A 72,089-nucleotide genomic window follows, 5' to 3' on the forward strand; every position below is an offset into this window, starting at 1 on the left:
CCAACCACCCAGAAAGTCTGGCTGTTGTGTCCATTTTCTTACCCTCCAGACTATTCCGTCTGTTAGGCAAATATTGAAACCAACTTTCAACATCAGTTTCCTATAAAATTTCCCTCTCATTATTCTTCCTTTTGTATCTTGGCATTACTGTGAATTTGAGCTGTATCAATTTTCTTCCAAATTCCTGAGATCACCTGCCTACCTTCCTTCCCTTCTTCTCTCCTTTCCTTCCTTCTTCCCTACTTCATTTTTTTCTTATTCTTTCCTTCCTTCTTCCCTTCCTTTCTTATTTCTTTCCTTCTTCCCTAATTCTAAGGATATTTGTCATTTCTAAGAAAATCTTTTTCACACATCTAATTTTTAAAGTATGTCAGCATATATTTCTGATATTATTCATTTATTTATGTTAAATATTTATACTAACCTAACATTCCTCTAGTTTGGAGAGGGGTTCTAGCTTTTCTGTTAACTTTGGTGCTCTGTCTTGAGGTTGTTGAGTTGTACTTGGCTATTGGTTTTTGTTACAAGTGATGGTGTTGAATTGCTGAATAGAAGAATACATTTCCAAAACTTAAATGTTATTTACTACTGAAGTGCAGGTTAATGAACTTTATGATTCTGAGAAATTGTCTTAGCAGATGAGGGTGAATGTTGGTTGTGCTGCCAGGATAGGTGTGTGAGGTGCTGGCATTTTGAATCTAGGGGGTCCATGTTCTCATCTGAAACATTTTTGTTTCTTAGCTCCTAGTAACCACGTCAGTCACTTAAAAGTGTAGCTAGATTGCAAATATTAACTTGGAGAAAAATGAAAAAGGTAATTTCTCTCTTATTCTCTTCTTTTTTATTTTATTTTTTCCCTCTGCCACCTTTATGAAGGGGAGTTTGCTGCGGCTTGACATGGCTTTTCTCAGCTTCCAACATTTATACCAAAAGCTCTTAATTTGGCTCAGTTCCTTTTGATTCCTCCCTCTCCCACTCAGACTCTTATTTTTCTCTTGGTGCTAAATCAGAATGAGGCGCAAGATCATGTCAATGTTGTTACAAGACAGGATTAAGGGCCAAACCTATTTATTGGCCTTTGAATTGCAAGGTTTAGTTTTTATTGTACTCAGTTTTGGCTTCTATTTGTCAGACACCTGTGCTTACAAGTGATAGAAGTCCAACTGAAATGGCTTTGGAAGAGAAAGAAAGAGAAAAAGAAAAGATGGAGACTGAGGTAGGTCACAGAAGATAAGAATGAGCAGCTGGAACAAGCACAATTCCAGGGACCACTGCCCCAAAATAAATGAAGACCTTTCGAACTCTTATTTCAGTTGTTCTTTTGCACTTTCTCCCTTCTCTTAAATCTTCTCCAAGAGGCAACAGACAGGTCTGTTGGCAGTTTTGGAGTCTCATTCATCCCATCCATAAAAGAGAAGAGAAAGCAACTGTGTTCAAAACCTAGGAAAGGCTCTTACTGGCCTGGCCCAGAGTACTTTATTACCATTTTAACCAATTGCTGCAGCCTTGTGGGTGCAGTGCCAAGTTGTCTGATTGATCACTCCCATCATCCCAATGTTTTTCAGCCTACAGTCATTACTCTTATCAATTTAGCACCTCTTATCAATTTAGCCAGCATGGTTTTTTAAACAAAATGGATGAGGCTAAAATAGAATGGAACAGATCAGAGTGCATCCCACTTAGTAAGAGTCAGGATTTTTTGTGAAACTTTTGATTCTGCAACACATATGTTTACATATTAAGCCTATAAATTAGTATTGCAGCACATTTTAAAAATGTATATTTTTTACCATAGGTCTGTCATACTCCAAAAGGGTTAAAATTCTCTCTTTACTGCACGTTTTATGTATTTTATTTCTATTAATAACGCCTCTGCTTCTGAGACATAAATGCTTTTGCTTGGCCTTTCAAAAAGGACGGTCTAGAAAATAATTGTTCAACCACGTAATTGCTTTGCTTTTCATTACCCTGTGGGTTTATTGGGCAGATACATCTATTTCTCCTCTGGACTCCAAAGTCAAAGGTTGTGTTTTGTGTGCATGCTTCTTTCTTTACTCTAGGTCAAACTGTATTCCACAGTCCAGTCTGGGAACTGACGTAAGCTTCTAGTTGTTAGACGATGGTAGCCATCAAAGAAGCTTAAGGTGATCTATAGCTAGGTTTAATAAAAGTAAATTTTAGACTAAAATCTGCCATATGTACAGATATTTATGAAAACATCCAACCACCACATTGTGCCAAATGCTCATTCCTAGCGGATGCAACACCATTCCAGAGACAGGATTTTGTTACCCTTAGAGTTAGTATCAGGCAAAAGGAAATCAATCTAAACCAATGCTTTGGACACAGGCTTATCTAGAAATGAAGCCTAGGGTACCCTCCATAAAACTACAGGTTACAGACCTTACTGAACTCTCCAGATCTGGACTCTGCAGAGTCCAGCTTTGGCAAAAATGTGGCTGATAGAGGGCATTGCAGGAGCGTCCTTTGGCCTGTAACCCTCTTTTACATCAGCCTGGCTGACCTCCCTGGAATGAGACCTCTTGTGGAAGTTGACAGCCCACAGAGTGAAACCTTAAACCAACTGGCACATACATACCTCCCTATATTAAAATATCTAAAGGCCAAATACAATCTGAACATGCCAAATAAAAAGCACTAAAGCACGTCCCTTAGGCTTGAAGAAATTAATCATCAGTTGACAAATTCATTATAACTTGATGGCAAATAAAACAGCCCACATGAACAAAACTGCTTTATAAGTGCTTTTCTGGATATCACATAAAAATGTCTTTCACAAAATTATTAGGTTGGTGCAAAAGTAATCGCGGTTTGGAACACCCTGTTTGTGAGCACATAGTCCTCTACATATAAGACTATTGTTGTCTTAAAACCTATAATTTTGGGGGCGGAGCAAGATGGCCGAATAGGAACAGCTCCAGTCACCAACTCCCAGCGCCAGCGACACAGAAGACCGGTGATTTCTGCATTTTCAACTGAGACTCCACCTCTGGGGACACGGCACAGCTACACAACAACAACAACAACAACAACAACAACAACAAAGCAGCAGAAACCTCTGCAGACGCAAACGACTCTGTCTGACAGCTTTGAAGAGAGCAGTGGATCTCCCAACACGGAGGCTGAGATCTGAGAACGGACAGACTGCCTGCTCAAGTGGGTCCCTGACCCCTGAGTAGCCTAACTGGGAGACATCCCCCACTAGGGGCAGTCTGACACCCCACACCTCACAGGGTGGAGTACACCCCTGAGAGGAAGCTTCCAAAGCAAGAATCAGACAGGTACACTCGCTGTTCAGAAATATTCTATCTTCTGCAGCCTCTGCTGCTGATACCCAGGCAAACAGGGTCTGGAGTGGACCTCAAGCAATCTCCAACAGACCTACAGCTGAGGGTCCTGACTGTTAGAAGGAAAACTATCAAACAGGAAGGACACCTACACCAAAACCCCATCAGTACATCACCATCATCAAAGACCAGAGGCAGATCAAACCACAAAGACGGGGAAAAAGCAGGGCAGAAAAGCTGGAAATTCAAAAAATAAGAGCACATCTCCCCCGGCAAAGGAGCGCAGCTCATCGCCAGCAACGGATCAAAGCTGGACGGAGAATGACTTTGACGAGATGAGAGAAGAAGGCTTCAGTCCATCAAATTTCTCAGAGCTAAAGGAGGAATTACGTACCCAGCGCAAAGAAACTAAAAATCTTGAAAAAAAAGTGGAAGAATTGACGGCTAGAGTAATTAATGCAGAGAAGGTCATAAACGAAATGAAAGAGATGAAAACCATGACACGAGAAATACGTGACAAATGCACAAGCTTCAGTAACCGACTCGATCAACTGGAAGAAAGAGTATCAGCGATTGAGGATCAAATGAATGAAATGAAGCGAGAAGAGAAACCAAAAGAAAAAAGAAGAAAAAGAAATGAACAAAGCCTGCAAGAAGTATGGGATTATGTAAAAAGACCAAATCTACGTCTGATTGGGGTGCCTGAAAGTGAGGGGGAAAATGGAACCAAGTTGGAAAACACTCTTCAGGATATCATCCAGGAGAACTTCCCCAACCTAGTAGGGCAGGCCAACATTCAAATCCAGGAAATACAGAGAACGCCACAAAGATACTCCTCGAGAAGAGCAACTCCAAGACACATAATTGCCAGATTCACCAAAGTTGAAATGAAGGAAAAAATCTTAAGGGCAGCCAGAGAGAAAGGTCGGGTTACCCACAAAGGGAAGCCCATCAGACTCACAGCAGATCTCTCGGCAGAAACTCTCCAAGCCAGAAGAGAGTGGGGGCCAATATTCAACATTCTTAAAGAAAAGAATTTTAAACCCAGAATTTCATATCCAGCCAAACTAAGTTTCATAAGTGAAGGAGAAATAAAATCCTTTACAGATAAGCAAATGCTTAGAGATTTTGTCACCACTAGGCCTGCCTTACAAGAGACCCTGAAGGAAGCACTCAACATGGAAAGGAACAACCGGTACCAGCCATTGCAAAAACATGCCAAAATGTAAAGACCATCGAGGCTAGGAAGAAACTGCATCAACTAACGAGCAAAATAACCAGTTAATATCATAATGGCAGGATCAAGTTCACACATAACAATCTTAACCTTAAATGTAAATGGACTAAATGCTCCAATGAAAAGACACAGACTGGCAAACTGGATAAAGAGTCAAGACCCATCAGTCTGCTGTATTCAGGAGACCCATCTCACACGCAGAGACATACATAGGCTCAAAATAAAGGGATGGAGGAAGATTTACCAAGCAAATGGAGAACAAAAAAAAGCAGGGGTTGCAATCCTAGTCTCTGATAAAACAGACTTTAAACCATCAAAGATCAAAAGAGACAAAGAAGGCCATTACATAATGGTAAAGGGATCAATTCAACAGGAAGAGCTAACTATCCTAAATATATATGCACCCAATACAGGAGCACCCAGATTCATAAAGCAAGTCCTTAGAGACTTACAAAGAGACTTAGACTCCCATACAATAATAATGGGAGACTTCAACACTCCACTGCCAACATTAGACAGATCAACAAGACAGAAAGTTAACAAGGATATCCAGGAATTGAACTCATCTCTGCAGCAAGCAGACCTAATAGACATCTATAGAACTCTCCACCCCAAATCAACAGAATATACATTCTTCTCAGCACCACATCGTACTTACTCCAAAATTGACCATATAATTGGAAGTAAAGCACTCCTCAGCAAATGTACAAGAACAGAAATTATAACAAACTGTCTCTCAGACCACAGTGCAATCAAACTAGAACTCAGGACTAAGAAACTCAATCAAAACCGCTCAACTACATGGAAACTGAACAACCTGCTCCTGAATGACTACTGGGTACATAACGAAATGAAGGCAGAAATAAAGATGTTCTTTGAAACCAATGAGAACAAAGATACAACATACCAGAATCTCTGGGACACATTTAAAGCAGTGTGCAGAGGGAAATTTATAGCACTAAATGCCCACAAGAGAAAGCAGGAAAGATCAAAAATTGACACTCTAACATCACAATTAAAAGAACTAGAGAAGCAAGAGCAAACACATTCCAAAGCTAGCAGAAGGCAAGAAATAACTAAGATCAGAGCAGAACTGAAGGAGATAGAGACACAAAAAACCCTCCAAAAAATCAATGAATCCAGGAGTTGGTTTTTTGAAAAGATCAACAAAATTGACAGACCACTAGCAAGACTAATAAAGAAGAAAAGAGAGAAGAATCAAATCGACGCAATTAAAAATGATAAAGGGGATATCACCACCGACCCCACAGAAATACAAACTACCATCAGAGAATACTATAAACACCTCTACGCAAATAAACTGGAAAATCTAGAAGAAATGGATAATTTCCTGGACACTTACACTCTTCCAAGACTAAACCAGGAAGAAGTTGAATCCCTGAATAGACCAATAGTAGGCTCTGAAATTGAGGCAATAATTAATAGCCTACCAACCAAAAAAAGTTCAGGACCAGATGGATTCACAGCTGAATTCTACCAGAGGTATAAGGAGGAGTTGGTACCATTCCTTCTGAAACTATTCCAATCAATAGAAAAAGAGGGAATCCTCCCTAACTCATTTTATGAGGCCAACATCATCCTGATACCAAAGCCTGGCAGAGACACAACAAAAAAAGAGAATTTTAGACCAATATCCCTGATGAACATCGATGCAAAAATCCTCAATAAAATACTGGCAAACCGGATTCAACAACACATCAAAAAGCTTATCCACCATGATCAAATGGGCTTCATCCCTGGGATGCAAGGCTGGTTCAACATTTGCAAATCAATAAACATAATCCAGCATATAAACAGAACCAAAGACAAGAACCACATGATTATCTCAATAGATGCAGAAAAGGCTTTTGACAAAATTCAACAGCCCTTCATGCTAAAAACACTCAATAAATTCGGTATTGATGGAACGTACCTCAAAATAATAAGAGCTATTTATGACAAACCCACAGCCAATATCATACTGAATGGGCAAAAACTGGAAAAATTCCCTTTGAAAACTGGCACAAGACAGGGATGCCCTCTCTCACCACTCCTATTCAACATAGTGTTGGAAGTTCTGGCTAGGGCAATTAGGCAAGAGAAAGAAATCAGGGGTATTCAGTTAGGAAAAGAAGAAGTCAAATTGTCCCTGTTTGCAGATGACATGATTGTATATTTAGAAAACCCCATTGTCTCAGCCCAAAATCTCCTTAAGCTGATAAGCAACTTCAGCAAAGTCTCAGGATACAAAATTAATGTGCAAAAATCACAAGCATTCTTATACACCAATAACAGACAAACACAGAGCCAAATCATGAATGAACTTCCATTCACAATTGCTTCAAAGAGAATCAAATACCTAGGAATCCAACTTACAAGGGATGTAAAGGACCTCTTCAAGGAGAACTACAAACCACTGCTCAGTGAAATAAAAGAGGACACAAACAAATGGAAGAACATACCATGCTCATGGATAGGAAGAATCAATATCGTGAAAATGGCCATACTGCCCAAGGTAATTTATAGATTCAATGCCATCCCCATCAAGCTACCAATGAGTTTCTTCACAGAATTGGAAAAAACTGCTTTAAAGTTCATATGGAACCAAAAAAGAGCCCGCATTGCCAAGACAATCCTAAGTCAAAAGAACAAAGCTGGAGGCATCACGCTACCTGACTTCAAACTATAATACAAGGCTACAGTAACCAAAACAGCATGGTACTGGTACCAAAACAGAGATATAGACCAATGGAACAGAACAGAGTCCTCAGAAATAATACCACACATCTACAGCCATCTGATCTTTGACAAACCTGAGAGAAACAAGAAATGGGGAAAGGATTCCCTATTTAATAAATGGTGCTGGGAAAATTGGCTAGCCATAAGTAGAAAGCTGAAACTGGATCCTTTCCTTACTCCTTATACGAAAATTAATTCAAGATGGATTAGAGACTTAAATGTTAGACCTAATACCATAAAAATCCTAGAGGAAAACCTAGGTAGTACCATTCAGGACATAGGCATGGGCAAAGACTTCATGTCTAAAACACCAAAAGCAACGGCAGCAAAAGCCAAAATTGACAAATGGGATCTCATTAAACTAAAGAGCTTCTGCACAGCAAAAGAAACTACCATCAGAGTGAACAGGCAACCTACAGAATGGGAGAAAATTTTTGCAATCTACTCATCTGACAAAGGGCTAATATCCAGAACCTACAAAGAACTCAAACAAATTTACAAGAAAAAAACAAACAACCCCATCAAAAAGTGGGCAAAGGATATGAACAGACATTTCTCAAAAGAAGACATTCATACAGCCAACAGACACATGAAAAAATGCTCATCATCACTGGCCATCAGAGAAATGCAAATCAAAACCACAATGAGATACCATCTCACACCAGTTAGAATGGCGATCATTAAAAAGTCAGGAAACAACAGGTGCTGGAGAGGATGTGGAGAAATAGGAACACTTTTACACTGTTGGTGGGATTGTAAACTAGTTCAACCATTATGGAAAACAGTATGGCGATTCCTCAAGGATCTAGAACTAGATGTACCATATGACCCAGCCATCCCATTACTGGGGATATACCCAAAGGATTATAAATTATGCTGCTATAAAGACACATGCACACGTATGTTTATTGCAGCACTATTCACAATAGCAAAGACTTGGAATCAACCCAAATGTCCATCAGTGACAGATTGGATTAAGAAAATGTGGCACATATACACCATGGAATACTATGCAGCCATAAAAAAGGATGAGTTTGCGTCCTTTGTAGGGACATGGATGCAGCTGGAAACCATCATTCTTAGCAAACTACCACAAGAACAGAAAACCAAACACCGCATGTTCTCACTCATAGGTGGGAACTGAACAATGAGATCACCTGGACTCAGGAAGGGGAACATCACACACCGGGGCCTATCATGGGGAGGGAGGAGGGGGGAGGGATTGCATTGGGAGTTATACCTGATGTAAATGACGAGTTGATGGGTGCAGCAGACCAACATGGCACAAGTATACATATGTAACAAACCTGCATGTTATGCACATGTACCCTACAACTTAAAGTATAATAATAATAAATAAATTAAAAAAAAAAAAAAAGTAATCGCGGTTTTTGCCATTACTTTTAATGCGATTACTTTTGCACCAACCTAATACAGCTTGCATGGAAATCCAGTGCTAAACTCAGCTTTCAGGAAACCAGTGTGACATAATGTTGGTAAAGAAAACAAAGTGGAGAGTATCAAGAGTATGAAGGTAATGAATGAAAGAATGGAGAGACTTCATTGAAATACTCTTGGGCATTATCGGCCTATACTTTTACTTGAACCTCGTGCCTGCCTTTTGGTTTTACTTTTTCTTTCCCCTCGAAAAGTAGGTCATCTACTTTGCTGGGCTTTATTATCTGGAGACGTTACTTGCCCTTGGCCTTGTGGTGGCTCTTGGTCTTCTGGGGCAGCAGCACGCCCTGGATGTTGGGCAGGACACGTCCCTGTGAGATGGTGACTGCCCAGCAGCTTGTTAAGCTCCTCGTCATTGCGAATGGCCAGATGCAAGTGGCGCAGGATGATGCGGGTATTCTTGTTATCGCGGGCCGGGTTGCCAGCCAGCTCCAGGATCTTGGCGGTCAGCTACTCCAGCACGGCCGCCAGGTACACCGGCGCTCTGGCCTCGACCCGCTCGGCATAGTTTCCCTTCCGGAGCAGACGGCGCTGGAGCCTCGGCCAGGGAAGACCAAGTCTGGGACTTCAGCGCGAGCCTCGCCGCCCTGCTTCCCACAACCAAGTGTCCCCTGCGAAGTAGTGCCCTCTAATGCCAAACCAAAAGGACTATATCCCTTACACACACACACACACACACACACACACACCCCTTAATGGATAACTTCTCTGGAAGGTGCCTCATTTAAGCAAAGCAGAACTGCAGATACTTTTACATGCCTTTTTCCACTATTTTGTATGCAATCAGACTTTTTCCAGACTTTCTTTGAATGCAAGTATCTGCAGGATTTTCCTTATCACCTGTAGACACTTTTTCTCTTTTCGAGGAAGCTAGAAACAGATTTTGATATGCCTAAAGTTTTGAAGTGTTCTACAATCTCTAGAAAGGGCTCCAAGAAAGCCATGTATAATATGTATTTTTTTGTATAATTTGAGAATATTTATTTCTTCTATAGAGGGCAAGTAAATGAATTGGACGTGAATGTATGAAAGTCATTTATTATGTATTCATGGAAATTAATAAGTATGTCATACATAGGTTAAGAAATGGGAGGACAAAGAGATACCTATATTCATGAGGCCTAAAATAAACAAGACACCTGAGCACAAGATACTTACGCTATACTAAATATACAGCTAACAGCTAACACTAAATATCCAGGGTACACCGAAGGTTATACGAGCACCCAGTATTTTCAAGGCCTTGATTCAGCCACCTACTGAGGACACCCCTTCTGCCACCATGTGTTCTCTGTTCAAGAAACACACTACTATTCAGCCTTTAACAACAAGGAAGTCATGCTATTGGTGAAAACATGGGTGAACCTAAGGAACATTAGGGTAAGCAAAAAAAAGCAGGCACAACAATACAAACACTGCATAATCTCACTTGTATATGGAATTTAAGTGTATCAAACTTATAGAAGCAGAGAGGAGAACAGAGATTACCAAACGTTACGGGTTGGGGAAATGTTGGTCAAAGCATATAAAATTTTAGTTAGACAGGAGGAATAAGTTTGGTTCAGGAGATCTATTGTAAAACATGGTGACTGTAATTAATACAACGATTGTATACTTGAAAATTGCTATGAGAGTAGATTTTAAATGTTCTCACCACAAAAAGATACATATGTGAGGTAATGGATAATTATCTTGATTTAGCTCTTCTACAGTGTGTACATATATCAAAACATCATGTTGTACACTATAAATATATATAAGATTTATCTGTCAATTTAAAAAAAGAAATAAATAAAACTCATAGCTGTTTAGCATGTCTTTCTCACAGAGCAAGTATGTGTCATTATCCTCTCCTATGGTACTTTCTGTCTGTGGGCTCCCTTGTTGGAATCTCAGTGGTAGTCCTTGTAATCACACCATTAGCTGGGAAAGTTAATGTGGCAGAGAAAGACAGGATGTTTGCACATTCTGTACTCCCAGCGTCAGCACTATGGTCCTCCCATCTTGCTTGCTCCCTATTCTAAGTATGTAAAATTACACTATCTTTTTCCCTTGCTTCTTGCAGCAGATTTTAAATTTGTTTAACCAACCATGCATATCTATCATCTTTATTTGGCCTGTGAGATTTTCTGTTCCATAGATGACCTGCCTCCTTATAGCAAACATGGAAGCTCCATCGCATCAGAATATTTTCCAACAAGATACCAGGGTTAAGATCAAGAAAGACGAGAGAAATAGAAGTTCAGTTGCAGGGAGAATCCAAGTGAATAATCTAGTAATCTTGTAAGATGTTGAAACAGATACACTGACATCTGATCCAAGGCCATGTGAATCATAAATTCCTTTTGCAATGGCATCCTTGAGTGGATCACTGGTAAGACCTCCCACCTGACCCATTGTAACAGATGATTGACCATTACCTCCAGGCAGTTCAAAAGGCCAAATGCTTCTTGCTGCCTGGGGAGCTGGCCAAGCACACTTTTGGCTAACACCAAGTACACTAGCTGCCAGTGAGTTCCTTTTATCAGACTTCAACATCATATACCAAAGACAGTTTCTGAACTACCTTGGTTTTTAAAATTAGAGTTCTAGTTAATGTATTCTTGCTAATAATTTTTTGGTTGTGTTAATAATTCATGGATTGTGAATCACCCAATCCACTAGTACATTAACACAGCAGGGGGTGAGGGAGACATTTTAAATTTCTCTCAGCTTTAACATGTTTTCTTATGTGGTTTGTTTTCTTTAGCAGTTTGTTTTCAAGATTATAGAGTACTTTGTGCATATGCTCTAATGTACCACTTATGAAGTGACAGCCTCTGTTGCTTTGCTTTTTCATTGAAGTCTTTAAATATCATTTCGTGCTCTGAAGTTTAAGTATTATCTTCATAATGTTCTCAACCTTTTATGGTATCTTGGTTTAACCTGTTTCCTAATTTGCTAGTCCAACTCCTTCTCCATAATTTTTAAAATAATTTTTCCAATTTACTAAGATTTTGAATCAGTCCTGGAGACATTGGTCCCTCAATCTAAGTGCTATGTTTTCCAGGATCACTCTTCTTTTCCAGGTCAGAAAATTCCTGCTCAAGTGAGGGTTGACTCAAAAAGGCAGCTTCTGACAGCAGTTGATTGTAGGTGGCTGGATTTATGACCCAAACTTGACCAGTGTCATTTCTTATAGACTTAGGTTAAGGAGGTTAGTTTCTCTCAAGTAGTTGAAGCTGAAACCTACAAAATTTAGGTGCTGTAGGAAGAATCTTTTCAAAGTACTCTTGGTACAGGCCACACTTGGGGACTAGGCTGTCTGGTGTTGCTTTCTGAGTGGTTCATGCCAAATATGAACGCTATAAAATCAGAGTGGAATTTGATCAACTCATTTACATGCATTATTTATTTTTCGTCCAATCAGAGACTGGGTTGTCCCTACGCTTTCTTTGAATATGGCAACTATAAATAGTTCCTACTTGGTACCATCTGACAGTCTTTTTATCTCTAAGCAGTGGGAGGCTGAATCTACTATGCCTGGCTCTTCCTTTAAGTAGTTTGCTATCACCATAAATGACTTTAAGAACATTTGTTTGCTATCTCCAAAAGCAACTCTAAGAAACTTTTACCAAAACTCAGAAGATTAGCATGAGAGATGCCCTACAGAGAACTACTCCATCTACTTTAACAAGATCTTGAAACAAGTGTGCTCCAACATGGGCGTTTCGTCCAAAGCAACATGTATTGAGAACTATTTTATCAAGGATATCGTCAATCACACAGTAGGACAAGACTCCCTCTAGGCTCATTGTAACAGCTACAGCACTATCGCCTCCAGAGAGAGCTAATGATCTGTGCACCTGCTCCTACCCAGGGAATTGACTTGGCATGCTATATCTGAGGACATCAAGGCCATTACCAACTCTATCCAAATAAGCTGCTGTTGAGGATTCAAAGAGCATAAGACAAAGGCTCTGTTCACAGCCATCAACATTTTCTGTTAATAGCTACCTCTTAATGTATTCATATTTCTGATGGATATCTCTTTGTATTACCTCTTTGTGAATTGTTCAGGATCCTATATAATTGACTTAGTAAAACTTTTCTCCTTTCTACCTTAAATATTAAAAAGTAGGTCTATTTTGTTTCTGATTTTTCCTAATGAGGGATAGCACATGTTTGTATGTTTGTGTTTCAAAAAACCTACTATGTGGCCAAAAATGATCTCAGTTCACCACGTGATTTAGTGAAGGCCCCTGTATTAGTCTGTTCTCATGCTGCTAATAAACACATACTTGAGACTGGGTAATTTATAAAGGAAGGATGTTTAATGGACTAACAGTGTTTCACAAAGAGAGTTTCAGAACTACCTTGATTTTTAAAATTAGAGTTCTAGTTAGTTCTAGTTAATGTGTTAACTATTATTTTTTAATAATTTATTGGTTGTGTTAATAATTTATTATTAACAATTATTTATTATGTTCACATTTTATTGGCCAAAGTAAGTCATATAGATATGCCTGATGCCAGTTGCATAGGAAAGTATCACCATCCCAAAAGGAAGAGCAGAGATATTTGTAATTAAAAATACAATTCATCACAATCCAAACTTCTGATCACAAATATTCAGTTCATGCTCCTTTCCACACACAAAATATATTCAATGGGTGCCCCTCTCCCACTCCAAGAAAGAAAACCCAAAAGTCCTATCCAGTCACAGCATCAGCATTGAAGTGCAGGATCTCATGATAATCTCTGCATAAGTCTGGATTGGGGTCCTTTTGTTCTGAAACCAATACAATGACAAGTCTGCCCCACCTCTACTCTACCGCACAACCGCATGTACAACAGTGGAACAGGAATAGGATAGCTACAAAAGTAGGAAACAGACAATACTCACTTGTTGGAGGAAATTATGACATCATTCAGGGCAGATATTGCAAAGTTTTTCTACACTGGAGGTGTACTGATTAATTCCTTGCTTAGTCCGTAATTCTACACCCTCAGAACAGCTTGTTGTTTTCCATGGCCTTTGGCTCCACCTTCTGGGAAATATTTCTTTTCCATTATTCCTTTTGGCCACATTTGAAGCGGACATTGGATATGCCCCTCCTTAGGAACTGAGCATCTTTCACAGTCCATCTTCTGCCAAAAAAATGCAAAATAAATAAAATGTAAAAATTGGTATACCAGGGTATACCAATATATTTTTGAGTCCTGAAGTTACGGTCTCCTTTAGTCCAGGCTGATTTGTACAATTCTCAAGGCTCTTTTCATTGCCTTGCTTACAGCCAACTTTGCATGCTAACTTTACTTGCCACCCCTCCCCTCCCAATTAATTTGAAGATGTGCTCTACTCTCTTCAAATCTTTCTCTCAATTTAATTTTGGGCACTTCAAGCCTATCAGATTCCCATGAGAAATCCATGTTCTTTGTCTCATTTTTCTTAGCCATTTTGTTGAACCAAAAGTATTTACTAGACACTATCTTAATTCAGAGGTTTGAACAACAAACATGAACATGGTTGAACATGGTTCCCTCATTGTTTTGACTTTAGTTCTTCTTATGAGAATGACTTTTAACAAGGTTTTAGTTTCTTAAGTAATTTCTCAACTGAGATGAAGTTTTTTTCTTTCAAACCTAAAACTCTAGATATTCTGAAATGGGCCAATTATTTTGGGGCCTCATATATTTTTGGAGAACATTGTCAAATGCAACCAATAGTAACAAAGGCACACTACTAACATTCAATATCTCAACCACTTCACCTAAAGCGAAAAGCTCATTAGATATATTATCAGCTTGCCAAGTTGCTTTAGGCAAAAGTTTAGTTATTTCAAAGTTATGCTTCTAACCTCTAAAATGTGTTTTCCTTTGCCTCCTGGTAAGTCCTGAAGCCAACACTACACGCATTTGGACTTTTGTTTTTTCATTTGTTTGTTTCTCTTATGGTAGCATTTGACTTCTAGTACTATTTTTTTTTTTTAAATCAGTCAGAACAGGATAGGTTATGTTGCAGTAGCAAATAATCCCCCAAATCTCAATAGTTTAAAAGAACCTCCTTCATTCTACATATGCAATGGACAGCTGTTGCTCTGTTCCACATCATCTACACAATAGCACTGGGTTGATAGGACAGCTTCCATCTAGAACATAATAAGTCTCATGACAGAAAAGAGAGAGCATTGAAAAAGTTTTTGACTGGAAATGACACATCATGTTGGCTCAAATTACAGTAGTCAAGTTAAACCACGTGAACAATTTTGATATTAATGAAGAAGGGAAATATAATCCTCAAGAGAAGGGAAGAAAATATCTGTGTACGAATCATTGGTGGACTCAAAAAGTAGAGTGAGCTTCGATCCCTGATGTCATCATTTTATCACTGCCTTACTTTTGAGCTGTCTAAACCAGTGTTTCCAGTTCACGAATTCAGCTATTCTAATTTACTACTTAACTCACATGTTGTAAGGTTTTGCTTTTCTTCAATGACGGTAATATCTGATTTCTGTACATTTCTTATACATAACTGTTTGGTCAATTGTTATTCACTCTTTTTGCTATTATAGTCATCATTTCCATTATTTCTTCTTATGTTCATTTATCTGAAAATTTGAGGATGGCTATTTGAATTTCCTTAACTCATGGTAGATTGTTTCCACATATGCTTTATAATTTCTGATGGTGAGAACATAGTAAGTGGAAGTTTGTTTGAGGGAACTATAATGGCTAGGAATTTAGCGATTAACACCTTTGAGATGATTTCTGTTTGATTCTGCTGAGTATCACCAAACTAACTATTTTTATGTTCGTTTCATGGCTTTCCAGGTCCGGTACATATTGTACATTTGAATCCTAAAACAAAACAAGTACAAACTGGTATTTATGCACTCTCAACATGGGCTAACAGAGAAAACCCATCTTGTCTCCCAGTCCCAATAAACATGTGTTTTCTAGTTTACCTGCCACTGCAGCTATGGCCTTTTGTGCATCTTGGCTTTATGCAGAGTGACAAGGGGGAAAAGAAATTCATTGAGGAAATTTTAATTTTAATGTCAAATAAAGGACATTAGATGGGTACATGTAACTAGAAAAAAATATGTTTAATTCTCTTGAGTTGTTGGCATGACGTTTTTTAAAGTAGGCTGATACACGATGGATATTGTGTAATAAGAGTTGGTTTTGACTTGACAATGTAGCTGAATGTAATTCAGGATAGGAAATATAATAGTCAATTACTTCTATTTCTATTGTGTAGGATGACCTTGGAAGTAGCAGTCATGACCAATTCTGGAAAAATTATAAAATAATAATAAAAAAGACTTGAAGGGAAAGAATCCATCTTACTGCCCTCAAATAGATTCATAGCAGCCCTTGAAACAGAAAAAATTACCTAATATTATCATACTAACACACCAAAATTCTTCAATTATTTCCCATGTCAGTTTTTACCCCACTTGTTTTTTATTTGGTTTGAAATCATAGTAAAGATAAAATTTGAGGTAGGTATTTTAGACTTGCTTTTCTTTTGTAACATAACACTTTGAGAGCACCAGGGAATCTGGAAATATTCACTTAGTTATTCATCATTCAAAATATTGTTATATCCACTTTGTGTCTGACTATTTGTTAAGAACTAAACTAAAAGAAAAAGATGGGTCTGGGCATGGTGGCTCACGCCTATAATCCCAGCACTTTGGGTGGCTGAGGCGGGTGGATCACCTGAGTTTGGGAGTTTGAGGCCAGCCTGACCAACATGATGAAACTCTGTCTCTGCTAAAAATACAAAAATTAGCTGGGTGTGGTGACACACGTCTGTAATCCCAGCTACTCAGGAGACTGAGGCAGGAGAATCGCTTGAACCCAGGAGGCAGAGGTTGCTGTGAGCCGAGATCGTGCCGCGCACTCTAGACTGGGCAACAGAGCAAGACTCCATCTCAAAAAAAAAAAAAAAAAAAAAAGATGATTACACCCTCTGGGAGATTACATTCACGTAGAACAAATAAAGGTGTAGAACTTAAGATGTGACAAGGACACTATTGGGTGACTGATTCTTCCTGGGAACATTTATAAAGGCTTCCTAGGGGAGAGTGTGTTTGTATAAGAGTTTTCCAGGTCGGAGAGTATGTACAGTGGAAAATGTATATGAAAAGACTGCATTTGGAAATCAGGGATTACATATTGTGACTAGGGGAAAGAGTCCTAGGGTTTGATACCTACAAAGAATTAGAGTTTCTAGGTGCTTCTGGACATGTGGATTGATTACAGCAATACTAAAAATACAAAAATTAGCAGGGAATGGTGGTGAGCACCTGTAGTCCCAGCTACTTGGGAGGCTGAGGCAGGAGAATAGCTTGAACCTGGGAGGCAGGGGTTGCAGTGAGCTGAGATTGCACCACTGCACTCCAGCCTGGGTGACAGAGTGAGACTCCATCCAAAAAAAAGGAGGAGAAGGAGGAGTTAGTAGAAAACCAACAAGATATGGGAAGGAGAGAGAGAGCTGCAACACCCAAGAGGAAAAATAACAATGCTGAAATCAAAGTATAATGAAGGAGAGAGGATACCGGAAGCTATGAAATTCTTTCCGTGAGGCAATGGGGCAATGACCCTCGAACTGCTGAGTTAGCAGCAGTGACAGACTCAGTGCCAAATCATATAATAGGAAAAACAAAAAAAATCAGATAGAGGTAAAGTCCAGATCCAAAGAAGAGCGTTTTTAAGCAGTAAAGCAGACAGTAGAACCCACTCAGCTTTCTAGGGTACAGGGGGCCTCCCTTCCAGGCATCATGAACAGTGGGGGACCATAACTAGGCATGACGGCTTCAGATACAGAGCCTGTTCATCTCCTGGTGTGGTCAGGCACTGCCTGCTGAGAGCAACCCCTTCCAAATGCTACTGTTGTGTTTAACTAGGGCTCTTGATAATCTGACCAGCTTTTGTCTTATTGATTTTAGGAGAAAAATGGAGCAACCTGCAAGATGAGTGGGATTAGCCTCGTGCTGTCTCCCATGCACACCACGCATGCACACTTGGCGAGCATGGCAGTTCCATTTATTTTTTGCCCAGTTGTGATTTAAAAACTTTTAATTAATTAGTCTTACGAGCCTTCATTTGGGTTTAAATGCCAAATAATAACATTCTACCTTGTAAGAGGAGCCCTTTTAACCAAAGCAAGGCTTAAGTTTGGATAAATTTTCTCCTATTTATTATTCATCCACAAGTTATCTTAACATACTGAATACACACTAAGAAGACTCTCAGCAGTCTGAATAGTATGATAAATTAAAAGCAGTAACTTCTCAAAGTCATTGTGTATTAGTCAGGGCTCTCCAGAGAAATAAAACCAACAGAACATATATACATGAGCCTTTACCCAAATGTCATCTTTTCAATGAGCCCTCTTGCCTGCTTAATTTTTCCTTTTGGCATTCACCACCTCCATACAACATGCACTTTACTTATTTATTGTCTTATTCTCTTTCACATGGGCAGGGGTTGCATTTGTGTGTTTACTGCTGTATCCCTAGCACCTAGAGTGGTGCCTGGCATATGGCAGTTGTGTGATATATATATTTGGAGTGGAGGTAAAAGTCCCAACTTAGGCTATCCACTTTTGTGACAGGGACAACACAGGTATCACTTGTCATTGTACCTAGAGCATCTCACCCAGAGCCACAAAGAAGTGGCTCAAAGTATATATTAACAAACAACCAAACAGAATAATCCCATCTGAAGGCCAGGATATAATAAAAGCAACATATCTGTTTTTCGAAGGACATGGAGAGCATCAACCTTAAGACTAAAGACTAGGCCGGGCACGGTGGTTCAAGCCTGTAATCCCAACACTTTAGGAGGCCGAGATGGGCGGATCACGAGGTCAGAAGATTGAGACCATCCTGGCTAACACGTTGAAACCCCGTCTCTACTAAAAAAAACAAAAAACAAAAAACAAAAAACTAGCCAGGCGACATGGCGGGCGCCTGTAGTCCCAGCTACTCGGGAGGCTGAGGCAGGAGAATGGCGTAAGCCTGGGAGGCGGAGCTTGCAGTGAGCTGATATCCGGCCACTGCACTCCAGCATGGGCGACAGAGCCAGACTCCGTCTCAAAAAAAAAAAAAAAAAAAGACTAAATTTGAGAAGCAATTATAACATTTCTGTTAAAAATTACCCAATGCAAATAATTAACTTTGAAGAAATATGTGAATAATGATGGTATCTGCAAAAGAGGAAAAGACTTCCTCAATTTCATTGTACCTTAGTTGTAAATAGTATTCTAGGCCACCATTTGGAACCTATTTGACACAGTTTAGTTCCTTTCTATGTTCCTAAGAGAGGGCAAAGGCCCTTTTACATCCAACCTCTGTATGCCAGCAGCCACGTACGCCACACTCCAAAATGGCTAAACAGTCATCCCTCAGAGTCAGTTCCAAGAACTCCAACAAAAATTAGAGCTCATGGTGCCAGATTGGCTTCGATTTTCAAGCTCCTGGGTGATTACAAAGTTGTAAATAATGTTGCTGTCCACTGATTTTCATAATGCGGGCCTCTCTGCTTCACTATGCCTTCCTCTTATGTCCATGGTACCAATTTCTCTGATAGTTCCTCCAGGGGATAGGGTTAGATATGGGTTGGTAGTGGGGGATCACTGAGGGTAATTCACTCTTAAGACTAGTGAGCGCTTTCTGAATCTGAGGAGTCACATATTAAAAGAGGCAGGAACATCTTCTGATTTCCAAAAAGCAACTACATGACCACCCTGAAAGTGGTTTCAAAACATTTGAAAGCTAGCTGTTCAAGTTGACAAAAGCCATGGCAGTCCCCTGCAGGGAATGCTGATGGGCTCCGTTTCCTCTGCACATTAGAGCCATTTAAATGAAGTCATTGATCGTATTAAGTGAAATCACCCGGCTTATAGCTCAGGTCCTAAGAATTGTTAGTGGCACTTGGAGCTACAAAGAGGAGTCCCCAAAAGAAACGATTATCGCTTTATTTTGGCAAAGTCTGGCTTAAGTAGAACTGACTCTTTTCCATAATAATAAAAAAGGAAACAATAAATTTTTTATAAACCTATTTCCAAGATTTCTTGCCCCTTCTTGTCAGCATTTCAACTTTATTTGGTGGAACTATCTTTTCTCAATATATGTGATGTATTGTGGTTGTGAATCACGGTGTTCTGAACTCCCTTTGGAAGCTAAAAGGGTCTGTTGAGGCTCTGCCTACCAGCTCTCTAGGGTCTGTTAAAGCAAAAGAGTGAGCACTTTACTTAAATTTCACCAATTCTATTATCTTCTGAGACCTTAAATATTGAATAGAGGGAAAATACAAGTTCAATCCTATTTATTTAAACAATGGAGCAAGTTGCTACAGCTAAGACCTTTTGAGGCTGCCTGTTTCTTCAGATTTTCCTTTGATCCTCCGAGTAACCCCACCTCAATTTCTTTGAATAAATGTACTCATGGTTTAACCAACACACAGGTGGTTTCTTTAACTACAGTGCAAAAATCTTCACACATACAAACTTTTTAAAAAACAATTCTCAATATGAAAAAGAGAAATCAATATAATTGGCTATAAATTATTGGCATCTTTTCAAAGAGATTTTCTCAATAAAGTAACGGTGAATTCCCAAAATTCTTATGACTTTGTTAAAGGACTCAAAATAAACACATATTCTGGCTGGGCAGGTGGCTCACGCCTGTAATGACCGCACTTTGGGAGGCCAAGGAGGGCGGATCACTTGAGGTCAGGAGTTCAAGACCAGCCTGGCCAGTATGGTGAAACCCCACCTCTATCAGAAATACAAAAATCAGCTGGGTGTGTTAGCGGGTGCCTGTAATCCCAGCTACTTGGAAGGCTGAGTCACGAGAATTGCTTGAACCCGGGAGGCAGAGGTTGCACTGAGCCGAGATCGCGCCATTGCACTCTAGCCTGGGCAACAGAGGGAGACTCCGTCTCAAAAAAAAAAAAAAAAAGAAACCTCATATATTCTACAAAGCAAGTGATAAAAATCAAAATATGACAATGGGCTGAGAGGAAAGGGAAACTAGTAGTATTAAAGCAAGTATTTAATGAACAAATAATGCTAAAGCAAAATTTTTATTTGTTTTCGTTTTTTGGTTTTTGGGTTTTTTTTTTTTTGAGACAGAGTCTCACTCTGTCGCCAAGGCTGGAGGGCAGTGGCACTGTGTCGGCTCACTGCAACCTCCATCTCCTGGGTTCAAGCAATTCTCCTGTGCTAAGGCAAATTTTTAAGGATTTTAAATAGTAAATATTAGAAGGGATACTGCTTAAAGATAAACAATTTGGATAGAGAAATGGTCTTCAGATTATTTTGATTGTACAATATGTAAAACAGTTTTGAAAACTTTAGGCATTCCTTTGAATATTATTAACTTGATTTCTGAAACTTTTCATCAAAAAATAAATTGGGTTGTAAATAAAAGGAAACATTAAACATGTTATAAGATGAAATAAGATGAAGACTGACTATAATTAGAGTAAGTATTTCATGGCATAAGTTTATTTTAATAAAAGTTTTAACCACTTTATTGTATAGTTCATATCAAGTTTTTAAAATATATATTGAAACTTGGTGCTCTGGGAAAATATGCCAGCTTCATTTGAAAGAACCAGTTCCTATCCTGTACTGCTTCAGTTATTCTGAATTCAGAACATTCCCACTCTGGCCAGTCCTCTCTTTAATAAAACATACAATACTCTGAATATTCTCAGTGATTTAAAAAAAAAAAAAAAAAAAAAGACACACAGCAGACAAAAGAAGAGGGAGCAGGCAAACTAAGAGCCAAGGCAAATGTGTTAATTAGCAGGTTATCCCCAAACCAATATTTGGAAGTACCCCTTTGTTGACAACCAGAAAGTGTTTACACTTCAGGCATTGCACCAAAATAAAGTGTGGATGCCTTTCTTTTCTAAAGTGGAAGGAGGGATATTGTGGACATAGGCACATTATCAGGCAATTTTAAGAAATAACTTGAAATTGATGGAAATTGAGAAAGACTTTGGAAAGTGTTTGCCTGCCTCTACCACCAAAAAGTCCATGGAGAAAGAAAAGCAAAAGATCCAAAAATGAAAGTCAGCAGAAACTAGAAAGATGGGCAACAAAGTTTTACCATACAGATAAATAGATGAGAGAGTCTTAGTAAAGAAAACACAACAAATTGAGAACAATCACTAAATAAAAACAAAATCGAAGGAAACTCTAAGACCACCAGCCAAAAAGCAAGGGAAAATGATTAACACCTTGGGACACCTTGGTGAAGAAATTCCAGGGTAAAGAGAATCCTATAGCACCTAGCCTAAACATGGCTCTCCTACAAAAATTAGCTGACCAACTAGACTTCCTCATATTGGACATCAGAAGAGACTAGCAGGAAGTCAATACTGTTCTGAATAAGACAGATTGCAAAACAAAATTTCTGTTGCCAGCTAAGTTAATATTACAATGTATTAAGACGCCACAGTGATCATGTAGAGTACTAAGAAAGAAATTCTTTGCTATTCTGGGACTCAGAGTCTCATCCAAGTACTGCTCCAAAAAATACTCCATTGAAATGTTTTGAGATGAGGAAGGATAAAGGATGGACATGAAAAAACAAAACAAAAAACACTTCATTGTCCAGGGCTATGCTAAGTGAGCAAGAAGTGTCCAGTACTCAAAATTAAGGAGGCACTCACTCTCATGTGCTAATTCTATTCTTCATGAGCCTGAAAAAGGATGCCTCCTTAAATATTGCTCCCTGGGCACTTCACTTGCCTCACCTTGGTTTCAGTCCTCAAATTATGTTCAAATAACAGTGGCAAGTACAATACCCAATAGAATGCAAACGCTATAACTCTTGTATGGAAACTACTCAATGCAAAATTAATACATTAACTGCAAAACGTCAGAGCAAAATTTCCAGAGAACGGTAATGAAACCAAGAGTGAGGTGACAGGTTGCCTCAGTGTATCTGTTTTCTTATTATATGTAAGGAGGGAGACATGGCTGGGCATGGTGGCTCATGTCTGTCATCCCAGCATTTTGAGAGGCCAAGGCAGGAGGATCCCTTGAAGCCAGGAGTTTCAGACTAACCTGAACAACACAGCAAGATCCCTGTATCTACAAAAAAAAAAAAAAAAAAGCTGAGAGCTGAGAGTCAACAGCTGCTTTTTTTACTATATAGGTTATTAACTTGAGAAATAAAGCATTAAAAGAACAATGAATTTGGGAGCACAACACAGCAAAATGTAATCTGCCCACAAAAGTGGACTTAGAGGAGAAATTTTCCTCTAAGCTTTAACCTGTTTCATAATTAAATACAAATGAATGAAAAATAAATAAAGTAAGTATCCAAAACAAAATTTATATGAAGTAAAGCAAAGGGAAATAGGACACAAGCTTGATAAAAGATAAAGCTAATAGATTATAAAATAAAAAGACGGCCAGGAGAGGTGGCTCAAGCTTGTAATCCCAGCACCTTGTGAGGCCGAGATGGGCGGATCATGAGGTCAGGAGATCGAGACCATCCTGGCTAACACGGTGAAACCCCGTCTCTACTTAAAAAATACAAAAAACTAGCCGGGCGTGGTGGCGGGCGCCTGTAGTCCTAGCTACTCAGGAGGCTGAGGCAGGAGAATGGCATAAACCAGGGAGGCGGAGCTTGCAGTGAGCTGAGATCGGGCGAAGGCAGGTGGATCATCTGAGATCAGGAGTTTGAGACCAGCCTGGTCAACATGGCGAAACCCCGTCTCTACTAAAAATACAAAACTTAGCCAGGCATGGTGGTACATGACTGTAATCCCAGCTACTCGGGAGTCTGAGGCAGGAGAATCACTTCAATCCGGGAGGCGGAGGTTGCAGTGAGCCGAGATCAAGCCACTGCACTCCAGCCTGGGTGACAGAGCAAGACTCTGTCTCAAAAATAAATAAATAAATAAATAAATAAATAAAAGACAAGCTATTCTTAAAATTAGTAAATGACTAAGTAGTCTAATGAAGGAGAAAGAAAGCACACATGCAATTGGGTCAGAAGTACAAAGAAGCTAAAACCTCAGATATAGATAAAATGAATATATTATTAAAAAGTTAGTCTGATAAAACAGTTGAAAATTTTGCAAATATACTGTAAATAGTGTGTAAAATAGATGATCCTCCAAGATAACATAAATGGTCAAAATTGATCAAAGAAAAACACAGAACCCCTTAAAAGACCAATAACTGAAGGAAATTGAGAAAGTTATCAAAGAAGTCTCCTCAAAATGGCTTTCAGCCTGCATAATTTTTACAAACCAATGCTTTCAAGCTTTCAAATAACAATAGCAATTATAAAAATTCCATTCTAGTCAATCTTTTTCAGAGTAATGAGGAAAAAGGAAAGTTCTCCTTTCTTATTTTTGAAATCAGCATGAGGTGCATATCCAGACACAAAAAAGATACACAAAATACATGTGTGTGTACAGAGCCAATCTCATATATCATCAGTACATCAGCCAAAGTCCTAAATAAACTATTAGTGAATCAAATTCTGTTGTACATCAAAAGAATATTCAAAGGAAAGCTCAACATTAAGAAATACATTAATATAATTCACAATATTTAACAGTGAAGGAGAAAAAGCAGGTCATCTCATCATTAGATAGATGACAATAAGTTATTTGAGAAAAGTGAATTAATTTTCATGACTATTAATGTTAGAAACAATCCTTTAGGGATGGGGAGGGGAGATGAGTTAGAAATGTTTCCTACTAGTCCACAATTGCATCTATTCTGAAGCCATTAGGAATGTGAATGGTAACTCTTCCTCAAACCATCACATGAGGAAAGAATACGCTGAAAGTCTGACACACCAAAGTCATCTGTCAGGAATCAGTCAGAGAACCTGCTGGGAATACCTAGGCATGATGAGTCATCATTGTTCTTACCACCCGTGGCAACGGATGCAATTGGAAGCAACTGATGCTTTCAGGGTCATGGTTTCTTCGAAGCCTGAGCTCATTAATTTTGCTGTTTGAGAACTTGCAGTTTGATCCAAAAGCTGACGGCATCAATTATCCCATTGCCTTCCTTCCTGCTCTGATACTGGAAGTTCCAAGAAAAGAGGAGGTGGAAGAGGACCAAGAAGAACATGAAAGCAGAGGACCAGGGGCCGGACGCGGTGGCTCACGCCTGTAATCCCAGCACTTTGGGAGGCCGAGGCAGGCGGATCAGTAGATCAGGAGATCGAGACCATCCTGGCTAACACGGTGAAATCCCGTCTCTACTAAAAAATACAAAAAATTAGCCGGGGGTGGCGGCGTGCGCCTGTAGTTGCAGCTACTTGGGAGACTGAGGCAGGAGAATGGCGTGAACCTGGGAGGCGAAGCTTGCAGTGAGCCAAGATTGAGCCACTGCACTCCAGCATGGACAACAGAGCAAGACTCCGTCTCAAAAAAAAAAAAAAAAAAAAAGCAGAGGACCAAGACCCCTTCGCAACTGCTCCACAGGTCAAAACGAAGTCAAACAGAGCAGAAGCTCTCAAAAGGATGATACTTTGAATTTGCTTTCTGTTTTATTTTCTACATATATAAAAGTGCACAAATCATAAATGTATAATATTCACCAAGTAAACACACCTCCAAGTCAAGAAATAAAATATTTCTAGTACTCCAGGAGCACTTCTTAAGTACCATCCATCCAGCCACGACCCCCATCCTTGCCCAAGGGAAATCACTCACTGATTTTTAACTGGACAGTTTGGTTGTAGCTGTTTTTAAAAACTATTTTATAAACCTTTAAAAGAATGTACCTTTTGTCTTCCTTCAATCAATATCGTGTTTATGAGACCCATTCGTCTATTATGTATTAGGGTCTGTTAATTCTTATTGCTATATAAATAGACCGTGGTTTATTTACTCATTCTTCTCTTAACAGACAACTTCCTGTTTGGGCTATTACAGATAGTGCTCCTATGAACATTGTTGTGCATGTTTTATGGATGTATATGTGCATTTCTAAGTAAAACGTCTGAGTCACTGGAATTGTACATTTAACTTTAGGAGATATTTCTGAGCAGCTTTCCAAAGTTCACATTCGTAGCATATGAAAGTTCCAGTTGCTCCACACGCTTGGCAACATTTTGTCTTCTATCATCTTTCATTTTATCCATTATGTTAATTTTATAGTGGTATTTCATTGTAGTTTTGATTTTCATTTCTGTAATGACTAATGAAGTTGAACATCTTTTTATATATTAAGGAGCCACTTGCATTTTCTCTTTTACGAAGTCCCTGTTCAAGTCATTGGCCCATTTTTTAGTTGGGTTGTCTGCCCCCCACCCTTCTTTGGTCTTTTTTTCTCTTTTTTCTGTACATAATTTGACTACCTATTATACTCTGTCTCTCTTTTTGCTTCTACTTCTTCTTTTAGCTTTCTGAAAACCCCCCTTTCTCTTTATATTGTCAATACCATGAAGGCAAAAGTCAATGTTCTCATCTTAGTATCATTCTCAGGGCCTGACACTGTTTTTCTGAAAAATCTGCTCAAAAATACACGTTGATTTGCATTAGGAGATTCTCTTCATCTGCTGAAGTAGCCCAAGGTTCTTGTCCTGGCAGTTTTTAAATAGGATTTAAAATATGGTGAGAACCTCCTCTCTAGACATGTGGCAAAACCAGATTCAGCTCTGTGTGAGGAGACAACCTAAAGGATATGTTTTAAGTGTTAGGAGCCAAATTATCTCCTGTTAGAGTTGATGCTGCCTGAGTATCTTGGGAAAGTAACAAAAATATGAAGAAGGTTAAATTATCTTTTTCTACCCTCAAAAAGAACTTCTCTTGTATGTGATACATTTCTATGCCTTTTCTCATCTTGTTATATCTTCAATATTTTTCTCCCCCATATAAATTGTCATTTCACTTGAAAGTGTCTCTGTCATCTCCCTCCAATTTTCATCATATGGTCTAAACTATATTGCTATCCCTTCTGGAAGTATCTACATTGCCTTCCTTTACATCCATTCTTCTCACAATACAAGCTTTCCAATTCTATCCTCTCTGTCCTTGATTTATAAGTTAACCTCATTTATTTAATCTTTTCTTGATCGTTTTCTCATCATTAATCTCTTGCAATTGGGCTAGGATAAATATCTGCTTAATCTGATGGAAATATCTGAATCTAAATAATTTGAAAATGGTCTATTTTATTTTAGCATGTAAATTTTAATAGAATTTAACCACATAAATAAACGTCCATGTTTTACAATGTATAAAAAATAATAAAAACTTTAATTCTGGGGATTATAGCTTTACAGTTCTGATGGGTGCTGAGATCTGTAACATATGGTTACAATTCCGAGCAGCTCTTCTCTGTACCCAATAACCTGCCCCACTATGAAGATATTTATCAGTGATCATTTTCACATGAATTTTTATTTATTTAGTACTTTCCAATGAGGAAAATTCAAAGGTCACATGGATTTTCAAGTTTGTCCAGCTGTTGTCAACCCCAGGTACATGCTAGAAACCTCTAAGGAGTATCTAAAAATTAGTGGTATCTGGGTTCCACCCTAGACCAATTCATTCAGAATCTCTGGAGTGAGTCCCAGGCATCAGTATCTTATAAAGGTTCCCCAGGGAAGACTAACACACAGCAAGAGTTAAGAACTGCTGAGTCTATGGTCAAGAATATGAAGATAAGTAAAAAATGTTTAAAAAGTTCATGCTCAGTACTGCATTTAAGTTTGTAACTTTATGTCCTCAGAGGCGGGTGAGGGTCCTCTCTTTGGCCCAGTCTTGAAGTTCTGCTTGCCCAAATGTGACGTAAAAGACCAGGCCAAACATGTTGACTGCAGCAGACAGGAAAAAGACATTCCTCCAACCAGACTCAAAATCCTAGAGGTAAAAAACACAGAAAAATGATCAATCTCACAAGCTCCTTCTACACCAGTTCTAGTAGCCCTCCAAGTTGTGTATTGCAATGTTGATCACAAGGAATATAATGAACAATGTGCAGTAGCTACTTAAGAAAGTTTATGAAACTATTGGAAACAAAATGGCCAAAATGCACATCGGGTCCTGAGTTGAGATGGTTATTTCTTTAAATAAAAATAAAATACACTAATGTTTTTCTGAAAATTTGGATTTCAATGTATAATATTACTGATTTAAAATTATGCCTAAAATGGCACCATGGCATCGTGTTTGTGTCTTCTCTGTTTTTTTATTTTGGTTTGGTTTGGTTTGGTTTGGTTTTGGCTGTTGACATCTATCACTACAACGCATCCCAATTCAACACGAGTTCTATCTGGTCTTCTGTGTGACCCTCCTCAGAAAGCCCTACTAAGTAATTTCCAGCATTATAGTCACAGTGGATTCCTAGCAGTTTAGTCAAATATTAACCTGGCAACTTGATCACATAGGAATACAGTAAAAATAAAACTTCTCTTTGTAAGTTGGTTCTCGTCAGTCCTTCCATCCCTGACTGGGTCTGTCTTTTTGTCTTCCTCATGAGCCTGCATTTCCAAACACTGAGAAATCCTCCTTGCAATGTCTCACAGCCAATCTCTTTTCAGCCATTAAATTGTCTTTAAACAGGCCTTGGGATACTTTGTTTCCCTTTTGTGATTTTTTAAAAATTGGAATTAGTCTGAACATATTCTTCATGATCTTCTTATGCCCCTCTGTTTTCATCTCTTGCTATTCCTTGACATGTGTCATTCATTCTATTCATAACTAAGAATTGTTTCATGCTCATGTACCTCTAGGAAGCCATACATGCTGTCTTCTGCACCAGAACAGCTCATTTTAATCAATCTCATGTCTATTCATCTTGAGAAAATAAGCTTATATTTTTCTTTCCCTGGGAAATCTGACCTATCAGAATCTGATTTAGAGGCTCATGTAAATAGAGTAATTGTGTTGCCATCCAGACCTTGTGAGCACTGTGTGTATCTACAACACCTAAAACAATACCTGCCACTTGAAGATGTTCAATAAACTGGCCCAACCTGACTGATGAGGAATCCAGTGGCAGTGGAAGAGATGATTCCTGCGATGAGCCCAAATCCTCTTGAGATTCCCATGAGGAAACTTGCATATCTGTGGGAAGATGATTTTATAAATGATTTTATATAGAAAGCCACCTACAGCTTCTGCAGCAACTCAACTTTAACACAGTTCAGCTCTTATGGCAAAGTCATTTTGCTTAATGCAGTTTTTCATTCACCTAAAGACATTCAGGGCAATGTCTATTTGCCAAACCTGAAATTACCAACCTACTGAGTCAATAACCAGGGAGCAATGCAGTCTCTTTGGGAACCGAGTTTCTTTACCCTGGCAGCTCAGTGTAGAAGCCAGTTTGTGCAACGGGCAGGACACAGACTCCAAAGCCAAACTCCCTGGGTCCAAATCCTGGCTCTGCCTCTATGTGACCATAGTCACACCATTTAACCTCCTTGTGCCTCAGCCTTCTCCCTTATAAAATGGGGATAACAATAGGACCTACCTAATGTAACTGTGAGGATTAGATGTGTTGATACATGGCAAGTCTTGGCACAGGAGCTGGCTTACTATGACTGTATATATATGTGGTAGCTAATATGAACAACACCATGGAAACTTTTCTAAATCACATGTGTGGGCCTTTTCCCAGCATACACAGTTCAATCTCTGTTAGGGAACCTTGGGAAGCTTTTTATCAAAATGATTACTGGCCAAGGCTGGAAATCATTGTTCTAAAAATGCCACATTTGTTGTTCTAAAAATGGCCATAGACAAACATTTGTAGTTATTTGTCTCTCTGCCATTAGTGCATGTCAGTAACATTAAAGAGTTTCACGGTGACTACTAAGGTCTAACACCTCTGGAGGGGTCTGGAGGAGGGGAAAAAACAGGTAGAGCTCTTACCTGGGCGCAATATCTAAGGTGTTGATGATAAACCCTGAGTCACATAGGTTACTGGTCCCAGGAATAAGTATCAGCAAAATAATGGTTATCACGTAACTGGATGCCACAAAGGGCAGGGCCACAGCACATATTGATGGAAGGAGGAGCCCTGGGCAATGAGGACATGCTGTCAGGGAACCCTCTGAGACCATGTGCAGAAAAGGAATTGGTTAAATGAGCCCACACACTTATCCTTACCAAGAGATGAGAAGAGCTTTCGCACAGTGATCAATCTGAGAAGATTCCTGTACAAAAGGAAATCTGCCAGCTGACCTCCTAGAATTGTACAGCTTGCAGCAGCAATAAAAGGCAGAGAGGACAGAACTCCACTCTGAAGGAAGGAAATTTATACAGAGTAGTTACAGAGATATGTTAGCACCAAAATTTATCAGTTACACAGACCAGCCATTAACTTACTCCCATGATATTGTGGGTTGTTTGGGGGAAAATTAGCGTCATTTTTTACACTAGACGAACACTGTCTCAGATAAGAGGGCCAGAAGCTGCATCACTCTGGGCTCCAGAGAGAAGCAATATTCATTTCTTGGTTGTTTTTTATTTTTGAGATGGAGTCTCACTTTGTTGCCCAGGCTGAAGTGCAGTGGCACGATCTTGGCTCACTGCAACCTCCACCTACCAGGTTCAAGCGATTCTCCTGTCTCAGCCTCCTGAATAGCTGTGATTACAGGCGCCTGCCACCATGCCTGGCTAATTTTTGTATTTTTAGTAGAGATGGGGTTTCACCATATTGGTCAGGCTGGTCTTGAACTCCTGACCTCATAATCCGTCTGCCTCAACCCCCCAAGGTGCTGGGATTACAGGCATGAGCCACTGTGCCCAGCCCAACAATATTAATTTCTAAAAGAAACTTTGGAATCAGCTGGTGTGTTAGTATAGCATAGTGGTTAAGAATACGGATGCTGCAGCAGCTCTACCACTTAGTATTGTGCAACCTGAGGCAAGTTATCTCACCTCTAAGTGTCCTGTTTCCACATCTGTGAAAAAGGAATTATAACAACACCTATCTCAAGGTCATTGTGAAAGTTAAATTAATGGTTATATGTAAAGCCAGAATGTAATAGGTAACACAGAACTGTTTCTCCTTATTACCATTATCATTTTCATAGAAGTATAGGAAGTAAACTCACATCTCTGATGTTAACATGGAGCAGAGTACTGATGTACGTTGGTAGGTATGTTAGGATGATGGTGCACAACCAGAAATGGCTGAAAAAACCCAGGAAAATGGCCCAAAGTGGTAGGCATGTGACCATCGCCTTTATGGGGACAGCACGTCTAGGAGAACTGGGCTAAAAAGAAATATCTAATCAGCATGAGTATTAGAGCAGCCAAGATGGTGCCTCTCGGAGGAGATCCACACCCTGCCCTAGAGACCACTGCATGGGCCACAGGTACAAGGTGTGCACTGTACCTGTTGAGCCAGTGAGGACACGATGTGCTCCTTTTCCCTAACACTTATGCATGGGTGATGCATGGGGTCATCATAAATCACTGTGAACCATAGGAGACAGCAGACACAGCCAGTGCTACCTGGGAAGAAGGTATAAAATTAGTTTTTAGGTAGATTTGTTTACTAGGGGAAGGGAGTTTCCTCTGAAGTGGCATGCCTCTCCCTTCTACATACTAATCAATTAATGCTTATTCTACCATAAGGACCTAAATATTCCCATTCTTTCTTTCAATCCTTCTACAAACCTGTTAAAGCTTTTAAGATACTATGTCTCAATAGAAAGCCACCTTTTGTCAATGTCAGAGCCCTCTGGAGATGACATGAGCATGGCATTGTATAGCTGATTAACTACTTTAAAGCCTCCAATGATTATAGTGTTATGTATTTTGAGCAGCAACTTCTTAATGCACACATAAATTGTCTTGTGGAAGATCTGAATAGTCAGGATTGCAGTCACACATACTCGAAACAACCTTCCATGAAATCATGTGGCAAGAAAAAATTTCCAATGCACTTACAAGAGACAGTGTTATTTGTATTCAAGCCATACATCCATTATGGATTCCCAAAAGAAATATTTCTGTACAATACCTGGTTAACATGCACAAACCAAAATAATTAACACCATTAATGAGAAAGCCATTCAGGCCAGGACTATATTTAATGATACCATTTGGCTATAACAACAAAATCAAATGTAGAAAATTGTCTTATTACTGGAATTTGTTATTTGAAGAACATTCTATGTTAAAAGATTCTGAGGACTAGTTTTCTTTAAATTCCATCTATTTACTGGATTCATTGATTCTTTTATTTTAAAGCTAAAAATCAGGCACTATGATGATACCCAAGTGATGAAAACATTGTAGAATGGATTCCTTGCCTCAAGCATTTCACAGTTTAGTGGAAAGAAAAGGAGAAATAAATAATTACACACCAACATAACCTAGAGAGGAAATATCATAAATGAAAGAATGCCAGAATCTAATAGAGTAAGCCCTGGAAGGGCCCATGGGGAAGGGCACAGTTGAATCGAGCTTTGCAAGATGAACTTGGTAGAGAATAGGTGAATGGCATCTTGGGCAAAAATAATAATTATAATAAAATATGAAGACACATTGAAGATGTACTTCACTATCTCTGACATCTTAACTGCATGTAACAGGCACTTTAGATGTGGTGGTAGAGATTCTGCAGAAGATGCTTAATATGGAAGCACAAGACTGCATCACAAGTCAGTGCCATGTGAATAGTCAACTCCTCTATCCTGTGCATGTGGCTTCCCAGAACCACCAGGAAGGTGTTAATCAACTTGTGTGACTAGATTAAAAATGATACCAACCGTTGACATTTGTTATCATCTTCCATTTGATAAAGGACATTTTCTTTCATATAGGAAGAATGTGGGTGATGTAGGTGCCAAAACGGATGCTCAGGAAATGGAGGCATTAGGATTTAAGAGAAAGTGACTCACCAAAGATGTAGAAGATAAAAGGCCAGCCCAAGGCCTGTGAAATTAGTCCCCCCACACAGAGGATGATGAAGGATCCAAATGCTGATCCTAAAGGGAAGAGGGAGAAAAACACTTATGAAAATAGCAAACGCTGAGACTTCATGGCCTCTCTAAACATTGTCCCAACAGTGAGATGGCAGACTTAGAATTATTGGGCAATGAGAGTAATTATTTCTGCTCACAGATTTTCCCCAATAAAGTAATATATATGATATAATTAAAATTAATAAATAATAGTAACAAACCCTCTGATTCTTCAATGACTCCTCAACACCAATGTGACCAAATCTAAATCCCTTAGTTTGTCACAGCAACTCTCTGCTATCATAGCCCATTAGCCCATTAGTATTTTCTTGTGATTACAGTTGCATTCTTGTATGATCTAATATGAGGCTGGGGGCAGGAAATGAAAGACTTACAAAATTCAGTAAGACACAGCCCCTGCCCTCAAAGAGCTTCTGGTCCAATTGGAGAGAAAAATGTGAATAAAATTGATTGTCACTAGTGAAATGCCATGTAGGCTTTGGAGTCAACATTAAAAAAAAAAAAAAACAAGAAACATAATTCACAGAGACCCATAGTAAGAAATGCATTTTACAGGGTAACATAACACACACACCAATATACATAAACACTTGTACACACAACCACACACATATGCCTCAATGGTTTCATGAATCAATATTTAACTTTACCATGTCCAATGCACTCCAAGAATTTCTATTCTATTCTATTCTATTCTATTCTATTCTATTCATTTTTTTAAATAATGATTTTAACCCACTCAATGGATTTTATGACTCACTAATGGGTTCCAACCTGTAATTTGAAAAAAAAAAAGATGTAAAATATAAGTGTGATAATAAAACTACAATGTGCGTGGAAGTAATAATAATAATTGACAATAATTATAAGATTTAGGAAGTTTTTACGTAAGCTACACAATAGGATAGATAGAATTTTGGCACAAGGAGCAGGGGCAAAGAACTTTCCAGGCGTATAAACTAATGGGAGCAGAGCCAGAGGGAAGTGCAGTGCAGATCTATGTGGGGAGCAGCCAATGTCCGGTGCCACTAGAGCCATGCTTGCACAGGGGAGTTGAGTGGAATAAGGTTGGGGCCAGATGGCTGAGAACTTTTGTATCCATGCAATAAAGAGGTCAGTCTTTAGTCTGTAAACATGAAGGAACACATTGAAAATTATCAAGCAGATGAGGAAAAATGCCTCATCTTTACTTTTTTTTTAAATTTTTTTAATTTTTTTCTTTTTTTTTGAGACGGAGTCTAGCTCTGTCGCCCAGGCTGGAGTGCAGTGGCCAGATCTCAGCTCACTGCAAGCTCCGCCTCCCGGGTTTACGCCATTCTCCTGCCTCAGCCTCCCGAGTAGCTGGGACTACAGGCGCCCGCCACCGCTCCCGGCTAGTTTTTTGTATTTTTTAGTAGAGACGGGGTTTCACCGTGTTAGCCAGGATGGTCTCGGTCTCCTGACCTCGTGATCCGCCCGTCTCGGACTCCCAAAGTGCAGGGATTACAGGCTTGAGTCACCGCGCCCGGCCCTCATCTTTACTTTAGCAAGATAACTTGGTTTTGGTGGAAGGAAGGTTGAAAGAAACCAGTCTAGAAGAGAGAGAGATCAGCAGATAGTATTTGCAAATAGAGGAGGTGGGGACAACTATGATGGAAGGAAGCAAGAAAGCAGGAGGGTTGCTTGAGGTAAAAGTCTGCAGGATGCAGCTGTGTAGTGGACCTAGGAGTGAGAAGCTTGATGGAATCTTAGTTCTGCTCTTCGAGTATATACTCTCAGCATGACGGGCTGGGAAGAACAGCACTGATAAAGTTGTAGAGGCCTTAGTAGGATCACATACCACGGAAAGGCAGTCTAGCATAGTGATTAAGGGTGTCTGCTCTGGGGCTAAAATTTGCGTGGGCTTAAATCTCAGACCTACCGCCTGCTGGCTATTTGTATTTGGGCAATTTTCTTAATCTCCACCTTCCTTAACTCCCTTCTCTGTAAAATAAGAATTTAAAATGGTACTTACATGAGAGGGTTGTTGTGAGAATTAATTAGCTCACAATAGAATAGTCAAGAGCTTAGAATAATACAGAAACTCCAAACTCTTCTAGCCTCATTTTCCTCCTTACCACTTGGAGCTGTGGTAGCCTTAATTCTCACTGCCAATTCATTGCTAAGATGGTGTATATATAGTTTACTTGATCTTTTTTCCATTTATGCAATTCTTAAAGGTTTAAACATTTTCCTACAAGGCTCTTCTGACTACTAAGGCTTTTCTGAGCTGAATCCTAGCTCACAGTGGTTTCTTCTACTTCTAAGCCTCAATGTGTTTACTGTACAGATGCATCTTTCTTATTTGTGATGCAACTGTCTTGTATTGTTGAATTTTTCCATAGTAGTTTTTCTCCCTCTTCCCTAAACTGTTTGATTCATAGATGATAAGACACAGTAGGATGGAACAGATGACAAAGCTATGACCCATGTGTGCACACTTACCTGATCCTGCAATGGTGGTGAGCTTGCTTCGTTCAAGTGGAGGAGCCCACTTTGCCCAAATAGTAAACTGACCTGTCCATGCCATTCCCTGAAATGAAAATCATTAAGACCTTTGATATTTTGTAGAATTCAGGAATCTGGATCCCACCCAGAATGAGAAAGTATCTGGATACCTGGGCCATGCCCTGGACTGTCCGAACCACAATGACCAAAATCACTCCGAAGTCAGCAGCCAATGGTGTAAAGAGGGTGAGAAGGGAAGAGATCAGCAAACCAGCACCAAGCATTTTTTTTGCTCCAAATATCCCTGCTAAATATCCACTTGGGATCAGAGTCAGTATTATCCCATAGTTGATGGAGCTAAAGATGATACCCTGAGTTTCTGGGCTCCACTGATACACAGAGGCCTGGGGGAAAATAGGAAAACTCTTTGTCAAGAAGTCCTATTATGAAAATCTACTTTACAGTCAGAGTTGCTTGAGGTTGGTGAGACCCTACTATAAAATATCTATTTTTGTTTTTCTCTATATTCTTCCTACCTTCCCAAACAACCAATTATACCCCTAATTTGCTTTCTTAGAAGGAGAGAAAAACAGAAAAAATGAAGAAAAGAGGTAAAGAAAATGATTATATAGATGAATAATAGGAAGAAGTAAATGGAAGAAAACAATGAGAGATATTTCATCTGTGAAAGTGCTTCCTCTATTTTGCTTCTAGTAAAAGTTGAGTAACATGTTGACTCTTATATCAAAGAATTTTTAAAACACACACACAAAGCTTTACTGAACTCTTAACCAAAATCAGTACCTAATTAAAAAGAAAAATCAAGTTTGGGAATTATGGTCTGCCCTGGCTGAACTGAGTTTCTAAAACACATATTACAAATGAATAAGATCACATTCTTCTGATACAACTCAATAAATAATTTGAATTATTTTAAAATAACTACCTAAAATGCCTGAATAATTATATAAATTATATTACCTGAATATTTACCTAAAAATAAATAGATTTTAAAATAAAAAAATAAATAAATAAATAAAATAGATTTTAAAATAAAATAAAAAATAAATGCAATAAGGCCCCTAAATATCTGGCATCATGCTATAGAGAGCCAAAGGATATAAAATATGATATAAAATATTTTACCCACTCAAAAAAACAATAAATAATACAAGGTATATGAATCATGTGAGAATCAAGATTTGAGGATGAATATAAATAAAACAGCAACTTTGAGAGGAAAAAGAATAATTCAGGAAGGTCCCAGAAAGGAAGCAATATTTGAACTATCCCTTGAAAAATGACTATGATTTATAGAAAGTCAAAAAGGAAAATTTTATCTCATTGGAAAAATTTGCAAAAGTGAACTTGTAGCATTTGGAAGAAACTAACAGGGACTCTGGCTTGCTCAGAGCAAAAACTTTCCATGGGTCATTGATAGCAGATGTGAGTGTGCTGAGAAGTAGGTCCAAATTCCGGAGGAACACAGCATGTCCAGTGAACACTGTATGTTTGACAACTTGAAGGTATCCAAGATACCTGAATAGTGAATCTACTCAGTGTGGATATGTAGATGGGATAATGGAGGAAAGACTGGAGACAATAAATTTATGTACTCATTGTAAATAAGCTGGGTCCAATGTAATAAAATCATTAATCATGAATTATAGTGATGACATTGGAAATGTACAGTACAAGATAATTTAAAGGATAATTTTTTTAATTGGGTAAATTCATGGTTTCCATATAAATGTAAAATAAGCATACAGCAAAGATTTTATTTAACTCATTGATTAATGGAGGGAGTAAATAAGATGTTATAACTGGTTCAAAGGAAAACTCAAAGAATCACGCATAACACAAGCAGGAAGCAATGCTGAAATATACTTTAAATATACAGCAGAGCCCGGTGCAGTGGCTCACATCTGTAGTCCCAACACTTTGGGAGGCCAAGGTGGGTGGATCACCTGAGGTCAGGAGTTCGAGATCAGCCTAGTGAAACCCTGTCTCTACTAAAAATACAAAAATTAGCCAGCAGTCGTGGCACGCCCCCTTAGTCCCAGTCACTCAGGAGGCTGAGACAGGAAAATCACTTGAACCCAGGAGGCGGAGGCTGCAGTGAGCTGAAATCACGCCACTGCACTCCAGCCTGAATGACAGAGAAAGACTCTATCTCAAAAAATAAACAAACAAACAAACAGCAAAATTGGCTGATTTCCACTAGGAGGTGAGTGGAGAAAAGTTTTAACTGATTTTTCTCTTGGCAAAATTTATTTGCAAAGCTATGGACAAGAATTATTTGCATTTCTATTTGTTATATAGAATTTACAGGGTTATAAAATTGCTTAGAAACAGTAAAGCAGGCAGAGAACTGGATAGGATTTAGTAACCTATAAGAATGTGCCCAGGTAATACCTAGTTTTTCATTGAAGACATCACATAAACTGTTCCATTTTAAAATTTTTCACATTTAATCCTACAGTTCACCCACCTTATAATCATAATAACCTCAATGAAATCTTATTTTTATTATAGAAGTAATCAATGTCTCAAAGAAAAATAGTTCCAGTCAGGTTTAGTTTGTCATTGGAAATGTATACTTCTATACTCCACAGAATCAAGATCTATGCCTTCCTTTCAAAGTTTTTTCCTCTCAACAAAGAGCCCTATTTTCTGTCATACTTACCTTTGTATCAGATTCCTTGATGGATATGCTGGAGTTATTGAGGGCGTCTGCAACAGGCCCCTCAGTGGAGGCATTAGATAGAGCATGCTGCTGAGTGGTGTTCACCATGGCAATGATTGCAATGCTCAGACTCACACGCTGAGTTATCATGGTGAAGTTTGAGAAGTGCATGATAAGAGCCAGCCCATAGCGTAATGAACAGAAATCTGGACCTAGAGAACAACACACATGTATGCAATGAGCATCCTGACCGAGACCCCCTTCTTTTCCTTTCTCCCACAGCTAGATCTGATAGAACTTTGGATGATGTCATGAAATCTCATTGTCTTATTTTCACCAAAATATCCAGCACTACAAACCCACTTTGTCAAATGATTTGGTTGGCTTCAAGACATTGAATATGGGATCTTATAACCAAGTAAAGCAAATATGGCTATCTTTCAAGGGGGTAGGAAGCAGATGATAAATAGAGAAAACCCAAATGTAAGGCATTTATGTCATATTGCTCCAAAACGAAGTGAATGGGGATGACAGTGGCAGAGCCAGTCACGTAACTGTCTCAGCATCAGTAAAATTCTCTGGGCTGTAAGTCAATAGTCCCATCTGTTATGCACATTTGTTTATCACAAAGCTTGAGAGTTTATACATAATGAGCTGCCTTTGAATTAAGGTATTGCACATCCAAGGATTCTCTTTTAATACATTTGAGAGATAGTACTTTAAAAGAACACTTCGACTAATTCCCTAGTGTAATGTCTACTTGGAAATGTTTTTGCTATGTGTCACTAGGCCCTGCCTTCACATATGCTCAACTTAAAAAAATAAAAATTGCGTGGGGTGCTGTAGTCCCAGCATTTTGGGAGGCTAAAGCAGGAGGATCACTTGAGGTCAGGAGTTCGAGACCAGCCTGGCCAACATGGTAAAACCCCATCTCTACTAAAAATACAAAAATTACCTGGGCATGGTGGTGCATGCCTGTAATCCCAGCTACTCAGGAGGCTGAGTAAGGATAATCACTTGAACCCAGGAGGCAGAGGTCACAATGAGCCAAGATCATGTCACTGCACTCCAGCCTGGGTGACAGAACAAGACTCAGTCTCAAACAAAAAAAAAAAAAAAATAATGTGTAGAACTATTTTTACAAAGCTTGTAGGTGATGTGGTGCTGGAAGATATTCAATGTATTGAAAGGACAAATTTTTTCTTTAAAAGCATCCCCATAAAGTGGAACAACCACAGAGCAATATTGAAAGGGTTCCCATGTGCATGATAGATTGGATTTTTCCTGCTTATTTGAAGGAAAACACTAACACGAAACGAAGAGAAAACCTATGAAGACACAGATAAGAATATAATGGAAGAAATAATTTTTAATGGCCAAAAAAGCTCACAGATAAGAGTGGTGGTCTGGGAAATAATTATTTCCATTTTACTGGAGGTTTCCAAGCTCAGGAGAAAGAGCCAGCCGTTTGGCGAGAATATTGTAGTAGGAATTCATACGTAGGTTGGTTTAAAATGAGTTTCCTGGGCCAGGCGTGGTGGCTCATGCCTGTAATCCCAGCACTTTGGGAGGCCGAGGCGGGTGGATCACGAGGTCAGGAGATCGAGACCATCCTGGCTAACATGGTGAAACCCCGTCTGTACTAAAAAACAAAAACTCAGCTGGGCATGGTGGTGCATGCCTGTAGTCCAAGCTACTCAGGAGGCTGAGGCATGAGAATCACTTGAACCCGAGAGGCAGAGGTTGCAGTGAGCTGAGATCGCACCACTGCACTCCAGCGTGGGAGGCAGAGCAAGACTCTGTCAAAAAAGAAAAAAAAAAGACTTTCCCAAAACTTATTCCACTCCCTAGATCCCAGGATGTATTGCTTATTTGGCTTAATTTCTGACAGATGACTTCGTGGGTCTAAGGAAAAAGCAATAGGATTGGGGCTGGAGCTGGCTCCAATGTTACACTGGGAGTATCTTTATCAAGGGGCAGTGTGATGCAGGGATGTGTAAATGGGTTGGAATAAGCTTCAGCTTATTAACATAGCCTGCAAACAAGAGCAGTGGCTTTACCTTTCCTGGTGGCAGGCTTCCCGTCCATTTAGCTTCTGTGGGAAATGGTACCACGCTTTGTGGTGGAGTTTCCCTGTGCCCTGAATCTCTTTTACTACAACAGTCTTTTATCTATGGAGAGAACATAATCCAAAACATAATACACAAATAATTTCCCCTTGTTAATGTTGCCTCCTCTTAGCATCAGTAAAAGTTTTGACCCAACACAGCTCCATAACTTACATTTTATAGGGCACCACTGGTATGCTTTTGGTTACAGGATTGTTAAAAGGAAATCTGGCTATAAGTTCCAGCTGTGTGACCTAGAGTTAGTCATTTAAATTCTCTAATCATTCATTTCCTCATCTGTTCAATGAAGATAAGGCTCCTTTCTGAGTGCAGCTGGAAGAATTAAATGAAAAATTGCATGTACTTTATTAAACCACACAGAAGCATGCAAAGGTGAGGAGTAGTATTGCTTGTAGCAGACCATAAGACAGGACAATTAAACTAAGCTCAAGAGCGAAGGAGTAAGGTTCCAGAACGGTCTTTCCTTTCATTCTGATGGTGTTTCTCTCCCCTCTGTACCACCAGAACAATGTTCCATGCGCCTTCGAACATGAAGGATGGCATTACATAACACTAATATGTATTACAATTAAAGGTTTAAAATGTTTATTCTCATATTTGCTCCACACAATGTGGACACTTGATTGGACTGACAGTCTTCATGTCACCTAGAAAATTATAATGAACAGGGACTTCTTACTATAATTGTGAATAAATCCAGCTATTGTGACAGGCAAAGAGAATTCACGGCTCTAAATATGGACATGTTTAATTTCATATTTGAACACTAATCAATCTTTGGGGATACATACATTTTGTTTATTTTAGGAAAAATCCATATCCTAAAAATATCGTCAATTTTCCATTCATTCCTAAATTGAAGCTTCTATGACTTTACTTTTTAAATTTTTTTAAATCCTTGAAGACATCTGAAGCTTCTATGACTTTAAAAACACATGTATCGGCTGGGTGCAGTGGCTCACACCTGTAATCTCAGTACTTTGGGAGACTGAGGTGGGTGGATCACTTGAGGTGAGGTGTTCGAGACCAGCCTGGTCAACATGGTGAAACCCCATCTCTACTAAAAATACTAAAATTAGCTGGGTGTAGTGGCACATGCCTGCAGTCCCAGCTACTAAGGAGGCTGAGGCAGCATAATTTCTTGAACCCAAGAGGCAAAGGTTGCAGTGAACCAAGATCGTGCCACTGCACTACAGCCTGAGGGACAGAGCAGGACTCCGTCTCAAAACAAACAAACAAAAAACACATGTATCAAACCTATATTTTATCATTCAAGGCTTTGCACTGCTTTTGCACACAAAACTTAAAAGACTTGTCCATACCTTTAAAGATATTCATAATCTGTGACCTTAGGCTGAAGGATTATAAGGAAAGGCATAGATGAAAAATTTTGTCCAAAAATATCCTTTGTAGTATTACTCATGACCGCATAATGTTAGAGATAAATTAACCTAATAATGAGAGTCTGGCAAGTCAATTTGATAGATTATTGTGATGGAAGCTATTTTAAAATGTTTTCAACAATATTGAATTACATTAGAAAAATGCTAGTACTCTAGTGTACAAAGCAGGGTGCGCTATGCATGTCCACATACAGGAATAGAAACTGATTCACACAAGTGCCGGTGATGACTATTTCTGGGTTACAAAGCAGGATGGTCACTTCATTCTTTGTGATTTTCTATATTTACCAAGTGATTTTGTAAATAATTAGTAGATACTCATTTTATATTCAGAAGTAGCTAAATGTGTTTAAAAGAACAATAATTGGACTTCATCAGCATGGCAAGTATAGTTTTCTGCTTTCCAAGTATCTCTAGAATTCTGAGAATAATGTCTCTCCATCTAAATTTTGAATTTTGGGTGTTTGGGTTTTTGTTGTTGTTGTTATTGTTTTGTACAATGGACTCAAATGGAGACCCAATTGCTAGTAAGATCAGGTCAGCACCAGGATAGATACTGGTTGTTGCTTTGCTTTAGAAAGCCTCCAAGTCTTGCTAACATCTGGACATCAGGAGTTCAGCTCATTGCTCTACACTCAGATCCTAGCTGAAGTCACCTGTGGTCAAACCCAGAGTTTGGACCGTTTTCTATTTGATTTCAGTTTTTATGCAAGATCCCATGGCTTGGCTGAAGGCAACTCTTTAAATGTACATGCAGCTGCAATTACTTACACTCCACTTAAAGCTTTCCCACCAACTTCTCCAATCTTATAAACACTGAAAGCTGAAAGAGACTCAGAGATCCTCTGGCCCAACTGTTCATTTTACTGATAAGAAAATTTGTGTACAGAAAATTTAAAAAGTTGCCTGAAACCACATGTTGCACAGAGCCAGCACCAGATCCCCTAATGCCCAGACTGCTGTTTGTTCTACCTATTAATACAACTTCCCCTTTATTTTCATAATATTTTAAGCACAAGCTTAAAACTCAATGGGATAGCTCCATTTTTCAGGTATTATACAGGAGAATTCGTACATTTTAAATCAAGTTCCAATCATTTATTCTAGAAGGAAATTTGATGATGAAAAATCCCTTTAAGTTGAGCTTTGAGTATTAAACATAAACACAACAAAACTACTTCTCCTTGCTCTTTATGTTACTGGAATTGTATCACAAACCCATCACTTCAGTTTTTCTTCCCATTCTCTGCTGCTGTCTAATGAGAAAGGATGAAAAGCCCTACTTAAGTTTTATGGTTTCAAATGCTACTTTGATTTTGTATCAATAGGTAATTTCAGTTCTTCATTTCCTATTTTCCTTTGCATGAGACAAATGCAGAAATCAGGCTAACATGCCAAACCATTCTAAACTGAGGTATTTCATAGTAATGGGAAATATTTTTCCAGAATAAGCACAGAAGCTAATAAAATTATGCAGCCTGAACACTGGCATGGTTGATATGTAGTTAGAGACAGTGGAATAATTATTAGCCTATTTGCAAACAATTGAGAACATGTAACAGTGTCAGAACCCTACCCTTTAAGGAGCTATACCTCTAAAAAAATAATTGTGATTTCTAGTGCCAAAGTTGTAAGTGGACACAGAAAAATGAATTGAAATTAAGTTAAAGGAAAATGTTATATTAAAAAAATTACTTGACACAGTATAGATTGAATTTGAGAAAAAAATCGATAATGTACATATTATGGTATACGCATAAGTGAAAAAACAGGTTTCCCCCTTTTTTTAAGTCTAGAACTCATGATTTTATTATAATGGTTGTTAGATGGCTCTTAGATTCTCCTAATATTCAGCCTGTCTTGCATCATCTCTGTTAGCCCAGAGTCCTAGTTTACTCAGAATAAATGTTACACCTAGATCAAAGAGCATGAACCTGCAGTTGGGAGGATATTCAAGGACTGAATTCTGCTCTGCCATTCCCAGATTGAGTAAACCAGGTAAAGTTTCATAAACTCTCAGGACTTTCACTGTTTTATGGGAAGAATTGGGATAATGTTACTTCACTGGGCAGTTTGGAGTGAAAACAAAGCTATGAGACATGCCTCGTAAATTGCAAAGTGTTAAACGTTGTATACTATTCTAGATACTAGCAACAGCAATAATAATAAACAGTTACAATATTGGTAGTCTGGCCCTCTCAGATCCCTAAGTACAGGCCTACAGCAAATGAAATATATTTCTATAAAAGTGCCTTCGATTGGTTGTTAAATTGGTTTTAAATGCTACTTTTCAAAAGTGGATTCTTCTAGCCTGGAATCCACAAGATGAGTGGGGAGGGTTCACCAGAAAACATAGGAAGAAGCAATTCCTTCAGTGTTAGAAAAACTGAGCGCCCTCTCATCAACTGCCTGTCTTTCTGAGAAATTGGTGCTGACCACAATGTCCCTGGGTGCCTTTTCTTAGCTGTACAATGAAGGTAACAAGCTAGGTGATCTCTCCAAGCATACAATTTTCTTGCCTTCAGTCTTATTCATCTTTGGTATGTTCTCTTTCCTTTTATTATTATTATCTTTTTGAGAGACAGAGTCTTACTCTGTCAACCAGGCTGAAGTGCAGTGGCATGATCTCAACTACTGCAACCTCTACCTCCCAGGTTCAAGCAATTCTCCTGCCTCAGCCTCCTGAATAGCTGGTGCATGCGCCATTACGCCCAGCTTATTTTTGTATTTTCAGTGGAGACATGGTTTCACCGTGTTGGCCAGGCTGGTCTCAAACTGCTGACCCCAAGTGATCTGCCCGCCTCAACCTCCCAAAGTGCTGGGATTATAGGCGTGAGCCACCGCACCCGGCCATGTTCTCTTTTTCCTGAGGGACTATTTCAAATTCATATAGAAGTCTGAAAAGACTCGTTAGCCACAGTCCCAAACACAAATCTTGTCAGTTATGATCAGTATTTCATCCACAGCCAAACCCAGTCCAACTAATCACAGCATCACAGTTAATACTCACAGCGTCCTTGGAGAAATGACCATTGTCCACAGTGTCCATTGGTAAACCAGTGGCTTCTCAAGCCTTGCCCTAGGGTCTTGATTGAATCAGTTATCTTTTTCAGAAAGTCTCTTCATTTTGGAATTAGGCAATATTACCAGATGGAGATCCTTATGTTGCTGTTAATGTCTTTTCTCTGACTTCTCCTAAAACTGTTCCCTCCCCTTAATGGACCTTTGGTAAGTTAGTAATTATCCTTCTACCCATAAAGAAGAAAAGCACTTACCTTCACCATTAAACCAGTATTTTAAGCCCTAGACTATAAGGCTAACTTGGAAAAGGAGGGAGTTTTCTGTCCCTTCTTCCCTTTCAAATACTTTTGCAGGGTTTTACAGGGATAAATAATGAGCCACCTGGCAGTCAGACAGCACCAGGTTTGGCCCCACTTTCTCAGAAAGCCTCGGTTTGGCTTTGCCGCTTAATTTTTAACTTCATTTTCAAGTTCTCACTGTTAGAGTATCTCAAAAGATGTCATTGCGTGTTTCTGCTTTGAACTGTGCATACAACCATTCAGTCAACAAGCCTTTTTTTCTGAAAGCAAGGGGGCATGGTGTGGAAGAAAGGGCAGGGCTCCTGAAATCAGAGATGGAGTCAGACCCATATTCACTTCCTAGTGTTTTCCCTGAGTTTGGACAAGTCACTGAACCTCTTTGAATTGGCTTCCGCTTTAGTAAAGCAAGGATTATGATACTCTACTCATGGGATTATTGAACAAATGAAATACATATGCTAATTGGTAGTAGTTCTTCAATAAATGAGGTGTTCATTCCTCTTTAGGAGTTCAGTTAAGTCAATTAGATTTTCCATACGCATTTGGTGCCCACAGCCTAATGAATGTGAACCGTGACTACCCTGGCAACTTCCCAGGAAGCTGCATTGTAGCCCTCCTTCCTGTTTCATATCATGCATGTCTTTCCTAATCCAGTTCCTGCTTGGCTCCTGACTCTTGGAATTGAGTCCTATTTGTAATTATTAATTTTGAGACTGTGGTTGCTATTGGATTTTCCTAGTGTGACGCAACCCTTATAAAATGAGGTGAGAGCCTTCCCTCTCTGGCTTTATCAACTTCAAACTTCCTTAATTGAGTTCCCCCATCCTAGTGAGTCTCAGCATACTCCCCACATAACCTGCTGGAGTAGGCTTATCCTACTCAACTCCTCAGATCTCTGTATCTAATTCTATTTTATTGCTGTTGTAGTAAATTACCGCAACTGTGGTGGCTTGAAACAACACACAATTATTTATTTATTTACAGTTCTAAAGGTCAGAAGTCCAAAATGGGTTTCGGTGAGCCAAACTCAAGGTATTGGCAATGTTATACCCCCTCCAGAGGCTTTAGGGGAAAATCCATTTCTTTTTCTCTTCAGCTTGTAGTGAGCACTGCATTTTTTGGCTCTTGGCCCTTCCTCCACCTTAAAGCCAGCAGTGTAACATCTTCAAGTATTTTTCTCTTATTCTGACTCTTCTGCCTCTCTCTTATAAGGACCCTTGTGATTCTTGTGATTACACTAGGTCCCATCTGCAAAATTCAGGAAAATCTGCCCATGTCAAAATTCTTAACTTATTAAACATGTAAAGTCCCTTTTGTCATATAAGGTAACATATTTACAGGTTCCAGGGATTAGGACATGGATGTCTTTGGAGGACAACATTCAGCATACCCTTTTGAGGGACAGAGGGGTAGCAGGAAGAGTCGAAACAATTCTTTCCTTTCTTTAATTAAAAATTCTGGTGATTGATTTATTATAGTTATCATTTGCCTGATAAGCCAATGAAAATAGTCATAATGGTCAGGGGCAGTGGCTCATGCCTGTAATCCCAGTACTTTGGGAGGTTGAGGCAGGAGAATCGCATAAGCCCAGGAGTTCAAGACCAGCCTGAGCAACATAGGCAGAGCCTGTCTCCACAAAAAATGCAAAAATTAGCGTGATGTTGTGGCATGCACCTATAGTCCTAGCTACTCAGGAGGCTGAGGCAGGAGGATTGCTTGAGCCCTGGAGGTCAAGGTTGCAGTGAGCTGAAATTGCGCCACTGCACTCCAGCCTAGGCAACAGAGCAAGACCCTGTCAAAAAAAAAAAAAAAAAAAAAAAAAAAAAAAAAGAACAAAGAAGAAAAGAAAGAAAAGAAATGAGAACTTTCCTGGCTTAATTTATCCAAAAGGTGTGATATTTTCTTAATTTGCATCAAGGCAGAGCATGAGCCAGTACCAGTTCCGGTAGAAAAAGTAACTGAGACTGGATCTCTAAAACAGGAGAGTAGTAACATTTAATATAATTCGAAAGGGCCGGAAGTGTCTAATGCCAAGTAAGATTCAGAGTAGATTCTTCAAACTGCATAATTTGTTTAAAAAGCATAATTTTATAGTTGGATTTTGCAAGCTCTCTGAAGGGATCTTGTCCATTTTGAGAATCACTATATTCGCAATTCTTGGCACAGTGTCTGTCCTATGGTATGTGCTATGATCCAAATGTATGTATCCTCTCATAATGCCCAAGGTAATTTATAGATTCAATGCCATCCCCATCAAGGCTACCGGGCAATGAGTTTCTTCAAGCATGTTTGAAAACTGCTGAAGTCTATAAGGAATCAAAAGAGCCCCTTGAAAAGTGCCAAGAGCAGCTGGGGACATTAAGTCAAAGAACAAAGCTGAGGCATCACTGCTTACCCGGATCAAACTATACTACAAGGCTACAGCAATCAAAAACAGCATGGTACCGGTGTCAAAATAGATGACATAGACCAATGGAACAGAAATGAGTCTGGGAAGACACATAACAATACACATCGACGAGGAAGACCAGATTCTTGATAAAGTTCCTGAGGGAAAACAGAAATGTGTGGGAAAGTATGGATCTCATTTAATAAATGGAAGCTGGGAAATTTACATGAAATGCAAGAAAGTTTAAACTGGGACCTTTCCTTTGCTCCCTTATAGCCACATGAAGATTAATCAAGATGATTTGAGACTAAATGCTAATTTAATACCACAAAAACTCCCTAGAAGAAAAACTCAGTGGGCTAATGAATATCCTGTGGTTATCACATAGGCGGCAAAAGGTGGTGACTTGTCTAAAACACCAAAAAGCAATGCAGCAAATGCGCTTTCCTAAAATTGACAACGTAATCCCAATTAAACTAAAGAGTGCCTTCCGGGCAATGGTAAAAGAAATCACTGAGTGAACAGGTAAACCGGCAAGAGAATTGGGAAAATTCCTTGCACCCACCATCTGAGAGATAAAGGGCTAATAATCCAGATCCCAGCAAAGAGTCCCCGCACAATACAATTTAAAGAAAAACTAAACAACCCCCATCAAAGTGGCAAGGAATATGAATAGAATATTTCAAAAGAAGATACAAGGCAGCCAATAGAGACACATGAAAAATGCCCATCACTAGCCACTGAGTAAAAATCAAAACCAATGAGATGTCATGCTCACCAGTGAGTCACATTAAGACTATTAAAAAGTCAGGGAAACAACAGGAAGGTTACAGAGGATGAGAAATATAAATTACTTTACACTGTTGGTGGGATTGTAAACTAGTTCAACCAACACATTATGGGAAAAACAGGTGAAGGGTGGATTCCTCAAGATCTAAGTCCGAAAGAGGTACCATATATGACCTGCACTTACCACTCCCATTAATGGGATATATACCCCGAAGTTAGTCAGGGGAATATGCAAATCATGCTGCTGGCGGTGAATATCAATACGCACGCTGTCCACTGCGCGCACCATCTGTTAACAAGGCAAAAAGACTTAATCAACCCAAACGGCTGATGAGCGACAGACTGATCAGAAAATGCAGCATAGAGCGAATAACTGATGGAATCACTATGCAGCCAAAAAGGATTGAGCCTAGAAAAGGCGCGTCCGTAGGAGAGCGACGGGAGCTTAAACCATCTCCGGCAAACCATCACAAGAACAGAAAACCAAACACCACACATACGTTCTTCACCATAGTGGGGAACTGAACAATGAGATCACTTGGACCGGAAGGGGAACATCCCCACAATAATCAAATTTTATTATGGGGAAGGGGGAAGGGGAAAGCGGGAGGGATTGCATTGGGAGTTATACCTGATGTAAATGATGAGTTGATCGGTGCTGACGAGTTGATGGGTGCAGCACACCGACATGGCACAAGTATATATATGTAACAAACCTGCATGTTATGCACATGTACCCTAGAACTTAAAGTATAATAATAAAAAATTTTAAAAACAAAACAAAACAAAACAAAAAAGTGATGGTGTTCTAGACTATTTGTGTCTTTATATTAAAGTGAATTTTTTGTAGGCAGCATATAGTGGCCCTTTCTTTGCTTTTTTTTTTTTTTTTTTTTTTTTTTGCTGTTGTTGTTTTGTTTTTTTAATTCAATCTGACAACCTCCGACTTTTGAATTGGAGTATTTAGATCATTTACCTTAAGTGTGATAATTGATAGGTAAAGTCTATCATCTTGCTATTACTTTTCCATTTGTCCTATCTGTTCTTTGTTCTCTTTTCCTTTTTTTTCCCCACCTGCTGAACAACTTAAATATTTTTTCTAATGCTATTTTATTTCTTTTTGTGGCTTATTACCCATAATTCTTTGTTGTGTTATTTCAGTGGTTGCCTTAGAGTTTATAGTATACATCATTAATTTATCACAGTTCATCTAAAAGTATACCACTTTTATAAAATAACACTATTTTCATTTCCACTTCTTTTGCACTGTTGTCATACACTTTACTTGTGTATGTGTGTGTGTGTGTGACAGAGTCTAGCTCTGTTGCCTAGGCTAGAGCGCAGCAGTATAATTTCATCTCACTGCAACCTACACCTCCTGGGTTCCAGTGATTCTTGTGCCTCAGCCTCCAGAGTAGCTGGGGTTACAGGCCGGCACCACCACGCCTGGTTAATTTTTGTATTTTTAGTAGATGAGGTTTTGCCATGTTAGCCAGGCTGGTCTTGAACTCCTGTCCTCAAGTGATCTGCACGCCTTGGCCTCCAAAAGTGCTGGGATTACAGGCACGAGCCTTTGTGCCTGGCCTGTTTTACTTTTAAATGTTTTAAATCCCCCATTACATTGTTAACTATTTTTGTGAAAATAGTCAACCACCTTTTATGAAGAAAAAATGTTACCTATTTACCCACATAGTTACAATTTCTAGTGCTGTTTACTCCTTTGTATAAATAGGAATTTCAATATGCCTAAGGGACTTTTATCATTCTGCCTAAAGGACTTTTAAAAATATATTTTATTGTTCTAGTCTGCTGATTAGATGTTTATTGCCTTTAGGCAGGGAATAAAAATACTATTTAGTTATTTACCTGTAATAATCCAAAAAGAAGCAAGACAACCTACTATTGAATTGCACAGTTGATTTTTTAAATGAAATAGTAAACATCCACATATACAGTACAAAATGTATCATAAAATTCTCACATATGACTAGATAAATTCCTTCCTCTTTTCTCTGTATTAAATTGTCTTATTTCACCCTCATTTTGGGGGAGTTTTTTTTTGCTTGGTACAGAATTGTAGGTCTTTCATTAATCTAAAAAAGTTGCTCCACTGTCTTTTTGCTTATATTGTGTCTATGAGAAATATGTGATCTATATACTTGTTCTTCTGTACATAATATGCCTGTTGTTCTTGGCTGCTTTAAATGTTTTCTTTTCCTCTTGCTTGCATTGGGTTTGATTTGTTCTTATTTTTCCAGTTTCTTTTTTTCTTTTTTTTTTTTTTTTTTAAGATGGAGTCTCACTCTGTCTCCCAGGCTGGAATACAGTGGTGTGATCTCAGCTCACTGCAATCTCTGCCTCCTGGGTTCAAGCAATTCTCCTGCCTCAATGTCCTGAGTAGCTGGGACTACAGGCAGATGCCACCAGGTCCAGCTAATTTTTGTATTTTTTTAGTAGAGACGGGGTTTCACCATGTTGGTCAGGTTGGTCTCAAACTCTTGACCTCATGATCCGCCCACCTCGGCCTCCCAAAGTGCTGGGATTATAGGCGTGAGCCACCACGCCCATCCTCGTTATTGATTTCTATCTTCATTCCACTTTGGTCAGAGAATATATACTCTATTATTATAGTCCTTTACATTTATTGAGACTTATTTCATGAACAAATATACAGTCTAGCCTGAAAAATGTTTCATGTGAACTTGAGAAGGATGTTTATTCTGCTGTTTTGGGTGTAGCAACCTATAGATTTATGTTAGGGTCAGGTTAGGTGTTTTCAAATGTTAAGTCTTCTATTTTTTTGTTGATCTTGTCTAACTAGTGAGGTATTGATGTCTCCAACTATTATTGTTGAATTTTCTATTTCTCCCTTCAATTCTGTCACTCTTGTTGCATGAATATTAGGACTCTGTTGTTAGGTGCATGCACGTATATAATGTTATGTTTTCTTGATGAATTGACACTTTTATCATTAAAAAATACCTTTCCTTGTTTATTATAACAATGCTTATCTTAAAGTTTATTTTGTCTGATATTAGTATACCTACTCCAGACATCTTTTGAGTACTATTTTTATGTGATGAATTGTTTCTTTCTTTCTGCTTTCAAGATTCATCTTCTTCATCTTTTGATAATCTGATTATGATGTGTGTAGGTATGGATCTCTTTGAGTGTATCCTACTTGGAATTCATTGAGCTCCTAGAATATGTATGCAGGTTAATGTTTTTTTGCCAAATATGGGAAACTTCCAGAAATTATTTCTCCAAATATTCTCTCTCCCTGTCCTCTCACTTCTCTCCTTCTGGGAGTCCCATTATGCATATATTAGTATGCTTGATAGTATCCCATGTCTCTAAGGCTCTATTTCTTTTTCTTCATTCTGTCTTCTTTCTGTTTTTCATAGTAGATCATTTCAATTGGCCTATCTTTGAGGTCACTGATGACTTCTTTTTGCTGCTCAAATTTGCTTTTAAAGCCCTCTAGTAATTTTTTTCCTTACAGGTGAGATATCATGCTGTTGTTCAGGTTGGAGTGACCATGATCCTCTTACTGGGATCAGAGATCATGCATGCCCCAGTTTGAGCAGCAGCATGAGCTCCAGCTTGCTCCAGCCTGAACAGCAGCAACAAATTCTTTCACGCACAAGAGGTTATTGTATCTCACACAAGAAGGAATCTGGGGCTAGTCCACACAGTAAAATGAAAACAAGTTTATTAAGAAAGTAAAGAAGGGCTGGGCGCAATGGCTCATGCCTATAATCACAGCACTTTGGGAGGCTGAGGCAGGCAGACCAATTGAGGTCAGGAGTTCGAGACAAGCCTGACCAACATGGCAAGACACTATATCTACTAAAAATACAAAATTAGCTGGGTGTAGTGGCACTTGTCTGTAGTCCCAGCTCCTCAGGAGGCTGAGGCAGAAGAATCGCTTGAACCCAGGAGGCTGAGATTGCAGTGAACTGAGATCGCACCACAGAACTTCAGCCTCTAGCCTGGGCGACAGAATGAGACTCTGTCTCAAAAAAACAAAAAAAAAGTTAAGAAATAAAAGAATGGGCCTTGCATAGTGGGTCATGCCTGTAATCCTAGCACTTTGGGAGGCCAAGGCAAGTGGATCACTTGAGGCCAGGAGTTTGAGACCAGCCTGGCCAATATGGTGAAAACCTGTCTCTACTAATAATACAAAAATTAGCCAGGCATGATGGCACACATCTGTGGTCCCAGATAGTTGTGAGGCTGAGGCAGGAGAATTTCTTGAACCTGGGAGGTGGAGGTTGCAGTGAGCCAAAACACGTCACTGCACTCCAGACTCCCGCCTGAGTGACAGAGCGAGGCTCCATCTAAAAAGTAAAAAAAAAAAGAAAAGAAAAGAAAAGAAGGGCTACTCCATAGGCAGAGCAGCAGTGTGGACTGCTCGAATAAGCATACGTATAGTTTTTTCTGGATTATATACTAAACTAATGGATTATTCAAGAGTTTTTCAGGAAAGGGGTGGACAATTCCAAGAACTAAGGGTTCCTCCCCGTTTTAGACCACATAAGGTAATGTCCAGATGTTGTCATGGTATTTGTAAACTGTCATGGCACTGGTGGGAGTGTCTTGTAGCAAGCTAATGAAGTGTAATTGATGCATATGAGCAGTGAGGATGACAAGAGGTCACTTTTGTGGCCATGTTGGTTTTGGTGGGCTTTGACTGGCTTCTTTACCATTACCTATTTTATCAGCAAGGTCTTTGTGACGGGTACCTTGTGCAACCTTCTATGTCATCCTGTGACTAAACTCCTGGTTAGAATGCCTAAACTAACCCAGCAGGCCTCAGTCTTATTTTACCCAGCTCCTGTTCAAGATGGAGTTACTCTGATTCAAATGACTCTGATGTATTTTCCCCCTCCCTTTTACCAGGGAACCCTTAATCCTAAGGATTGCAGTGGTATGAAGATCCATCTTCTATAACTTCTTCAGGCTAAATAGGGGCAATGATATTCCTGCCTACTTATTAGGGTCTCTTGTGTCCAGGGTAGAGAGGAGCTCAGTCACGAAGTGTCAGTATGGTGAGGAACATTCATAACTCTGAGTTTTAACAAAAGGTGATATCTGGAAGATTAATAAGTATTCAATTTAAGAAAATATTGAGTAATCTTACTTTGGATACTTACACAAAGAGTACAGCAGCAAATATATTCCACAAAAATAAAGCAAAATAAACAAAATTATCCCAAGTAAACTAAAGAAGGCTTTCCATGAATTGGACAATTGTTGGAACCAAGCCAGTATAAGATTGCTAGTTGATTCCAGTATGTGCCCAGAATTGGAATATTCATCAAGATTTGTACATTACCCATCCCTCTTGTTTATTCTGAGCAGCAGCCAGAGATCACTGGTTGGTTCACAGGAATAAGCAGTCAATCTAAATTGCAGAAAAAACTCAAAAACAACTGATGAGACTAGAATCTAATAACAGGTATATCATAGTTCTTGAAACATAATTTTTCTCTCTCCAGTCTCCCATTTTTACTAAAGACAAACTATGCTAAGACTGATTTGCTTTAGTATACTTGGCCTGATTATTTGTATAAAATGCAGCAAGAATAATTATCTTTCGCATAGGCTTTTAAAATTGACTCTGATGGAATTTTGTTCCGTAGAAGGAATCTCAGATAAGACTTTTTTCTTTTTTAAGCTGAGCCCAGCCATGGGTTTGTACTCTCAAATACTTATGAGTTGAGTGACTGTTTCTCTTCTTGAGGACCCAAGATAATTTGGGGCTCCTGAGCCTGTCAAAAAGTGACATTCTGTATTTACCACAGGTCAAAGACTCTGTATAGGGACTATATAGACAAGTTATGAGGCCAGCTTTGCCAAAGGGCTTTTATTGGCACTGTTAGTCAAGTTTGATTCCTTAAAGGAAAGCATACTATTCCAGTCAAAGCCTTGGTAAAATAACCAATTGTGAACTGTGTCCTGTTACAAAAGAAAACAGATTCTTATTGCATGTATGCAAATATCTATTGCCATAAGTTAAGAATACTCATAAATAGCCTCCAGATTCTGGAGAAATCAGGTAGAGAGAGAAAAAAAAATCTACTACAAATTTTATTCACAGGAGTATTCAATTGTTAAAAGCCCTAAATAGTTCAAAGAAAAGTTTTCTTGACTCTGAAAAGCAAAATGAAGAATCAGCAACATTTTAAGCAAAACAGTAAAAAATATTTTCCCATTTTCACTTTACTTTCTTTACTTTCTTCAGCAAATGTAAAAGAACAGAAATTATAACAAACTATCTCTCAGACCACAGTGCAATCGAACTAGAACTCAGGATTCAGAAACTCAATCAAAACCACTCAACTACATGGAAACCGAACAACCTGCTCCTGAGTGACTACTGGGTACATAACGAAATGAAGGCAGAAATAAAGATGTTCTTTGAAACCAATGAGAACAAAGACACAACATACCAGAATCTCTGGGACACATTTAAAGCAGTGTGTAGAGGGAAATTTAAAGCACTACATGCCCACAAGAGAAAGCAGGAAAGATCTAAAATTGACACCTTAACATCACAATTAAAAGAACTAGAGAAGCAAGAGCAAACACATTCAAAAGCTAGCAGAAGGCAAGAAATAACCAAGATCAGAGCAGAACTGAAGGAGATAGAGATTAATAGAAACCCTTCAAAAATCCAGAATCCAGGAGCTGGTTTTTGAAAAGATCAACAAAATTGATATGGACCGCTAAAGACTAATAAACAAGAAAAGAGAAGAACTACCAGATGCAATAAAATGATAGTACCACCAATCCCACAGAAATACAAACTACCATCAGAGAATACTATCAACACGCCTAATGCTAAATAAACTAGAAAAATCTAGAAGAAAATGGATAAATTCCTGGACACATACACCCTCCCAAGACTAAACCAGAAGAAGTTGAACTGAATAGACCAATAACAGGCTCTGAAATTGAGGCACAATTACCAGCCTACCAACCAAAAGTTCAGGACCAGAAGGATTCACAAGCTGAATTCCTACCAGAAGTACAAGGAGGAGATGCACCATTCCCTTCTGAAACTATTCCAATCATTGCAAAATCCCATTTCATGAGGCCATCCTGATACCAAAGCCTGCATAATAATAATAAAAAGAGAATTCTAGACCAATATCCTGATGAACATTGATGCAAAAATCCTCAATAAAAATACTGGCAAACTGAATCCAGCAGCATATCAAAAGCTTATCCACCATGATCAAGTGGGGGATGGCCATACCTGGGATGCAAGGCTGGTTCAACATAAGCAAATCAATAAATGTAATCTAGTAAAGCAAAACAGAACCAAAAGACAAAACCCATGATTATTCCCAATAGATGAAACGACCTTTGACAAATTCAACAGCCCTTCATGCAAAAAAAAACTCTCTAACAAATTAGGGTATTGATGAGACAGATCTCAAAAATAATAATAGCTATTTATGAAAACCTACAGCCATCATACTGAATGGGCAAAACTGGTGCCATTCCCCGAAAAACTGGGCACAAGACAGGGATTCCCTCTCACCAATTCTATCTCGGAGACAGCAGTTCTGGCTAGGCAATTGGGCAGGAGAAAGAAATAAAGGTATTCACTAGGAAAAGAGGAAGTCAATGTCCCTGTTTGCAGATGACATGATTGTATATTTAGAAAAAACCCTATCGTCTCAGCCCAAAATCTCCTTTAAGCTGATAAGCAACTTCAGCAAAGTCTTGGGATACAAAATCAATGTACAAAAATCACAAGCATTCTTATACACCACAATAACAGACAGAGAGTCAAATCATGAGTGAACTCCCCATTCACAGCTTCAAAGAGAATAAATACCTAGGAATCCAACTTACAAGGGGATATGCGAAGGGACCCTTCAAGGAGAACTACAGACCACTGGTTCAACCAAAACAAAAAAAGAGGACACAAACAAATGGAAGAACATTCCATGCCTGGGCGGATAGGGAAGAATCAATATCGCGGAAAATGCAATACGCTCAAGGTAATTTATATAGATTCAATGCCATCCCCTACTACACAACACTTTGTCAGAATTGGAAACCGTTTAAAGTCTATATGGAACCAAAAAGAGCCTGCATCGCCAAGACAATCCTAAGCCAAAAAGAACAAAGCTGGAGGCATCACGCTACCTGACTTCAAACTATACTACAAGGCTACAGTAACCAAAACAGCATGGTACTGGTACCAAAACAGAGATATAGACCAAAGGAAGAGAACAGAGCCCTCAGAAATGATACCACACATCTACAACCATCTGATCTTAACAAACCTGACAAAAACAAGAATGGGAAAAGGATTCTCGATTTAAGAAATGGTGCTGGGAAAACTGGCTAGCTATACGTAGAAAGCTGAAACTGGATCCCTTCCTTGCACCTGACACAAAAATTAATTCAAGATGGATTAAAGACTTAAATGTTAGACCTAAAAACCATAAAGACCCTAGAAGAAAACCTAGGCATTACTATTCAGGGCTATAAAATGCACAAGGACTTCATGTCTAAAAACACCAAAAAGCCGCATGGGCAACAAAAGCCAAAACTACAAATAACTGAATTAAACTAAAGAGCTTCTACAGCAAAAGAAACTACCATCAGAGGAATAGGCAACCTACAGAATGGGAGAGCCTCACACTACCATCTGACAAAAGCGCTAATATCCAGAATCTACGTAGAACTCAAACAAATTTTACAAGAAAAAAAAACAAACAACCCATCAAAAGTGGGCAAAGTATATGAACAGACACTTCAAAAAGAAGACATTTATGCAAGCCACAGACACATGATAAAAAATGGCTCATCATCACTGGCCATCGAGAAATGCAAAAACCAAAACCACAATGAGATACCATCTCACACCAGTTAGAATGGCGATCATTAAAAAGTCTGGAAACAGCAGGTGCTAGAGAGAATGTGGAGAAATAGGAACACTTTTACACTGTTGGTGGGATCGTAAACTAGTTCAATCATTGTGGAAGACAGTGTGGGGGATCCTCAAGGATCTAGAACTAGAAATACCATTTGACCCAGCCATCTCATTACTGGGTGTATACCCAGAGGATTATAAATCATGCTGCTATAAAGACACATGCACATGTATGTTTATTGTGGCACTATTCACAATAGCAAAGACTTGGAATCAACCCAAATGTCCATCAGTGACAGACTGGATTAAGAAAATGTGGCACATACACACCATGGAATACTATGCAGCCATAAAAAAGGATGAGTTCATGTCCTTTGTAGGGACATGGATGAAGCTGGAAACCATCATTCTCAGCAGACTATCGCAAGGACAAAAAACCAAACACCACATGTTCTCACTCATAGGTGGGAATTGAACAATGAGAACACTTGGACACAGGAAGGGGAACATCACACACCAGGGCCTGTTGTGGGGTGGGGGGAGGGGGCAGGGATAGCATTAGGAGATATACCTAATGTAAATGACGAGTTAATGGATGCAGCACACCAACATGGTACATGTATACATATGTAACAAACCTGCACATTGTGCACATGTACCCTAGAACTTAAAGTATAATAATTAAAAAAAAAGTTTTCATTGATGATAAAACAAACAAACAAACAAACAAAAAAGATCTTGCTGATAAAACAGGTTGCAGTGAAGAAGCCAGCTAGACCAGGTGGGGTGGCTCACGCCTATAAGCCCAGCACTTTGGGAGGCTGAAGTGGCTGGATGGCTTGAGCCCAGGAGTTGGAGATCAGCCTAGGCAGCATGGCGAAACCTGGTCTCTACTAAAAATACAAAAAAATTAGCTGGGTGTGGCGGCAAATGCCTGTAATCTCAGCTACTTGGGAGGCTGAGGCACAAGAATCACTTGAACTTGGAAAGTTGAGGTTGTAGTGAGCCGACATTGTGCCACTGCACTCCAGCCTGGGCAAAAAAAAAAAAGGTAAAGAAGCTGGCTAAACCCCACCAAATCCAAGAGGGCGATGAGAGTGACCTCTGGTCATCCTCACTGCTATACTCATACCAGCACCATAACAGTTTATGAATGCCATGGCAATGTCAGGAAGTTACTCTATATGGTCCAAAAAATAGTGAATTATCCACCCCTTGTTTAGCACATAATTAAGAAATAACCATAAAAATGGGCAACCAGTAGCCCTCAGAGCTGCTCTGCCTATGGTGTAGCCGTTCTTTTATTCCTCTACTTTCTTAATAAACTTGCCTTCTCTTTACAGACTCTCCTGAATTCTTTCTTATGTGAGATCCAAGAACCCTCTCTTGGGGTCTGGATCTGGACCCCTTTCCGGTAACAGGATTACGGGTGTGAGTGAGCCACCATCCCTAGCCTTAGTAAATTTTTATTTCAGTTATTATATATTTTTATTTAATTTCTGTTTTTCAGTTATTATATTTTAAACTCCAGAATTTTTATTTACAAAGACTGTATTAAGAAATGGGAAGTACTGGCATAAGCCTGGCACAAAGCAAATATTGACATAGGTCTGGCACAAAACAAGTGTTCAATGCATTTTAGCTACCTTTAAGTGTATTATTACTAGCTGCTTCTGGGGCTATCCAGGGAAAGTCATCCTTGCAAAACCCCCACTCACTTCCAGAGCAGGCTTCAGTGAAGCAGTCTTCTGTGTCATGACAAGAAGAGTCAAACTCTGTAAAACATTTGAAGAGATTTATTCCGAGCCAAATTTGAGTGACCATGGGCCATGACACATCCCTCAGGAGGTCCTGAGAACATGTGCTCAAGGTGGTTGGGATGCACCTTGGCTTTATACATTTTAAGGAGGCATGGGACATCAATCAAATATATTTAAGAAATGTACATTGGTTTGGTCCAGAAAGGCGGGACAACTGGAAGTAGCGGAGGAGGGAGGTGGAGGTGATGATAATTGGTTGAGTTTTTATAAAGATTTGGGATTAATAGACAGGAGCACTAGGTTGTGGTAACAGGTTGTGAAGACCAAAGTCGTACTATGGGATGAAATTTTTAGCTAGCAGGCTTCAGAGAGAATAGGTTGTAAAATGTTTCTTATCAGACTTAAAAGCTGTGTTGATGTTAATGCTGGAGAGGAATAATGAGGCATGTTCAACCCCCGCTTCCCTTAATGGCCTGAGCCAGTCTTTCAGGTTACATTTTAAGAGGCCTGACTGAAGAGAAAGTCTATTCAGATGGTTGGGGGGCTTTAGAATTTTGTTTTTGTTCTACACCTTTCTTTGCCCTTGGAAGTTTTGCTGAAAAATGAACACATAAAAAGGCAGATTCATGAGAGAAAAGACTTTATAATTTAATCACTCTGTGGTTCTCCTCATGCACATAGTACCAATATCCCAGTGGGATTTAGAAGCTTATGTACCAATATCCCAGTGGGATTTAGAAGCTTATGTGCCAACTTGAAGTTGCAGAAAGAACAGGGCCTTGATCCTTGCAAAATAGGTTATGGGAAATAGAAGAAGAGAATTCTGTTGAGGGCAATACATAACTACCAGGAGAGACTAATTGGATCAAAGAACAGAGATAAATTTGTAAATAGTTCTCCTTGGAATTTAAATGATGCTTGGAGACTGATTATCTTATAAAAGGGTCTGTTCAGGTGTGGTTACATTCTTGGCCTTTCCTATAATGCATAATGAGATAACAGGGAGGGAGAAAAGAACAATTGTTCTCACTGGTGGGGCCATACTATTTTTATGTACATAAGGAAAATTCTCCTTAGTGTCTGTTGATCTCTGAGAGTCTTTCATTCGAAATACTCATTATATCAGGAAGCCATATTTTGGGGTGAAATTCACTACTCTCTTTCAGAGATATGGGTACAAACTCTTTGTAAAGAATGATAAGACTTTGCCGGGTGCAGTGAATCACACTTGTAATCCCAGCACTTTGGAGGGGCCGAGGCAGGCAGATCACTTGAGGTCAGGAGTTCAAGACCAGCCTGGTTAACATGGCAAAACCCTATCTCTGTTAAAAAATACAAAAATTAGTCAGGTGTGGTGGTGGGCGTCTGTAATCCCAGCTACTCGGGAGGCTGAAGGCAGGGAGAATTGCTTGAACCTGGGAGGAAGTGGTTGCAGTGAGCCGAGATCCTGCTGCCTCACTTCAGCCTGGGCAACACAGCGAGACTGTCTCAAAAAAAAAGAATGCTAAGACTTACTTTGGGACGTCCTTTGTCAGGCCCATCATTCTGATTAGCTCAAAGCAGGTGTTTTTTTTGTTTTGTTTTGTTTTTAATAGTGACAGGATCTTGCTATATTGGCCAGGCTGGTCGCAAACTCCTAGCTTGCAGTGATTCTCCCCACCTCAGTCTCCCCAAGTGCTGTGATTACAGGTGTGAGCCAGCACACCCCGCCTGGTTTTTTTGGTGGTGGTGGTGGTGGTGGTGGTTGTTTTAATCCTATAATTCTGTGCCCTTTCTTCCTACCTCTGAGTAGTGCTTACTCTCTCCTCTTTAGTCATTTGAAAAGTTTATCGGCACGAGGGTGTAGTTTCAGGCTGGGTACCGCAGCTCATGCCTGTAATCCCAACACTTTGAAATGCTTAGATGGGAGGATCATTTGAGCCCAGTTCAAGATTACAGTGAGCTGTGATCGTACCATTGTACTTCAGCCAGGGTGACAGTGCAAGAGCCTGTTTCTAAAAACAAACAAACAAAAAATTGCTTTAACACTGTGATGCTATCACATCTCTTCTAAGCTTTTGTTGGGGCTCAGAAATTGATACCCTAAAATATGGCACTTGGTCATATTGAACTGAAGAAGCCTAAAAGTCTCTCTGACATCCCTGCCACCAACTATCTCTCCCAAAACACATCATAGAATTAAAGTTTCTTTATCTACCTAAGATCCAGATCCACCAAAAAGAACAATTATTTTTATTTCCCCTTCCTGTAAGGCCAAGAATGTAACTATGCCTGAACAGACTTTCACAAGATAATGTTCAAGTTAATATTTGTTCCCTGATCTACTTACTCTCCTTAGTAATGAAAGGAGTTGGCCAGCTTGCTTTAGGCAGACAGTAAGGGAATGGTCCCCAGAGAACCCCTGACCTGCCCCACAAGTGCTTACACCGAATGTTTTGTGCAGATAAGGGAACTTGCACAGGGGGCTTGCCTAAACATGCCCACAGTGGAAGATTCCTTTCCTTAACACATGCGCAGTTCAGGAAATTAATCAATATGAAGCAGCTCAGTCTAAAGGCCTGCATGCACTGGGAGGATGGGGTGGAGTTGCCAGGAATTTGAGCCTTAAGCCCTGGCATTCAACTGTGAACAGCAAACCAGAAATCTGCTTTCAGGACCCTTCTCTTTGCTGAGAGCTTTCCTTTGACTTAATAAATTCTACTTCACTCATTCTTTGATGGTCGCGTGCCTAATTCTTCCTGGTTGTGAGATGAGAACCCGGACCTAGCTGAGCTAAGGAGCAAAAATCCACAACAGTAATCCCATCAACAGAATTTATCCTCTTCTCCTCCCATAATCTGTTTTGCCAGGATGATATATAAGCTTTTAGGCCCTCTTGGGAAGTGGATAATCATTCTATGGTTCTCCCTGTGTATGTGTTAACAAATTTGTGAGTTGATTTTTCAGCAAAGTTTCCCCAGAAGCCGAAGGGGAAATTTCCCTTGGCCCCTACACTCTCTTTTCCCAGCTCTTCTTTTACTTTCCTTTTTATTTCCTCAGCCCAGTAGGTCACAGCCTTCTTTTTATTTCTTCCCTGTCCAAACCATCAGTATATCCTACAGGAGGGAGAGAAGCAGCTCTCTGGGAAACCAGTAAGCACCATGGGTTCTGATACTTTCTAGTACCATTTGACATATTAACATCCCTGCCACCCCTAATATGCAAGGACACACACACACACACACACCACATCACATACATCGCACTAACACACACTATGTATCACATACCACACACAGCACACACAGTACCACATACCCCACGCATCACCTACACCACACCATATACATCATGCACAAGTGTGCATATACCTCCTATGATGTGTGTATAGTGCAACTCAGAAAGTTACTCTTTCATTTAATGCACATCACTATGCTTAGAAATATTCTAGTCACTGGGATTCATCAGTGAACAATATTGAAAAAAATCCATCCCTTATGGAATTTGCATTCTCATGGGGGAGGCAAATAATAAACAAAATAAATTAGTAAAATATTCAGTGATAAGTGTCATGGGAACAAAATAGATTTGAGAAGGTTTGGGAGGGAGAGAGGGGTACACTTGCTAACAAGTGGTCAGGATAAGGTTGGTTGAGAGGCAAAATCTGAAGGAGTTGAGGAAAGGCATTCTAGGGATAGCTGAGTGCTGACTCTTCCCCACAGTGGGAACGCACAGTCCAGAGCTTCTGAAGGAGACTCTAGTGACCTACTTCCCACTGTGAGTCTTTGGACTCCTGTATCCCATAATCACAGGATCAGGCCTAGTTTTACATATTGGAGATAATGTATTCCTCCATAGGAATCATTCCTCCATAGAAATCATGTTGAATTCTCCCTAGGCCTGCCTTTGGCAGCATATTCCTGAAGTCTCATCTGTACCCCCTCTCTGCTTCTAATATTTGCCACTCTCTGCATGAACCAGCCCCTCCTTCCTGCAATGGGAAACAGGTGTGAGAGGGGACAGCTGTCACAATCCATTTTGCTTTTGTTTTGCTGTTGTTATTATTGGTAATGGTAGTTTGTTTCCTTTTTAGCATTCACTAGCTTCCTTTTCCTGATCCTTTGATAGTGTTACCAGAAAGGGGCTCCCTGCCCAGACCCTAAGAGAAGGTTCTTAGAACTCGTGTGAGAAAGAATTTGGGGCAAGTCTACACAGTAAAGTGAAAGCAAGTTTATTCGGAAAGTAAAGGAATAAAAGAATGTCTACTCCATAGGCAAAGCAGCAGCTTGAGCTGCTGGACTAAGGATACTGACATGGTTTGACTGTGTCCCCACCTAACTCTCATCTTAAATTCCCACATATTGTGGGAGGGACCTGGTGGGAGGTAACTGAATCATGGGGGCAGGTCTTTCCCTGAGTAATTTATACTGCTGTTCTCATGATAGTCAATAAGTTTCATGAGACCTGATGGTTTTATAGGAAGGAGTTTCCCTGCACAAGCTCTTTCTTTGCCTGCTGCCATCTATGTAAGACCTGACTTGCTCCTCTTTGCCTTCTACCATGGTTGTGAGGTCTTCCCAGCCACATGGGACTGTAAGAGCATGAAACAATTTTTCCTGGTATAAATTACTCAGTCTCAGGTATATCTTGCTCAGCAGTGTGAAAATGGACTAATACAGATACTTACAATTATTTCTTGATTATGTACTAAATAAGGGGTAGATTATTCATGTTTTCCAGGAAAGATGTGGGCAGTTGCCAGAACCGAGGGTTCTTCCTCTTTTTAGACCATATAGGGTAACTTCCTGACATTGCCATGGTATTTATAAACCACCATGGAGCTGGTGGGAGTGCCTTTTTGCATGCTAACACATTATAATTAGCGTATAATGAGCAATAAGAACAACTAGAGGCCACTCTTGTTGCCATCTTGGTTTTGGTGGGTTTTGACCAGCTTCTTTACTGCAACCTGTTTTATCAGCAAGGTCTTTATGACCTGCGTCTTGTACCAACTGCCTATTTCATCCTGTGACTTACAATGCCTAACCTCCTGGGAATGTAGCCCGGTAGGTCTCAGCCTTATTTTACCTAGTCCCCACTCAAAATGGAGTCATTCTGGTTCGAACATCTCTGACAATAGGACAGATCTGGAATGAGCCATGCCTGGGTACAGAGTCACATCCACAGCAATGAAAGTCGTAGATATCTGCAAGGACTCATTGTGGGACCAAGGATTCAGGGGCTCATTCTTTCTCCTCTTTGTGTGTGCTGGTTGCCTCAGGAGTAGAATGTCCCATGCTATGCATGGGGTCTGCTACTATCATGCCAGGACATGATGAATCGTAGGTGGCAAAATGACAGATGGCTCTGTGAGCATCCAGGAGGGTGCAGTGCTGAAGCGTCTTCTGCTTGGTATAGGAAGAAAGGAACATATTTTCCAATCTTGCCTTTATTTTGAGTAGTTGGACCAGAGGGATTGCAGGTGGGCCAAACTCCATGTTCCCTTGGCTATCAGGGTCAGCAGACAGGCCAGGGGCCCAGATAGGCCAGTGGCGCCCAGAATTCAAGTTTAATTTCTCCTCCCACCTGTGTCCTGAGCTCCTCTTATTAGAGGAGCCGCATCTACTTAGGCCAGCATTTACTATGTTCTTATCATAAATGCCTCTTACACCTGAGACTTATAAATGTGACAAGCTCTTATTGTAAGATAGTAATCCATCTTTTTTCCCCATGAAATAATAATTCTAACTTGGGTAGTGATAGTACTTTTCCTTTCATTTTGAAGTGGAGAAGCTGGAGCTGAGTCATTAAGGACTTGGCCCTGGACCCCACAGCCTTTTCTCCCCAGAGCACAAAGCAGAGTGATTGTCCCAGGGATCCCACACAGCTCTAAGCTGGGGGCACTCACTGCTGGGCCATTAGTGACTCCCATTTTCTGTCCTGGCTGACCCCGGCTATTGAAGAAGATCTGAGTCCTGCAGAAGGACAGTAAGGAGAAAAACAAGACACAGAACGGGACAGAGAAGAATAGAAAGCTGACTCAGATGAATTTTGTGATGCCAGTGAGTCCTACGGCTGTTACCACCCCTTTTTCCACCACACCCTTCAGAGCAGTTACAGAACCACAAGCAACCCAGAAATAGCAAAAAAGTAACATCAGCTAGGAAGGCTTAAGGACTCCCAAGGGAGTTGGTGGCAAAAGTAGAAAGATCTCAAATCAGAGTCTGTGAACTGATCCTCTGCAGGCTTCCTGTTTTTAGGTACTCTGTGTTGGGGTCACATGATAGTTTACTGGGTTATTAATTGGTTCCTTCTTTTTATTGCTGTAAAAGAAGGATTTTTTTCCCTACGTTTCCCCTCCTTTATCGGAGAGGCTGAGTGCAAATGATATGAGCAACGTCCCTAGTTTTCTCCTAAAAAAGCCCCGCCTCCCACAGTAGTTTCACTTCTCAGTTTAATCCAGTCTGAGTTAACTTCCTGACCCAGGAAGTGGCAGCTACAGAGGGGACCAGCAGCGAATATGTAAGTGTCTGAGCAGTGAAGGTTATGGAAAAGGTCCAGGCTAAGGTTTTCTCAGTGGATATGTGAGTGTGTACTGGTGGCAGGTGGGGTGGGGAATATATTTCCTGACAGCAGGGCCACTCCAACTCTGAAAATGGTCAGGACTTTCTTTGTTTTACAGCTCTCGCTTCTTTCCTGCTCTTTCTTTCACCAGACTTTACACCAAATCTCAGAAGATTCAGAACTTAGGTGAGTGGGGCAGAGGACAGGAACCCTGGAGCCTTGGAAGCAGGGGAGCCCCTTCTCCCCAGGAGCGCAGTGACCCTAGCAGAGAGGGGCCTGGTGTATAGTAGCCCGCCAAGGAATACACGTCATCAGAAGAAATTCTGTGTGGCTTCAAGAGACTGATCTGGTTGTGACAGGAAATCAGCCTACCCGGTAACTGTAATTAAATTACTGTTTTTTATTCTAGGCACTGTCATTTAAAAGAAGAATTACTCTTCAAACTTCCTCCTGACTCTGCCCTGTCCTAGAGCGGCTCTCAGGAGTAGGGGTGTGGGGACGGGCAGGGGGAGAGATGGGGGGTACAGGGAGAGCCCAGCTAGGTTCTCAGAAGAGGCAGGCTTTTTTGCTCCTGGCCACCCCTCTGTTGCCTATCCCTGGCCTCCCCCATTTTCTTTCTGTCTTCCCTACCTCCTTGGGTCTGCAAACTCTTTATGTTGCAATCACTCTGAACATGTCTCTTGAGATAGGTCCTGTCCTGGAGAAGAGATATTAGTAGTGAACTCCTCAGTTCTACAGGAGCTCTGATCCCATAGAAATAACTGCTCCTTAGGACCAAACCCTCTGCTCTGCAGCCTTCTTTCCAATTCTTATTCCCTCAGTTTAGGGAGAGTGCACAAAAAGGATAAACTAGTTCTTCTGGTTGTTCTGGTTGCCTTGATTGCTTCCATTACCTTCCTGGTTGGGTCTCTAGAAAGATCTTATTAACGAGGGAAGTCCCACTTAGGCACCCCTCTCTCTCTGCAGGAGAGAGAGGTATTCACTATTCTCCTTTCTCTTTCTTTTGCCTATTATACCTCTGCTCCTAAAAGCAAAAAAAAAAAAACAAAAAAACAAAAAAACAAACAAACAAAAAAACCCAAAAACAACCGACCTTATTAACCAGTGTTGGTTTTTGTTCTTTGTGGGGGGTGGGGGGGATCAAGGTGGAGTCAAATTTGATCGTCATGATGGTGTAGAAGCCAAGGGAACACTTCCTCTTTGCCTTCTGAAAGTTCACTGAAAAATCAACTCACAAAAGGAAGGCTAATTGGAGAAAAGGCATACAAATTTATTAACATGTACATGGGCTAGAATCACAGAGTGATTACCCCCTCTTCCAATGGGCGTAGATACTTATATAGTCTTATTTATAAATACTTATGTATTATACTTATGTATTCTAAATTATTTATAAATACTTATGTATTCTAAATACTTATGTATAAATATTTATAAATATGTATAAATACATAAGTATAAATATGTATGTATATAATATAAAAATGTTATTTTTATATATGTATAAATATATAAGTATAAAATATGTATAAATATATTTATATATGTATAAATAATATTTATATATGTATACATATTTATATATGTATAAATACAAATACTTATATAGCCTTATATAAGTATATAGCCTTAAATATTTATATATCTATAAATACAAATACTTATATAGCCTTATTTCAGAGGGGAAGGGTGATATCAGGAGAATATAGGTAATTCTGTTGAGGGGCAGTAAATGATTATTAGGGATAATAAATGAATATTCAGGAGGATGAATGAATGAATGGAGGAACAGAGTTTAACTTGTAAATGGTTCTCTTTGGAAAATGAATGAGCCTGACAGACAGACATTATTTTGTGAAAGTGTCTGATTAGGTCTGGTTACATTCTTAGTCCTCTTTTCTTCAGTACAAAATGTGATAACAGGGGTTGGAAGGAAAAACAAGTGTTCTTTTTGTCTAGTCTGACTGGCCTTTATGTAGATAGGGGAAAAGTCTCTTCCAGCATCTGCTGATCTCTAAGGGCCTTTAATTCAAAATACTCATTACACCAGGGAGTCATATATTGCGGTGAAGCTCCCCATACTCCTTCAGTGGGATCTGTCACAGATCACCCAATTGCATGAGTGTTACTACCAATTACAAAGAGTAATTCTGGTACCAATTATTCTTTTTTATTTTAAGACAGATTCTTGTCCTTTCACCCAGGCTGGAGTGCAGTGGTGTAATCTGGGCTCACTGCAACCTCCCACTCCAGAGCTCAAGTGATTCTCCTTCCTCAGCCTCCTGAGCAACTGGGATTACAGGTGTGCACCACCATGCCCAGCGAACTTTTTGTATTTTTAGTAGAGATGAGGTTTTGCCATGTTGGTCAGGCTGGTCTCAAACTCCTGATCTCAGGTGATCCGCCTGCCTTGGCTTCCCAAAGTGCTGGGATTACAGGTGTGACCCACCGTGCCGTCCTGGTACCAATTATTCTTGAAGTTGACTAGAATAGGAAAGAGTTTCACACTCCCTGAGTTCTCTCTTTTACAGCTTTTGTGAGGAAGCCTGCATTGTTTCTCCCAGCACTTGGTCCAAGGTAACTTTCTGTGATAACGGAATGTTGTATATTGAGGCTGTTATGTAGCCACTAGTCACATGCAACTATTAAGCAATCAAAATGTGGCAAGTGGAACAGAAAAACTAAATGTTTTCATTTTAATTTTTATTAAGTTAAATTTAAATTCCCATTCATGATAGTGGCTACTGTATTAGCTACACAGCTAGACGTTTATGCGTCTTCTAAATTCTAATGCATTTCTTCTTTCTGGAGAGAAGACTTTAGCTGGACATGGTGGCACATGCCTGTAGTCCCAGCCACTCTGCCAGGGTGAGGCAGGAGGATTGCTTGAACCCAGGAGGTCGAGGCTGCAGTGAGCGGTGGTCATGCCACTGCACTGCAAGAGAGCGAGAACTTGTCTCATAAGAAAAGAAAAAGAGCCCGGGTGCAGTGGCTCATTCCTGTAATCTCGGCACTTTGGGAGACTGAGGCAGGTGGATCACAAGGTCAAGAGATCGAGACCATCCTGGCCAACCAACATGGTGAAACCCCGTCTCTACTAAAAAATACAAAAATTAGCTGGGCGTAGTGGCGCACCACTGTAGACCCAGCTGTTCGGGAGGCTGAGGCAGGAGAATCACTTCAACCCGGGAGGCGGAGGTTACAGTGAGCCGAGATCACACCACTGCACTCCAGTCTGAGCGACAGAGTGAGACTGGCTCATTAGAAAAAAAAAAAAAAAAAAATTAGAAGACTGAGAAAAGAAAAATAGTTTAGAGCAGTCTGAGCTATGTGAGGTATGCAAAATTTATCAGGACCAGTGAGACAGGAGTATGGGTCTTCAGTTAAGACCCCATGTTTAAAAGCATTTTGTTCCTGACTGGCTGCCTCATCTATTACCTACATGTTCCTGAGATTTGTAATAAAAAGAACAATGTATAGCCAATCAAAAGCTTATGCTATTTTAATGTAAATTCTTGGTAAACAATTTTAAAAACGGCTTTAAAACTGCTTTTTTTTTTTCCTTTAAATAACCACTTGCAACTGCTTGCTAACGAGGACAACTTGAAACTCTGCATCTGGGTTGCAGTTCTCAATCGTGGCCCAAACAAACTCAGCCTCAGCTTCTTCCTTTTAAGTCCTCTTTTCTTCAATACAAAATGAGATAATAGGGGTTGGAAGGAAAACCTTCAAGACCTATGGAAGTCAGTAGCAGCCAGCTCATCACATAGAGGTGCAGGTGAGGTGTATTTTCATCATGGTAAAAATTCTGGCTGCTTCATCTCCATCTCTAGAGCCAATATTGGAGCTTTTCAATGAAAGCTATGGCCTCAACCACCAGCACCAAGAAGATGATGGAGGAAGCCACCTGCTCCATCTGCCTGAGCCTGATGACGAACCCAGTAAGCATCAACTGTGGACACAGCTACTGCCACTTGTGTATAACGGACTTCTTTAAAAACCCAAGCCAAAAGCGACTGAGGCAGGAGACGTTCTGCTGTCCCCAGTGTCGGGCTCCATTTCACATGAATAGCCTCCGACCGAACAGGCAGCTGGGAAGCCTCATTGAAGCCCTCAAAGAGATGGATCAAGAGATGTCATGTGAGGAACACGGAGAGCAGCTCCACCTGTTCTGCGAAGACGAGGGGCAGCTCATCTGCTGGCGCTGTGAGCGGGCACCACAGCACAAAGGGCACACCACAGCTCTTGTTGAAGATGTATGCCAGGGCTACAAGGTGAGTGTGTGGGTCAGGGGGCCTTGGTAAGTACCAAATCTTATCCTGCTCCCAGGAGCTGAGATGATTTAGCCTGAAACCTAATATTATGGTTTGGAAATACAGCTTTCATCATGTCATTCTTCTGAAAAATAGTTTATGATGATTTCTTGCTAAATTATCTAGACTGTCCGTTCTGACCTTCAATGGGATGGTTGGACTCATCTCTATCCATCTGTGTTATGATGAATTTCTCCTTGCTTTAGAACAGGTTGTTCTCAAACCAAACACCCGCATTTTTTCTTGCTTCACACTATGAATATCATTTGAAAAACCACAATATGTAAAACCATGCAGTAGGGCCTGCAAACAGGGAAGAAGGACCCATTACCTTTTAGGTATCTACAGTCTAGTAAAGAAGATAAACCATCAAAAATGTCTGCCTGGAGGTCCCTGGTTTTGGTGGTGGGGAGGGACATTTAGGGTAGGGAGTGGTTCATCTCAGAAGTAACTCTTGAAGGACACGTAAAAATTGAACACCTATTGGGGGATTTTCATTTGGGGAATGAAGGGTCAGTGACATTGAAAATATCACTCTGGTACCTATACTTTTTTTTTTTTTTTGAGATAGGGTCTTGCTCTGTGTCCCAGGTTGGAGTGCAATGGTGCAGTCTCGGCTCACTGCAGCTTCAACCTCCTGGGGCTCAAGCAATCCTCCCACCTCAGCCTCCCAAGTAGCTAGGACTACAGGAATGCACCACTATACCCGGATAATTTTTTTATTTTTTGTACAGACATGGTCTGGCTTTCTTGCTTATACTGGCCTCAAACCCCTGGTCTCCCTCCCATCTCAGCCTCCCAAAATGCTGGGATTAGAGGCATGAACCACAGTGCCCAGCTACTCTGGCATGTTTATAGTAAAAGGAATATCAAGGAGTAAAATTCAAACTATCCATATAAGAAAGGGAGGAGAGGGCAGATTTTAAGCAAGATTCAGGAAGAAGAGTAAAAGATTTGGAAATGCTTGGTTGTGGAAGGTGAAGCAGAGGGAGAGGTTTTGTGTACCATCCAGGCTTCTTGCCAGAAAGCATATTAAGGAAGGAGGGACTTTGCTGTTGGCAGCATGGAGGAATGGGCATAGTCCTGATGTCCTTTTTCCTTTTCTGTCCTGCCTAGATTTGAGGAAAATGTTGCCCCCTGTGTCAGGCTCCTTATTCTGTCCTCCATGAGACAGAGGTGGTCTTGTATGAAGGCTCTAAGTCCTTCTAAGGACATGTCAATCCTGACCCCCACTCAGCTCATGGCAGCTCTTCCTTAAACTCCATGGAACAGCTAATAACTGCAATGATGATATTCCAATTTGAATTACTTTTCCACCAAGTAGTAAGAAAAGGAGGCTGCTTATGTTGAAATTGAGTTTGGTCACTTACTAGATGGGCAATTTTGGGCACGTTATTTAATGTCTTGACACCTTGGTTTCCCCATCTGTAAATGGGGATAATAGCAGTGTCCTCCCTCCCTAAAACACACACACAGGAGGTGGTTAAAAGCTTTGAGGACATTAAAATATAGAATGCATAGAATAGCACTTGGCATATAGCAAGGACAATGTCATCTTTTGCTAAAACAGTTACATAGAGCCCTTTCCTGAGAATGCTCGAGAATTAATGAGTATACTTGTTGGGTTTAGAGAGGACAGGAGACAATTCTTTTAGCCTTGATTACAATTAGTAATTTGGGTCAGCTTCAAATCACTTGGCATCCTGATTTTTCATGACTCATAAGACACAAAATTTCATGTGTGCCAAACGCTGGTATTGGTTTTGCTTGGTTCAGCATGTTATTTTACAAAATCTTTTAGATGATGATTACCTTGTTCTATATATAACTTTTTCCTGGCAGGACTCTAGTGGAGGGTGTAGCTCAGGCTCTGGGTCAGCAGATGAGGGTGCAATGCTCCACCAGCTGGCAACCATAGCCCTTTGGGCAAGTTATTTTACCCCTTTCTTAGTCTCATTTTCTACAGCACAGAAATGATGTTTAAAATCCTACCAACTATTCAGGGTTGCCAAGGGGATCAGTATGTTCCTGCACATATAGCCTTTAGCATGCTCTCTAGCAAAAAACAAGGAGGACTCAATAAATATTCACTATTATTCAAATATATCTTAGAAAACTGGGATTCCCCCTAGGTCCCTAATGAAGAGTCAAATTGAATAGCCTTCACTGATCAAATTTTTCCTTCAGGAAAAGCTCCAGAAAGCTGTGACAAAATTGAGGCAACTTGAAGACAGATGTACGGAGCAGAGGCTGTCCACAGCAATACGAATAACTAAATGGAAAGTAAGAATCTGACTTCATTGATCTCAAGCTATTTTCCATTCTAGAGCTTAGGCATAGGGGATGATTGAGGAAAATCACAATGATGATTTATTCTCACTGAACCAGATCAAAAAAATGAAACCCAAGGGAGAAACCATTATTTGTATTTATGCCCCTGACTCCAGGTTTACATCCATGAGAATTTAGCGCCAACCCCTTCCATCTTTAAACCGTAGTTGGCTGGGATTCCTGATACTTCAGCCAGAAGAAGCAGAATTAGTATGCCTATTTACCTAAAAAAGCATTGACTGGGTCTCAAACTTTAAATACCTCAAAATAAACCTGGTTTGCAGGCCTCAACTCATTACCCTGGCACTTCTACCACAGCGGAGCATCTGGCTCTCAACTTTACAGGTACAGAAACCAACCTTTGTGGACACTTAGAAAACAGGATC

At 39.8% G+C, this 72,089-nt stretch overlaps 2 protein-coding genes and 1 pseudogene across 10 annotated transcripts in view; 1 reads left to right on the plus strand and 2 right to left on the minus strand.

The window, feature by feature from the left end:
* Positions 1-8,704: 8,704 nt before the first annotated feature.
* Positions 8,705-24,771, minus strand: LOC100997892 (annotated as a pseudogene).
* A 1,150-nt stretch (positions 24,772-25,921) lies between these two features.
* Positions 25,922-44,891, minus strand: SLC17A2 (solute carrier family 17 member 2). 7 transcript variants are annotated; one of them, XM_017957652.3, is made up of 13 exons: positions 44,635-44,891; positions 40,110-40,268; positions 39,888-39,998; positions 37,828-38,039; positions 35,312-35,545; positions 35,139-35,226; positions 32,592-32,678; positions 31,079-31,197; positions 30,795-30,956; positions 29,845-29,977; positions 29,608-29,755; positions 28,710-28,800; positions 25,922-27,594 (listed from the first exon to the last, which is right to left on the minus strand). In XM_017957652.3, the coding sequence occupies exons 3-13, from the start codon at positions 39,913-39,915 to the stop codon at positions 27,460-27,462; spliced, it is 1,437 nt and encodes a 478-aa protein (XP_017813141.1). In that variant the 5' UTR covers positions 39,916-39,998; positions 40,110-40,268; positions 44,635-44,891; the 3' UTR covers positions 25,922-27,459. The 7 variants fall into 7 exon arrangements, with proteins under 7 accessions (XP_017813141.1, XP_009202833.1, XP_009202831.1 ...); XM_009204569.4 differs by lacking the exon at positions 40,110-40,268; XM_009204567.4 differs by lacking the exon at positions 40,110-40,268 and having other exon boundaries at positions 44,370-44,891.
* A 19,977-nt stretch (positions 44,892-64,868) lies between these two features.
* The window catches only part of TRIM38 (tripartite motif containing 38), a 22,918-nt gene continuing 15,697 nt past the window's right edge, over positions 64,869-72,089 (plus strand). Inside the window, exons 1-4 of one of the 3 annotated variants that reach the window (XM_021937054.2) lie at positions 64,872-65,079; positions 65,211-65,434; positions 68,893-69,333; positions 71,560-71,655. In XM_021937054.2, coding sequence (XP_021792746.1) covers positions 68,914-69,333; positions 71,560-71,655 — 516 coding nt within the window. In that variant the 5' untranslated portion in view covers positions 64,872-65,079; positions 65,211-65,434; positions 68,893-68,913. Of the gene's footprint in view, positions 65,080-65,210; positions 65,435-68,892; positions 69,334-71,559; positions 71,656-72,089 lie in introns of all 3 variants that reach the window. The other 2 variants (XM_009204572.4, XM_003897151.5) reach the window with 2 other exon arrangements.

Source organism: Papio anubis, chromosome 6, assembly GCF_008728515.1.
Source record: "Papio anubis isolate 15944 chromosome 6, Panubis1.0, whole genome shotgun sequence".
Classification (NCBI taxonomy): Eukaryota; Metazoa; Chordata; class Mammalia; order Primates; family Cercopithecidae; genus Papio; species Papio anubis.

Excerpts from the sequence above, each read along its gene's own strand:
- SLC17A2 (XM_009204569.4), bottom strand. The coding sequence starts at position 39,915 with ATGGACGGGAAGCCTGCCACCAGGAAAG. Across the intron at positions 29,978-30,794 it reads TCCATGTTAACATCAGAGAT|AGTGGAGTTCTGTCCTCTCT; the intron begins GTGAGTTTACTT and ends TCCTTCCTTCAG. Across the intron at positions 27,595-28,709 it reads CTGGATTCCTCATCAGTCAG|GATTTTGAGTCTGGTTGGAG; the intron begins GTTGGGCCAGTT and ends TTTTACCTCTAG.